Genomic DNA, 72,089 nt, shown 5'->3' on the forward strand with positions numbered 1-72,089 from the left:
CAAAGCCTTGGATCCTTTTTACCCTTGCCTTTTGGTTTTAAGGGCTATTGGCTTTTTCTGCTTGCTTTTTCTTTTTCTTTCTATTTTTTTCGCCATTTTTTTCCAAATCTTTTCTTTTTCACTGCTTTTTCTTGCTTCAAGAATCAATTTTATGTTTTTTCAGATCATCAATAATATTTCTCTTTGTTCATCATTCTTTCAAGAGCCAACAATTTTAACATTCATAAACAACAAGATCAAAAATATGCACTGTTTAAGCATTCATTCAGAAAACAAAAAGTATTGTCACCACATCAATATAATTAAATTAAATTCAATGATAAATTCGAAATTCATGTACTTCTTGTTCTTTTGAATTAAAACATTTTACATTTAAGAGAGGTGAAGGATTAATGGATTTTATTCATAGCTTTAAGACATGGTTACTACATACTAATGATCATGAAGTAGAGACACAAAACATAGATAAACATAACATTAAAAACTGAAAAACAGAAAGAAATAAGAACAAGGAATGAATCCACCTTTAGTGGCGTCTTCTTCTTGAAGGACCAACAATGTCCTTAAGCACTTCTATGTCCCTTCCTTGCCTTTGTTTCTCCTCCCTCATTGCTCTTTGATCTTCTCTTATTTCTTGGAGAATGATGGAGTGCTCATGATGTTCCACCCTTAATTGTTCCACATTGTGGCTCAAATCTTATAAGGAAGTGTTGAGTTGCTCCCAATAGTTGTTAGGAGGAAAGTGCATCCCTTGAGGCATCTCAGGGATTTCTTGATGATGAGCTTCCTAATGCATCTCTTGAGAACCGTGAATGGTCTCTCTTGCTTGCTCCATCCTCTTCTTGGTGATGCGCTTATCCTCTTCAATGGGGATGTCTCCGTCTATGATAACTCCAGCTGAGTAACATAGATGGCAAATAAGGTGAGGAAAAGCTAGCCGTGCCATGGTGGAGGACGTGTCGGCTATTTTGTAGATTTCATTGGAGATGACCTCATGAACTTCTATTTCCTCTCCAATCATGATGCTATGAATCATGATTGCCCGATCCACAGTAACTTCAAATCGGTTGCTAGTGGGAATGATGGAGCGTTGAATGAACTCCAACCATCCTCTAGCCACAGGCTTGAGGTCCAGTCTTCTTAGTTGAACTGGCTTGCCTTTGGAGTCTATTCTCCATTGAGCTCCTTCCAAACATATGTCCATTAGGACTTGGTCCAACCTTTGATTAAAGTTGACGGCGTTCATCTCCTTGCATCATGGGCAAGTGAAACGCCAACCTCACATTTTCTGGACTAAAATCTAAGTATTTCCCCCGAACTATTGTGAGATAATTCTTTGGATTCGGGTTCATACTTTGATCATGGTTCCTAGTGATCCATGCATTGGCATAGAACTCTTGAACCATTAAGATTCTGACTTGTTGCATGGGGTTGGTTAAGACTTCCAACCTCTTCTTCGGATCTCATGTTGGATCTCCGGATACTCATTCTTCTTGAGTTTGAAAGGGACCTCAGGGATCACCTTCTTCTTTGCCACAACATCATAAAAGTGGTCTTGATGGCTTTTGGAGATGAATCTTTTCATCTCCCATGACTCGGAGGTTGAAGCTTTTGTCTTCCCTTTTTCCTTTTCCGGCCTTAGGTGCCATTGATGGTAGTGGAAAACAAAAAAGATTTTGCTTTGACCACACACCAAACTTAAAATATTACTCGTCCTCGAGCAATAGAAGAAAGAAGAGAAGAAGAAGAAGATAATATGGTAGAAGGGAAGAGATGTAGGTTCGGCCTAGGTGAAGAAGAAGAGGTTGTGTTGTGTGAAAATGAACTAGAATGGAATGGTATATATAGGGAGAGGGGTTAGTATGTATTCGGCCATTTAGGGTGGGAATGGGTGGGAAAATGGTTTTGAATTTTGGAAGGTATGTGGGGTTTATGGGAAAGAGTGGATGGATTTGAGTGGTGAAGGGGGTGATTGGGAAGAGGAATTGAGGTAATTGGTGAAGAGTGGTGGGCAGTGTGACATGGGGAATACAAATCACAAAAATAGGATTAGGAGGTAAGGTAGAAGTATGGTAGGTGGAGATCCTGTGGGGTCCACAGATCCTGAGGTGATCCTGTGGGGTCCACAGATCCTGAGGTGTCAAGGAATTCCATCCCTACACCAAATAGGCATGTAAAATGCCTTTGCACACCATTCTGGCGTTTAAACGCCCATTGGTGCACATTCTGGGCGTTCAACGCCCTTGTAAAGCATGTTTCTGGCGTTGAACGCCAGTTTCATGCTTGTTACTGGCGTTCAGCGCCAGCTTTTCTTCTCTAGGCACATTCCTAGCGTTCAGCGCCAGAATGTTGCTTGTTTCTGGCGTTCAGCACCAGAATGATGCTCTGTTTTGGCATTGAACGCCGGCCAGATGCATCTTACTGGCGTTGAACGCCAGCCTGTGCTTCCTCCAGGGTGTGATTTTTTTCTTCTACTATTTTTTATTCTGTTTTTAATTTTTATGATTTTTTCGTGACTCCTCATGATCATGTACCTAATAAAACACAAGATAACAATAAAAAAAATTAGATAAATAAAATTGGGCTGCCTCCCAACAAGCGCTTCTTTAATGTCAATAGCTTGACAGTGGCTCTCATGGAGCCACAAAGGTGATCAGGTCAATGTTGTATAGTCCCAACATCAAACTTAGAGTTTGGATATGGGATCTTAACACCAAACTTAGAGTTTGGTTGAGGCCTCACAACACCAAACTTAGAGTTTGACTGTGGGGGCTCTTCTTGACTCTGAACTGAGAGAAGCTCTTCATGCTTACTCTCTTTTGTCACAGAGGGATTGCCATGTGCCTTAAACACAAGGTAGTCCCCATTCAATTGAAGGACTAATTCACCTCTATTGACATCTATCACAGCTCCTGCTGTGGCTAGGAAAGGTCTTCCAAGGATGATGCATTCATCCTCTTCCTTCCTAGTGTCTAAGATTATGAAATCAGCAGGGATGTAAAGGCCTTCAACCTTTACTAACACGTCCTCCACTATTCCATAAGCTTGTCTCAAAGACTTGTCTGCCAATTGTAATGAGAACAAGACAGGTTGTACCTCAATGATCCCCAGCTTCTCCATTACAGAGAGTGGCATAAGATTTATCCCTGACCCCAGATCACATAGAGCCGTTTCAGAGGTCATGGTGCCTATGGTACAAGGTATTAATAACTTGCCAGGATCTTGTTTCTTTTGAGGTAGAGTTTGCTGAATCCAGGTATCTAGGTCATTAATGAGCAAGGGAGGTTCACTTTTCCAAGTCTCATTACCAAACAACTTGGTATTCAGCTTCATGATAGCTCCTAAATATTGAGCAACTTGCTCTCCAGTCACATCTTCATCCTCCTCAGAGGAAGAATAGTCTTCAGAGCTCATGAATGGCAGAAGGAGATTTAATGGAATCTCTATGGTCTCTATATGAGTCTCAGATTCCTTTGGATCCTTTATAGGAAACTCCTTCTTGCTTGAAGGACGTCCCAGGAGGTCTTCCTCACTAGGATTTTTGTCCTCCTCCTCCCTTGTGCATTCGGCCACATTGATCACATCAATGGCCTTGCACTCTCCTTTTGGATTCTCTTCTGTATTGCTTGGGATAATACTGGGAGGAGTTTCAATGACTTTCTTACTCAGCTGGCCCACTTGTGCCTCCAGATTTCTGATGGAGGATCTTGTTTCATTCATGAAACTGAAAGTGGCATTTGACAGATCAAAGACTATATTGGCTAAATTAGAAGTGTTTTGTTCAGAATTCTCTGTCTGTTGCTGAGAAGATGATGGATATGGCTTGCTATTGCTCAGCCTATTGCGTCCACCAATGTTAAAGCCTTGTTGAGGCTTTTGTTGATCCTTCCATGAGAAATTTGGATGATTTCTCCATGATGAGTTATAGGTGTTTCCATAAGGTTCACCCATGTAATTAACCTCTGCCATGGCAGGGTTCTCAGGATCATAAGCTTCTTCAGAAGCTGCCTCTTTAGTACTGTTGGATGCATTTTTCCATCCATTCAGACTTTGAGAGATCATGTTGACCTGTTGAGTCAACACTTTGTTCTGAGCCAATATGGCATTCAGAGCATCAATTTCAAGAACTCCTTTCTTTTGAGATATCCCATTATTGACAGAATTCCTCTCAGAAGTGTACATGAATTGGTTGTTTGCAACCATGTCAATGAGTTCTTGAGCCTCTTCAGGCGTTTTCTTTAGGTGAATAGATCCACCTGCAGAATGGTCCAATGACATTTTCGAAAATTCAAATAGACCATAATAGAATATATCTAATATGGTCCATTCTGAAAACATGTCAGATGGACATCTTTTGGTCAGCTGCTTGTATCTTTCCCAAGCTTCATAGAGGGATTCATCATCTTTTTGTTTGAAGGTTTGAACATCCACTCTCAGCTTGCTCAGCTTTTGAGGAGGAAAGAATTTATCCAAGAAGGCAGTGACTAGCTTATCCCAGGAGTCCAGGCTATCTTTGGGTTGTGAATCCAACCATATTCTAGCTCTGTCTCTTACAGCAAAAGGGAAAAGCATGAGTCTGTAGACTTCAGGATCAACTCCATTCGTCTTTACAGTCTCACAGATCTGCAAGAACTCAGTTAAAAAATGATAAGGATCTTCAAATAGAAGTCCATAAAACTTGTAGTTTTGTTGCATTAAGGCAACTAGCTGAGGTTTCAGCTCAAAATTATTGGCTCCAATGGCAGGAATGGAGATGCTTCTCCCATCAAACTTGGACGTTGGCTTTGTGAAGTCACCAAGCATTCTCCTTGCATTATTATTATTTTCGGCTGCCATCTCCTTCTCTTGTTCAAAATTTTCTGAAAGGTTACTTCTGGATTGTTGTAATTTAGCTTCTCTTAATTTTCTCTTCAGAGTCCTTTCAGGTTCTGGATCAATTTCAACAAGAGTGTCTTTATCCTTGTTCCTGCTCATATGAAAGAGAAGAAAACAAGAAAAGAAAGAGGAATCCTCTATGTCACAGTATAGAGATTCCTTTATGTTCGTAGAAAAAGAAAAGAGAGAAGAAAGTAGAAGAGGGGATTCGGATGTTAGGTGGAGAGGGGTGAAGAGAAGTGTTAGTAATTAAATAATTAAATAGAATAAGAATAGAGAAGGAGAATTTCGAAATCAATTTTGAAAAAGAGGTTAGTAATTTTCGAAAATTGGAGATAAGATAAGATTAAAATTAAAATTTAAAACAAAAGAATTTTTGAAAAAGAGATGAGATATTTTCGAAAATTAGAGAGGGAAAAGTAGTTAGGTGGTTTTGAAAAAGATAAGAGACAAACAAAAAGTCAAAGAGTTAGTTGAAAAAGATATTAAAATCAAATTTTGAAAAGATAAGAAGATAAGAAGTTAGATAAGATATTTTAAAATCAAATTTTGAAAAAGATAAAATTTTTGAAAAAGATAAGATAAAAGATAAAAAGATTTAATTTTTAAATTTAAAATTACTTACTTCACTAACAAGAAACTACAAGATAAGACTCTAGAACTTAAAGATTGAACCTTTCTTAACAAGAAAGTAACAAACTTCAAATTTTTGAATCAATCACATTAATTATTAGTGAATTTTCGAAAATATGATATAAAGATAAGAAAAAGACTTTGAAAATATTTTAAAAAATATTTTTAGAATTTTTTGAAAAATAGAAAAAAATGAAAAAGATATAATTTTTGAAAAAGATTTTGAAAAGATAAGATTTTAAAAATTGAAAATTTGACTTGAGTTGTAAGAAACAACTAATTTTGAAAATTTTTGACTAAGTCAACTCAAGTTTTCGAAAATTATGAGAAAAATAAGGAAAAGATATTTTTTGATTTTTTTGAAATTTTTATTAATGAGAGAGAAAAACAACAAAAATACTCAATGCATGAAATTTTTAGATCAAAACAATGAATGCATGCAAGAATGCTATGAATGTCAAGATGAACACCAAGAACACTTTGAAGATCATGATGAACATCAAGAACATAATTTTGAAAAAATTTTTATGCAAAGAAAACATGCAAGACACCAAACTTAGAAATCTTTAATGCATGGACTCTAACAAACGAAAAATGCACATGAAAAACAACAAACAACACAAAACAAGAAATCATCAAGATCAAACAAGAAGACTTGTCAAGAACAACTTGAAGATCATGAAGAACACTATGAATGCATGAGATTTTCGAAAAAAATGCAAGAAAAATTTTAAAAGCATGCAATTGACACCAAACTTAAAAATTAACACAAGACTCAAACAAGAAACACAAAATATTTTTGATTTTTATGATTTTCTAATTTTTTGTATTTTTATTTTAATTTTTTCGAAAAACATGGTTAGAAAAACGAAAAAGAAAAGAAAAATTTTGAAAAAGATTTTTGAAAAGAAAATTACCTAATCTGAGCAACAAGATGAACCGTCAGTTGTCCATACTCGAACAATCCCCGGCAACGGCGCCAAAAACTTGGTGGACGAAATTGTGATTGCCCTCTTTGTATTTGCATGAGATTTATTTAATGGCTCTTTGGCATATGTGATCACAACTACGTTCAACTTAACCAGCAAGTGTACTGGGTCATCCAAGTAATACCTTACGTGAGTAAGGGTCGATCCCACAGAGATTGTTGGTATGAAGCAAGCTATGGTCACCTTGTAAATCTCAGTTAGGCAGATTATTGGTTTAAATTTGATTAATGGAATAAATAGAAAATAAAAGGGATAGAAATACTTATGTAAAGCAATAGTGGAAATTTCAGATAAGTGTGTGAAGATGTTGTGCTCCTCTCGTATCTCTATTTTCTTATTACATTCATCCAATCCTTCCTACTCTTTTCCATGGCAAGTTGTATGTAGGGCATCACCGTTGTCAATGGCTACATCCCATCCTCTCAGTGAAAACGTTCCTATGCTCTGTCACAGCACGGCTAATCATCTGTCGGTTCTCAATCAGGTTGGAATAGAATCCCTTGATTCTTTTGCGCTTGTCATCACGCCCAGCCTTCAGGAGTTTGAAGCTCGTCACAGTCATTCAATCCCAGAATCCTACTCGGAATACCATAGACAAGGTTTAGACTTTCCGGATACTCATGAATGCCGCCATCTATCTAGCTTATACCACGAAGATTCTGTTGGGGAATCTAAGAGATATGCGCCCGGCCTAGAGTAGAACGGAAGTGGTTGTCAATCACGTACGTTCATAGGTGAGAATGATGATGAGTGTCACGGATCATCACATTTATCAAAGTTAAGTATAACGTATATCTTGAATAAGGATAGAAGAGAATTGAATAGAAAGTAATAATAATTGTATTGAAACTTGAGGTACAGCAGAACTCCACACCCTTAATCTATGGTATGCAGAAACTCCACTGTTGAAAATACATAAGTAAAAGGTTCAGGCATGGCCGAATGGCCAGCCCCTGAATGTGATCAATAGCCTCCTAAGATGAAGAATAAAACAAAACTGAGACCAAAGATGTCTAATACAATAGTTACTTATCCTATTTATACTAGACTAGCTACTAGCGTTTACATGAGTAAGTAATTGATGCTTAAATCCACTTTCGGGGCCCACTTGGTGTATGCTTGGGCTGAGCTTGATCTATACACGAGCTGAGGCTTCTCTTGGAGTTGAACTCCAAGTTATAACGTGTTTTGGGCGTTCAACTCCGAATCATGACGTTTTTCTGGCGTTTAACTCCAGACAGCAACATGTACTTGGCGTTCAACGCCAAGTTACGTCGTCAATTTTCGAATAAAGTATGGAAAGCTCTGGATGTCTACTTTCCAACGCCGTTGAGAGCGCGCCAATTGGAGTTCTGTAGCTCCAGAAAATCCATTTCGAGTGCAGGGAGGTCAGATTCCAACAGCATCAGCAGTCCTTTTGTCAGCCTTTTTCAGAGTTTTGCTCAAATCCCTCAATTTCAGCCAGAAATTACCTGAAATCACAGAAAAACATACAAACTCATAGTAAAGTCCAGAAATGTGAATTTAACATAAAAACTAATGAAAACATCCCTAAAAGTAGTTTAAACTTATTAAAAACTACCTAAAAACAATGCCAAAAAGCGTATAAATTATCCGTTCATCAGCCGCCATCAATTCTAGCTTATACCACGAAGATTCCGATTAAGGGATCCAAGAGATATCCACTCAATCTAAGGTAGAACGGAGATGGTTGTCAGGCACACGTTCATAGGTGAGATTGATGATGAGTGTCACGGATCATCACATTCATCATGTTGAGGAACAAGTGATATCTTAGAACAAGAATAAGCCGAATTGAATAGAAGAATAATAGTAATTGCATTAATACTCGAGGTACAGCAGAGCTCCACACCTTAATCTATGGTGTGTAGAAACTCCACCGTTGAAAATACATAAGTGATAATGGTGATCATTGGCTTCGGCCCCAGAGAGGGAACCAAAAGAACCAAGATGATCTAAGAACTAGACGTCCAAAGATGAAAATACAATAGCAAAAGGTCCTATTTGTAGAGAACTAGTAGCTTAGGGTTTACAAAGATGAGTAAATGACATAAAAATCCACTTCCGGGCCCACTTGGTGTGTGCTTGGGCTGAGCATTGAAGCTTTCATGTGTAGAGACTCTTCTTGGAGTTAAACGCCAGCCTTTATGCCAGTTTGGGCGTTTAACTCCCATTCTTGTGCCAGTTCCGGCATTTTACGCCAGAATTCTTGAGCTGACTTGGAACGCTTGTTTGGGCCATCAAATCTCGGGCAAAGTATGGACTATTATACATTGCTGGAAAGCCCAGGATGTCTACTTTCCAACGCAGTTGATAGCGCGCCAATTGGGCTTTTGTAGCTCCAAAACAACTACTTCGAGTGCAGAGAGGTCAGAATCCAACATCATCTGCAGTCATTTTCAGCCTCTGAATCAGATTTTTGCTCAGGTCCCTCAATTTCAGCCAGAAAATACCTGAAATCACAGAAAAACACACAAACTCATAGTAAAGTCCAGAAAAGTGAATTTTAACTAAAAACTAATAAAAATATAATAAAAACTAACTAAAACATACTAAAAACATACTAAAAACAATGCCAAAAAGCGTACAAATTATCCGCTCATCACAACACCAAACTTAAATTGTTGCTTGTTCCCAAGCAACTGAAAATCAAATAAGATAAAAAGAAGAGAATATGCAATGAATTCCAAAAACATCTATGAAGATCGGTATTAATTAGATGAGCGGGACTTGTAGCTTTTTGCCTCTGAACAGTTTTGGCATCTCACTCTATCCTTTGAAGTTCAGAATGATTGGCTTCTATAGGAACTCAGAATCCAGATAGTGTTATTGATTCTCCTAGTTAAGTATGTTGATTCTTGAACATAGCTACTTCATGAGTCTTGGCCGTGGCCCAAAGCACTCTATCTTCCAGTATTACCACCGGATACATACATGCCACAGACACATAACTAGGTGAACCTTTTCAGATTGTGACTCAGCTTTGCTAGAGTCCCCAATTAGAGGTGTTCAGGGTTCTTAAGCACACTCTTTTTGCCTTAGATCACGACTTTATTTTTACCCTTGCCTTTTGGCTTTTTTTCTGCTTGCTTTCTCCCTCTCTCTTTTTCTTGCTTCAAGAATCAGTATTAATTAGATAAGCGGGGCTTGTAGCTTTTTGCCTCTGAACAGTTTTGGCATCTCACTCTATCCTTTGAAGTTCAGAATGATTGGCTTCTATAAGAACTCAGAATCCAGATAGTGTTATTGATTCTCCTAGTTAAGTATGTTGATTCTTGAACATAGCTACTTCATGAGTCTTGGCCGTGGCCCAAAGCACTCTGTCTTCCAGTATTACCACCGGATACATACATGTCACAGACACATAACTGGGTGAACCTTTTCAGATTGTGACTCAGCTTTGCTAGAGTCCCCAATTAGAGGTGTTCAGGGTTCTTAAGCACACTTTTTTTTGCCTTGGATCACGACTTTATTTTTACCCTTTCCTTTTGGCTTTTTTTTCTGCTTGCTTTCTCTCTCTCTCTCTCTCTCTCTCTCTCTCTCTTTTTGTATTTACTGCTTTTTCTTGTTTCAAGAATCATTTTTATGATTTTTCAGATCCTCAGTAACATGTCTCCTTTTTTCATCATTCTTTCAAGAGCCAACATTCATGAACAACAAATTCAAAAGACATATGCACTGTTCAAGAATACATTCAGAAGTCAAAGTATTGCCACCACATCAAAATAATTAATCTGTTATAAAATTTAAAATTCATGCAATTCTTCTCTTTTTGAATTAAGAACATTTTTCATTTAAGAAAGGTGATGGATTTATAGGACATTCATAACTTTAAGGCATAGACACTAAGACACTAATAATCATAAGACACAAACATAGATAAACATAAGCATAAAAAATTCGAAAAACAGGAAAATAAAGAACAAGAAAGTTAAAGAACGGGTCCACCTTAGTGATGGCGGCTTGTTCTTCCTCTTGAAGATCTTATAGAGTGCTTAAGCTCCTCAATGTCTCTTCCTTGCCTTTGTTGCTCCTCTCTCATGATTCTTTGATCTTCTCTAATTTCATGGAGGAGAATGGAATGTTCTTGGTGCTCCACCCTTAGTTGTCCCATGTTGGAACTCAACTCTCCTAGGGAGGTGTTGATTTGCTCCCAATAGTTTTGTGAGGAAAGTGCATCCCTTGAGGCATCTCAGGGATTTCATGGTGAGTGGGATCTCTTGTTTACTCCATCCTCTTCTTAGTGATGGGCTTGTCTTCATCAATGAGGATGTCTCCCTCTATGTCAATTCCAACTGAATAACAGAGGTGACAAATGAGATGAGGGAAGGCTAACCTTGCATAGGCAGAGGACTTGTCCACCACCTTATAAAGTTCTTGGGATATAACCTCATGAACTTCTACTTCCTCTCCAATCATGATGCTATGAATCATGATAGCCCGGTCTATAGTAACTTCGGACCGGTTGCTAGTGGGAATGATTGAGCGTTGGATAAACTCCAACCATCCTCTAGCCACGGGCTTGAGGTCATGCCTTCTCAGTTGAACCGGCTTCCCTCTTGAATCTCTCTTCCATTGAGCGCCCTCTTCACAAATGTCTATGAGGACTTGGTCCAACCTTTGATCAAAGTTGACCCTTCTAGTGTAAGGGTGTTCATCTCCTTGCATCATGGGCAAGTTGAATGCCAACCTTACATTTTCCGAACTAAAATCTAAGCATTTCTCCCGAACCAATGTAAGCCAATTCTTTGGGTCTGGGTTCACACTTTGATCATGATTCTTGGTGATCCATGCATTAGCATAGAACTCTTGAACCATTAAGATTCCGACTTGTTGAATGGGGTTGGTAAGAACGTCCCAACCTCTCCTTCGGATCTCCGGATATTCACTCTTTTTGAGTTTGAAAGGGACCTCGGGGATCACCTTTTTCATGGCCACAACTTCATAGAAGTGGTCTTGATGCACCCTTGAGATGAATCTCTCCATCTTCCATGACTCGGAGGTGGAATCTTTTGCCCCTTTCCTCTTTCTAGAGTTTTCTCCGGTCTTAGATGCCATAAATGGTTATGGAAAAACAAAAGCAATGCTTTTACTACACCAAACTTAGAAGGTTTGCTCGTCCTCGAGCAAAAGAAGAAAGAAGAGAGTAGAAGAAGAAGAAATAGAGGAGAGGAGGCTTTGTGGTTCGGCCAAGGGGGAGAAGTAGTGTTTAGGTTGTGTGAAAATGAAGGAGTGAAGATGGGTTTATATAGGAGTGGAGAGGGGTTGTATGGTTCGGCCATTATGGGTGGGTTTGGAAGGGAAAGTGGTTTGAATTTGAATGATGAGGTAGGTGGAGTTTTGATGAGCGGATAATTTATACACTTTTTGGTATTGTTTTTAGTATGTTTTTAGTATGATCTAGTTGGTTTTTAGTATATTTTATTAGTTTTTAGTTAAAATTCACTTTTCTGGATTTTACTATGAGTTTGTGTGTTTTTCTGTGATTTCAGGTATTTTCTGGCTGAAATTGAGGGACCTGAGCAAAAATCTGATTCAGAGACTAAAAAGGACTGCAGAAGCTGTTGGATTCTGACCTCCCTGCACTCGAAGTGGATTTTCTGGAGCTACAAAAGCCCAATTGGCGCTCTCTCGACGGCGTTGGAAAGTAGACATCCTGGGCTTTCCAGCAATATATGATAGCCCATACTTTGCCCAAGATTTGATGGCCCAAACCGGCGTTCAAAGTCACCATCAGAATTCCCAGCGTTAAACGCCGGAACTGGCACAAGGATGGGAGTTAAACGCCCAAACTGGCACCAAAGCTGGCGTTTAACTCCAAGAAGAGTCTCTACACGAAAAATGCTTCAATGCTCAGCCCAAGCACACACCAAGTGGGCCCGGAAGTGGATTTTTATGTCTTTTACTCATCTCTGTAAACCCTAGGCTACTAGTTCTCTATAAATAGGACCTTTTTCTATTGTATTTGCATCTTGGTTCTTCTGGTTCCCTCTCTGGGGCCGAAGCCAATGATCACACTATCACTTATGTATTTTCAACGGTGGAGTTTCTACACACCATAGATTAAGGTGTGAAGCTCTGCTGTACCTCGAGTATTAATGCAATTACTATTGTTCTTCTATTCAATTCCGCTTGTTCTTGTTCTAAGATATCACTTGTTCTTCAACTTGATGAATGTGATGATCCGTGACACTCATCATCATTCTCACTTATGAACGTGTGCCTGACAACCACCTCCGTTCTACCTTAGATTGGGTGGATATCTCTTGGATTCTTTAACCGAAATCTTCGTGGTATAAGCTAGAACTGATGGCGGCATTCAAGAGAATCCGGAAGGTCTAAACCTTGTCTGTGGTATTCTGAGTAGGATTCAATGATTGAATGATTGTGACGAGCTTCAAACTCCTGAAGGTTGGGCGTTAGTGACAGACGCAAAAGAATCACTGGATTCTATTCCGGCCTGATTGAGAACCGACAGATGGATAGCCGTGTCGTGACAGGGTGCGTTGAACATTTCCACTGAGAGGATGGGAGGTAACCACTGACAACGGTGAAACCCTTGCATACAGCTTGTCATGGAAAGGAGTAAGAAGGATTGGATGAAGACAGTAGGAAAGCAGAGAGACGGAAGGGACCAAGCATCTTCATACGCTTATCTGAAATTCCTACCAATGAATTACATAAGTATCTCTATCTTTATCTTTATGTTTTATTCATCATTCATAACCATTTGAGTTTGTCTGACTAAGATTTACAAGGTGACCATAGCTTGCTTCATACCAACAATCTCTGTGGGATCGACCCTTACTCGCGTAAGGTTTATTACTTGGACGACCCAGTACACTTGCTGGTTAGTTGTGCGAATTTGTGATAAAGAGTTGAGATTACAATTGTGCGTACCATGTTGATGGCGCCATTGATGATCACAATTTCGTGCACCAAGTTTTATGAAGGATGGATGTGAGTGGTGAAGAGAATAGTGGGATTTGATAGGTGAGGGGTTTTTTGAGGAAAAGGTGTTGAAGTGATTGGTGAATGGGTGAAGAAGAGAGAGAATGGTGGGGTAGGTGGGGATCCTGTGGGGTCCACAGATCCTGAGGTGTCAAGGAAAATTCATCCCTGCACCAAGTAGCGAGCAAAAATGCTTCTTCTGCCAATTCTGGCGTTAAACGCCAGGCTGGTGCCCATTTCTGGCGTTTAACGCCAGCTTCTTGCCCCTTCCTGGCGTTTAACGCCAGTCTGGTGCCCTTTTCTAGCGTTAAACGCCCAGAATGGTGCCAGACTGGGCATTAAACGCCCATTTGCTGCCCTTACTGGCGTTTAAACGCCAGCAAATTTTCCTCCAGAGTGTGCTGTTTTTTTTTTCTATTTTTCATTCTGTTTTTGCTTTTTCAATTGATTTTGTGACTTTCCATGATCATCAACCTGTAGAAAACATAAAATAACAAAGAAAAATAGTCTGACCTGAAGAGGTCGGTCGCCATGTCGCTAAACATCCCGGGTCGGTCAGCTCGACCCAGGGTATGAACAGAACCTATACCCGTTGATAACAAAACCTGAAAATCTTTTTGCAACTCTATTTGGACCTCTAGCCAACTGGTGCACGAAATTGTGATCATCAATGGCGCCATCAACATGGTACGCTCAATTGCAATCTCAACTCTTTATCACAACTTCGCACAACTAACCAGCAAGTGCATTGGGTCGTCCAAGTAATAAACCTTACGCGAGTAAGGGTCGATCCCACGGAGATTGTTGGTATGAAGCAAGCTATGGTCATCTTGTAAATCTCAGTCAGGCAGATTCAAATGGTTATGGATGATTTATGAATAAAAGATAAATAAAACATAAAGATAGAGATACTTATGTAATTCATTGGTGAGAATTTCAGATAAGCGTATGAAGATGCTTTGTCCCTTCCGTCTCTCTGCTTTCCTACTGTCTTCATCCAATCCTTCTTACTCCTTTCCATGGCAAGCTATATATTGGGCATCACCGTTGTCAATGGCTACAGTCCTATCCTCTCAATGAAAATGTTCAACGCGCTCTGTCACAGCACGACTATTCAACTGTCGGTTCTCGATTATGTCGGAATAGAATCCAGTGATTCTTTTGCATCTGTCACTAACACCCCACAATCGCGAGTTTGAAGCTCGTCACAGTCATTCAATCCTTGAATCCTACTCAGAATACCACAGACAAGGTTTAGACCTTCCGGATTCTCTTGAATGCCGCCATCAATTCTAGCTTATACCACAAAGATTCTGATTAAGGGATCCAAGAGATATCCACTCAATCTAAGGTAGAACGGAGGTGGTTGTCAGGCACACGTTCATCGGTGAGAATGATGATGAATGTCACGGATCATCACATTCATCAAGTTGAAGAACAAATGATATCTTAGAACAAGAATAAGCCGAATTGAATAGAAGAACAATAGTAATTGCATTAATACTCGAGGTACAGCAGAGCTCCACACCTTAATCTATGGTGTGTAGAAACTCCACCGTTGAAAATACATAAGTGATAATGGTGATCATTGGCTTCGGCCCCAGAGAGGGAACCAGAAGAACCAAGAAAATCTAAGAACTAGACGTCCAAAGATGAAAATACAATAGCAAAAAGTCCTATTTGTAGAGAACTAGTAGCTTAGGCTTTACAAAGATGAGTAAATGACATAAAAATCCACTTCCGGACCCACTTGGTGTGTGCTTGGACTGAGCATTGAAGCTTTCTTGTGTAGAGACTCTTCTTGGAGTTAAACGCCAGCTTTTATGCCAGTTTGGACATTTAACTCCCATTCTTGTGCCAGTTCTGGCGTTTTACGCCAGAATTCTTGATTTGACTTGGAACGCCTGTTTGGGCCATCAAATCTCGGGCAAAGTATGGACTATTATACATTGCTGGAAAGCCCAGGATGTCTAACTTTCCAACGCAGTTGAGAGCGCGCCAATTGGACTTTTGTAGCTCCAGAAAATCCACTTCGAGTGCAGAGAGGTCAGAATCCAACAACATCTGCAGTCCTTTTCAGCCTCTGAATCAGATTTTTGCTCAGGTCCCTCAATTTCAGCCAGAAAATACCTAAAATCACAGAAAAACACACAAACTCATAGTAAAGTCCAGAAAAGTGAATTTTAAGTAAAAACTTATAAAAATATAATAAAAATTAACTAAAACATACTAAAAACATACTAAAAACAATGCCAAAAAGCGTACAAATTATCCGCTCATCACCAACCCTTTTGCCCAACCAGGCACATCTTTTTTCATGGCACGAACTTTAAACCATTCTGAGAATTATTAACTATGGTCTTTGGCTTTCTCCCACTTCGTTCTGCGTGGATTGTTATCATTAACTTGACTCCCATGCTCCCTAAACATATCAAATATTCTTATTTGTTAGTATGGTACGATGTTGTAGTTGCAAACTAACAGATGATAATAAAGCAAACAAAATACCTCATGTAGACTTCAATCTTATCACAGTTATTCAGGATGTATGCATGTCCTTGTGCTTCTGATTTTTCATCTAAGATGAACACATTTCCCATTTTTCCACCCAAGGGACATCCTTTGTTTGGAAACAAACTGGGAGTTCGCATCTCATCTGAAACACACTCATCATTATTTCTAGGGACTCTATTGAATCTTGTCTGAACATCCTCATGCAAATATCTTAAGCAAAAGTTTATACACTCATTAACCAAATATCCTTCAGCAATGGACCCCTCTGGACAACTTCTGTTATGAACATACAATTTTAGTGTGCACATATACCGTTCAACAGGGTACATCCAACGATATTGAACTAGACCACCTAACCTCACCTCATTTGCCACATGAATAGGCAAGTGCACCATTATGTCAAAAAATCTTGGAGGAAAAATTCTCTCGAGTTGGCATAATGTCTCAGTAATTTCTGCTTTTAGGTTTGCCATCTCAGCTAGGCTAATTACCTTCTGACATACCCGGCGAAAAAATGAGCATAATCGAATTAGAGCAATGGCACCAAGGGTCAGGAAGTATGCTCTTGATTGGTACTTGCAACAAATAATGTAACATAAAATGAGCATCATGGGTCTTGTAACCGGAAATCTTCTTTTCTGTTTGTTGCACACATCGAGAGATGTTGGAAGCACTTCCATCTAGTAATTTTGCCCCTTTCATCACACCACAAAAGATTGTTTTCTCTGCTGGAGTCATTGAGTAGCATGCCTTTGCTAACTTAGTTTTTTTCACATCCTTCGTATCTTTTGACTGAAGGTTTTTCCTGATACCCATGTTTTTAAGGTCAAAACGAGCAGCTGCATGATCTTTTGTCTTTTCGGCAATATCCAATAGAGTTCTTATTAAGTTATCAACTATGTTCTTCTCTATGTGCATGATATCAAGGTTATGTCTAAACATGTACTTCCAATATGGTAATTCGAAAAATATTGACCGCTTTTTCCAGTTTGATAGCCCATTCTTTGATCTCTTTTGCTTCTTCCCGAAAGAGTTATCTATCTCTTACAATATGTCAAATACAGTTGTTCCCTCTAATAGCTGGGGTGGAGACCTAAGTTTATTTTTTCCATTGAAAGATCTTTTGTTATGCCTCCACGGATGATTCATGGGTAAAAATCTTCGATGATCCATATAGATAATCTTGTGACTATACTTCAAATAGATAGAAGAAGTCTCATCATTACAACACGGACAAGCCAGTTTTCCTTGTACTCCAGCCAGATAACATAGCATACGCAGAAAAGTCATTAATTGTCCATGAAAGACATGCTCTCATGTTGAATGTTTTATTTTTTGAAGAGTCATATGTTTCTACACCTGACTCCCACAGTTCTTTCAATTCTTCAATAAGCGGTTGAAGAAAGACATCAATGTCATTTCCCGGTGATTGTGGTCCAGGAATGAGTAAAGAGAACATAAAATAATCAGGCTTCATGCTCATCCAAGGGGGTAGATTGTACACCATCAAAACAACAGGCCATGTACTATGTGTACTGCTCAAAGTTCGAAACGGATTGAACCCGTCGCTTGCTAAGCCTAGTCTCACATTACGAGGCTCCTTTGCAAAATCTTCATGTTGACTGTCAAATTCTTTCCATGATTCACCATCAGCAGGATGCCTTAATGAGCCATCTTTAACACGCTCATTATGATGCCAAGACATAGCTTCAACCATCCTTGTGCACATGAAAAGTCTTTGAAATCTGAGAATTAAAGGGAAATGCCTTAGAGTTTTTGCGGCAACTTTACAAGACTTTCTTGATGAGGTTACATCATCCTCTTCCATAACAGGATGCTCAACATAATGGGATGATCCACAGACACGGCATGATACGTCATTCTCATGCCCGTTTCGATACAACATGCAGTCATTAGGACATGCATCGATCTTTTGGTAGTCAAGACCCAAATTCTTTATCATATTCTTAGTTTTATCAAATGAAGTAGGGATATTCAAATGTGGCATTCCTTCTTTTAATAATTCCAAGAGAGAAGTGAACGACACATTACTCCAACCATGCAAGCATTTTAACAGGTAAAGACGGATAGTAAAAGATAATCTTGTGAATCCTTTACATCCGGGGTATAGTTCTTGGCTTGTCTCGTCCACCAATTTATAAAATTCCTTTGCACATTCGTTGGGCCCTGTATTTTGTCCATCAAATTATGTAGCATCTCTAAATCTATCACGTAACAGCTCATCAATGTTATCATTACAATTATATTCACCGTCTGTGTCACTGTCAACATCTATAGCAACAAGTGATTCTCCATGATTAAACCACCGCCTATAACCTTCTACAAATCCATGGCATATTAAATGGTTATACACGTCATCTCTCTTTAACCAAAGTCTATTACAACACTTTTTACATAAGCATTGAATTTCTTTCCCTTGAGGAATTCCCATTGATGAAAAAGCAAAATGTAAAAACCTTTCTACACCGAGTTGATATTCTTTCAAATGACGGGGCGTATCCATCCAATCCTTGGAGACATCCATCGAAAACCTATGTATTTCAAATAGATAGCTAAGTTCCTATTCTAAAGTCCTTAATAATGTTAGTCTCACTAGCTAACTGCAAATCTAGCTTCCTATGTAACTAATAAGAGACAATGTTTTTCCAACCTCCAAAATACTTTGAAAATAACTAACAAAAAATATCAAAGAAAATTGAGTTTTAGCAATTCTTAAAGAAAGCCTTGAAGTGGCTGCCTCGAGAAAGCACTTAAGTAGTATACATAACATGAATAACAAATTATATGAGGTTAGGACATAGAAAACCACGATCACATGACCTCTAATGATAGAGGTTCTATTACAAAACAAATAAGTTATAACAACTATAATAAGTTTACGAGGTTAGGACATAAATAACCCCGATCACATTAGCGTAGTTGCCTCTACAGAAGCTGTCGGAATTTTTAAAATTAAACTAAAATAAAGATAATAGTCAACTAGCACCGTAGAAACTAAATCCGTACCCTAGCAGCAACGGCAGTACCACAGTAGAAGCAAACCAAGACAGGTGGCAGCAGCAACAGCAGCGAAAACACAACTATTAAAAGCCTGTATTAAAAAAAATAGACTTAAATCAACACTAATAAAATTCAATAGCAACCAAGCAAACACAAGATTCAGTTCAAGCAAACACAGTTTTCAATTTTACTGTTGTATATATTGATTAGTATATGACATGGCAAACAAAGGTAGAAAAAATAAATACTAGTTTTGTGTAATGATATATGCAGGTTATGTTTTTAAGAGTAAAAACTTGATAGTAAAAATCTTAAATTAAACCTCTAATTCATAAACATTTATTTTTTAAGTGTGTCACTTGATTAATGAGTTATTCTTATTTCATAAAAAAGAAAAAAATATATATTAAAAGAATAATTAATGGTTCATTTAAAAGAAGAAAAGGTTTAGAGTTTAACAATCAGATGTGTATTAGAGAGACAGTAAATCCAAGTACTTTAATCATTCGTGGGAATTAGTAACCTCTTGAGGCAAAAAAAAGATTGTGAATATGATATTTAACAACTTCTTAATTACACATAGGACAGCCAAATCATGAAAGGAAGGGGACCGACCAGTAGTAGGCCACATCTCTTTGCTTTCCCATTAATTCAAAGAAAAAAAAACTCTTGAATCAAGAAAAAACCAATGGCTAGATACCACATCATGATAGATTATACATCTCTAATATCTCTCACAAAACAATAACTAAATTCCTCCAAAGCTTCATAGACCCAACACTTGTGAATAAATATTCTAACACTATAGACAAAACAAAAACAATGCTTCAAATCCCAAGTCCCAATCTGCTACAATTTCTTCCATGTAAGGCATAAGCCATTATTTGTTAGGCTGAACTCTCAAGCAGAAAAAAGAAGCAAACTTTTTCAACAATGAGCAAACCAAAACCTCTTAAACCAATAGACAATAGTGACTAAGCATGTAAGCCACCACCACCAGAAGCCTCAGAAAACAGAAAAACAACCCTCTTGGGCAGTGGTAAGAGGCTTATTGTCTTGTAAAAATGTCCAGGTCCAACAGCAAAAGCCACTGGAAAAACCACAGCCACAGAATCAGGAAAGTAGTAATAAACAAGCAGTGAAGAAGAAACAACAGGCACAAAGAAAGCTTCAAGAGGAGTTTGAATTATATTGTAATAAAAGGTTTGAATAAAACAAGAGTTTTTATGTTAACCTCATTGTTTAAAATTTAAGAGAAGAGTCTTTTATAAAGCAATGATATGAGGAATAGATGCAAGTCTGCTCTTACCATTTTACTTTTTTTTAGGCTAAAAATAGAAAGCAATCACAAGTAATCTCTTGCGTGGGGAAACATCATGTCAAGGAAAATGAGGATACAAAATACTGTATATCGCCTATGCGAAAATGGAATAATACATATATCTGTCTATATAGCATGAATCACATGCTCAGAGGAGGAAAAGGATCTATACATGAACAAAATTGAGAGCAAACAGCAACTCTTCATTATTATAAGGACATCAGAGCTCATCTTAACACAACATTTAATTTGCTTTGCACCTGAGCTCTTCATAATTATATCATTAACCCCAATTTTCAATCCCAGATCAGATCAGCCCAGATATATTTTTAATCCATTGGACATTCAAGAAAAAGTAACATTGATAATCCATATACATTTAAATGCAAGAGAAAAGGTTCACTAGAACTTTCAAAGAATTACCTCTTATACAAGATCCCCCAGCAATTCCTCTAACAAGTTCACACAGCTTGTTTTCAGTAAATGATTCATTGATCCAGAAACTGATGTCCTTGTAACAAGGAGGATACTGTAGAAGAAAAATAGAGAGAGAAAAGAATTTCTTAAGTAACATTTCTAAACAATAAAACTTCAAAAAGAAAATACTTCAAACACCAGAAAACTATCAACATATTTAACTTACTTTCTTTTTTTCAAAGTTGTAAAAAGATCTTTATTTATATTACTGCTGCTCACATCTGACCAAGCATGCTTCCATTTGAACTTGTTATTATCCCAATATCAAGTTAACAAATTCAGTAGCAACAACTTTTGCTAATAATGTCTGAAATGCAATAAAAATAATTGAAAACAGAATGGAGTCAGAAAACTTCAGTAAGGGGGAAAAATGTAAAAGGCAGGTTGAATATTGTCATTAATAGGTTCTCAGCAACTTACTCTGCCAGTTCCAAGAGGATCGTACAGGAGAACGCTGGATCTCTTGCGTAATCCAGATGCAAGAAGATCTTTATGCAGTAGGGGCAACTAAAAATATGAAATTCTGAACAATTAGATATTCTGAAACTACAAACATAACAGTATATCTGAGCTTGCTTATTATTTAACAAGATAAATACAACAATATATAAGAAACAAGCCTGAAAATGTTCTTAAACAAAAAAAAAAAATTCTTGAAGGAGAGGCATATTATTTTCCATCAAATAGAAAAAGCTAAGATATACTAAATAAACTGAGATGATAGAAAAAGCTAAGATATACTAAATAAAGCATATTATTTTCCATCAGTATATATAAGCAATGGTGCTCTCATTTGTAAAGTAAGATTCACCACTACATGATTGAATCAATAATTCAATATTATCATTAAAGCATTTCTATCTCCAAAATCAATAACTATATGTTTAATTTGCAGAACAATATAACATATTTTGGAGCTACCATTGGCAGGGTTGCTAACAGAATTGGAGGAGCTCAGTTTACATTCAGATTCAGTTGCAAAGTTATCAAAGTTGATAAAATGAATAAATGATAAATAACAAATTCAGATTTCAGGATTCAATTGCCAAGTTATCCACTAGTCCACTATCAAAGTTGATAAATTCATAACCAACACAGCACACTAACAAGTAAGAACTACAAATTACAAGAAGCAGCTATTAAAAACAAACTAAACTAACCCTAACATTTCAGAGTTTCAGTATTTCAGTTTTAGATATTCAAATTCTTCAACCAAAAAAAAAACTAATTAAGTAACTAACAGTCTAAGTATCTAACACTAATTAAACTATTAAAGCATCAGTTTAATTTTTGATACATTATTAACTTATTAAAGCATGTTTAATTTTTTTTCCATCAAATTTCAATAACCAATTTCATCATTCATCACACCAGATGACTAGAAAACTTAAAAAACATTGAGAGTCTCAACTGAAACAGGAAATTCTGAATTGGTAGTTCCATACATTATTCCAGAAATATTTAGCATTAAAAAAAGCCCATGAAATTAACCACATTATCAATGGTGAGAGGTCCAAATCCAAAGCAAAAAGAAAATTCATTCACACCAAACATTGTAGTTTCATATTAATATGAGGAACAAGAATATATAAACATAACCAGATTCAAAATCTAGAAATCAAATTGAAGTATAAAACCCAAATTCTCAAAAATAAAATAAAATATGAAGAAAAACATGACATTGAACAACATTATGCCACAGGACGCATTATCACTATCAAAATACATAACCATTTTGATAAAATAATAATGAATAACAAAAAAGAACGTTGCTGAAAAACCTCACCTCCACAAGAAAGCTTCAAGAAGATGAGAAGATGAGAGGTGAGCAGAACCACGACACAGAGGCGAGCAGCACCATGACCACGGCTGGGTTCGAGAAGATGAGACTGAGCAGAACCGCGACAGAGAGAGGCGAGCAGCACCACGACCAGGGCTGGGTTCGAACAGATGAGGCTGAGCAGAACCGCGACAGAGAGAGGCGAGGAGCACCACGACCAGGGCTGGGTTCGAGAAGATGAGGTTGAGCAGAACCGCGACAGGGCGACCAGCACCGCGACAGAGAGAGGCGACCAGGGCTGGGTTCGATCGCGAAGATGAAGCTGACGGCGCCTTAGCTTTTAGGGTTCGAGAGGGTTCGAGCGAGGAGATGAAGGCTGAACTTTTAGGGTTTCAATGTTTTAGTTAGTGTTTATTTTTTTGTTTTTGGTGACTAGTGTTTAAGTTATTAGTGTGTGGTGTTGGGTAAAATTTGATAACTTAGAAAAATATAGGTTAAGTGTGGGAAAAATAGGTGGGAAACTAAAATTTTAGGGGGAACTTTATCGGTAGATTTTTTTATGAATACACAAGGTATAGCCACGTTTTTTAAGTGTGTCGGTTTCTTTCTATGGGCACGCTTTTCAAGCATGGCAAATGGCAAAAAAAGCGTAGCCAAATATTAAATTAGTGGCCACTCGTAAAAGCGTGCCGACTTTTCTTTATGGGTATGCTTTTCAAGCGTGGCAGTAAAAAAGCGTGGCAGTAAAAAAGCGTGGCCAAATTTTAAATAAGTGGCCACCCTTAAAAAAGCGTGCCGATTTTCCTCTACGGGCACACTTTTTAAGCGTGTCAAAAAAAGCGTGGCCAAATGATAAATCAATGGCCACCTCGCAAAAGTGTGCCCAAGACCACTTTTGGGCACGCTTTAAAAGCGTGGCAAGAAAAAAAGGTGCCGACAGGCCTTTTTTCTTATAGTGCAATCTTCAAATATTACCGAAATTAGACACAAAATGAACTGAAACTTATACCCGTTTTCACCGAAAAAATAACATCAATTAATTCAAATGAAGCCTTGGTTACTTGAAAGCCACTTATAACCTCAAACACCATACTTCATGACAAAATCATTCCAATTCCTATCACATGCATCTTTTGTAAACGAGTTCCAAACAACATGACTCATCTCTTGTTCGATTTTTTCGTGTCGCATGTAGCCATTTAATTTACTTGGGATCTTCTTCTTGATATGCCAAATGCACCACTGGTGAATTGTTGTTGGCATAAAGCTCTCAATAGCCCTTTGAATCAATGTGCATTGATCGATAAGAATCCATTTTGGTGCCTTTCCTCCCATGTAATGAAGTCAACATTCAAATAACCATTTGATTGACTGAATATCCTCATTTTTCATCAAAGCACATCCAAGAAGTGTCGACTGACCATGGATTCACACCCACAAAAGAGCCAAAAACCATATTGTACCTGTAAATGGACACCAACGATTATGAACTGGAACTGGTTATGCATATGAATCGAATATTATATCATAGTGAACCGAATACTTGTTTGTGTTGTAAGTCATATCAAATGAAATTACTTCTGCAAAATACTCATATGCAGCCCTGCTTCTTGCGTCATCCTAAAATACATTTTTGATAGAGTGATCAACTTCATGGTTAAGCTCACAAAAGAAATTTTGATTCTTCTCTTTCATTTTTAATAAGTACTTCCCAAATTCGTTGGCATCATCTTGTTTGGAAACATTTCGTACTTCTATTGTAATATAATTTCTCACATCTTTTTTAATAAAACTTAGTTCATGATGACGACCCACTGCTACTACAAATGACTAATATGTTTTACCCGTTCTGATTCTGGCTTCCTCATTATTTTCAATGGTACATCGCACAAATATGCTAAGCTCTCTGTGTTGTTTAAGCATCTCTGCTAGATCTAGACAGCAAGGATGTAAATAATTCAGAATAACTTTAGAAATAATATGATAAAAGATTAGTACGAAGGATAAAGGGATAAGAAAAAGGTTGGAGAAAAGACGCAACAGAAAAGACGCAGCAGAAACGTAAAAGGATATATAAAGGTTTTTCTATTAGACCTCTAAGAAACCTGTTCTTAGCAACCTAGGTCATCGGAAGAGATTCCCTACTAGACCTTCAAAAAATCTATCCTTGACAACTTAGATCAGAGGGATGAAGTAGAAGAAACCACCACGCAGAATCATCATAGTGTTGGATCCTTCAATCTTCTTCATGCAACAAGTAAAGCAAATCACTCACCTCACTTAATCACACTAAAAAAACGTGCATAAAGCACTAAGAATTTTATTCATCAAAAGTTGTGTAAATTGTCTCACCAAAGGTGTTTAAATAGACCTCTAAAACAAACTAAGTAAAAAATAAGATAAGATAACTTAATTTAAATCTCCTAAAGATAATATATCTAATTTAAATTTTAAAATCCTAAAGATATGATAATTAATTTAAATCAGATTTGATCTTATTAGATTAGATCAGATTTGATTTAAATTTGAAATCCCTAAAATTACTACTAAGCAAATCAGAAGTAAATCAAATCTTTTAACAAATTCTAACAGCAAAACCAATTAAAATAAATGCCTAAAAATTCCAAAATTAATAATAAATTATGCCTCCCATTGAATTTGAAAAGCATTATTGGGCTTCTTGTTGTCCTGCCTTAGCCCAATGGACCTTATGACTTGTCACCATTTCAGCACCATTGTTTTTGAGACGGACTCTTAATCTTCTTAATGTCCAAGATCGGTATAGTATAATTCTTCTAGTATTCAAATCTTTGGACTTGACGAGATTACCATGCTGCCCCTTAGCTCTAAAATGATGAAATGTCCTCCTGACCACATATCATCCTCTCTCTCTTCAAAAAGATTCGTCCTCGAATCTTGAATGAGAAGCTCTTCTTCCTTCCAAGGAATCCAAACCCAATCCTCGGATTCAAATACTATAGCTTGATGGCTCTTCTCTACCCACTGAATTGTGGCTATGTCCCCTCATATGTGCAAGTTCAATTTTTCCAACCATACTTTCACCATCTTGTCTAAAGTGTGCAATTTGTCTTTCTTCTTTTTCATCCATATTAATGTCTCCATAATTGACTAGTGAATCTACAAAGCCTGAAAAAATTGATATAAAAATACTAGGAATTTCATAGTTAGATGTATGAGAAACTAAAGACTCCGTAGAATTCAATGATACAAATGGAATCTTGTCTAAGCTAAAACTTTCTATATCTCTCTCACAATTGTGTTTATTGCTCTAAGTTTCTTTTTTACTCATTGACACCTCTCACTCACTATTCTCCTCTTTTCTCTCAAAACTCTTGCTTTCAATCAAACATGGATTCTTTTCACTCAAACACTCACTCTCTTTCTCAGTTTCTTTTCTCTCATATTTTTCAAATTGCTCACATCCCAAGGACCCAATTGAGAAATTCTACACTTTTAAATCTTCCAAGGATACATCTCCATCTACAGCATACTCAACAAATTCTTCCATATCTGGCTTTGAAGAAGAATTAAAGATAGGCGTAGAAGAAATCCTCTTCTTATGTTGATCTATAATATTCTTCTTGAAATCAAGAACTTTGACTTGTGTTTGATCCTCAAATTTTGCTCCTTTGGAATTCCAAATTGCTATAAATTGTTGCATATGCTCCATGTCAATGGCCAATTTGACCATCCTCCATGGTCGTGTAACGGTAACGTTGTACTTTATCTGCAAGTTCTTCGCATAATCCAAACAAAAATTGTTCCATAAGAACCTCGGGACTCCTTTTAATATTAGCCTTTCCATCAAATATAGAAACTCCTTGTGGTACTCCATCACTGATTATGAAACTTGTTGTAACTTACAAAATTTTATAAAAAATTCGTTGTAGTATGATGATGGCACAACTCGATTCCTTATGATTTTATTCATCTTCTCCCAACTACAAATTGGGCTCTTTCCATACCGTCTTCTAGGTCTTTCTAATTCAGTGGAAAAATTGGCTTGTACCAGTCGAACCTTCTTTTTCTCTGAAAGGATGCAATTTGCAAAAATCGACTCTACCATCCTTTCCCATCCAAAATAAGCTTCAGGATCATTTCTCCTTTTAAATGCAAGGATTTGCAACCAAGAACCCTTTTTCACATATGAAATTCCTTCATCATCACTATCGTAATACTCAATCATTTTTTTCGCGACTCTTTTCTTTTTTTTGTGGACTCTAAAGTGAATTTGCAGAAATTAAAGTGAAAAAAAAAACAAAGGGACTAAACAAGACCCATGGAATATGTAGATAAATAAGAATTTACCTACGACCTATAACTGATATCAGATGATAAGAGATTAGTACGAAGGATAAAGGGGTAAGAAAAAGGATGGAGAAAAGACGCAACAAAAAAGATGCGGCAGAAGCATAAAAGGGTAGATAAAGGTTTTCATACTAGACCTGTAAGAAATATGTTCTTAGCAACCTAGGTCACCGGAAGGAATTTTCTACTAGGTCTTCCTGTCTTTGACAACCTAGATCAGAGGGATGAAGTTGATAAAACCACCACATTGAATCACTATAATGTTGGATCCTTCGATCTTCTTCATGCAACAAGCGAAGAAAATCACTCACCTCACTTAATCACACTAAAAAAATGTGCATAAATCACAAAGAAAATTTCATTCATAAAAAATTGTGTAAATTGTCTCACCAAAGGTGTTTAAATATGCCTCTAACAAACTGACTAAAAGATAAAATAAGATGACTTAATTTAAATCTCTTAGAGATAAGATAACTAATTTAAATCAAATTTGATCTTATTGGATTAGATCAGATTTGATTTAAATTTTAAAATCCTAAAGATATGATAATTAATTTAAATCATATTTGATCTTATTATATTAGATAAAATTTGATTTGAATTTAAAATCCTTAAAAATACTATTAAGCAAATTAGAAGTAAATCAAATCTTTCAATAAACTCTAACAGCAAAACAAATTAAAATAAATGCTTATAAAATTCAAAAATTAATAATAAATTATGCCTCTAATTAAATTTGAAAAGCATTATTGGGCTTCTTGTTGTCCTGCCTTAACCCAATGGGCCTTATGAGTTGTCGCCATTTCAACACTATTATTTTTTAGATTAACTCTTGGTCTTCTTAATGTCCAAGACCGGCATGGTACAATTCTTCGAGTATTCAAATCTTTGAATATGACGAGATTACTATTTTTTTCTTTAGTTCTAAAATGATGAAAATGCCCTCCTGGCCACGTATCATAATAAAAAGACCAACGTCCTTCAATATATGCACATAAATCCTGGCTGGACAGTTTATTCTGGCTGAAGGGTTTGTCTTCAGAGTTCGAGATATCTTGGATTTCTATTTCCCCTCTCTACTACATGTAATTAGTTCGTTCTTAATTTCATCTCCCTTCTGAGTGGTATTTCTTATTTTCGTAGAAAAATCAGCAAGTTTGGAATAATCTTTATAGAACTTTTCAGCTTCTTCAAGTGTCTTGAAAGTCATCTCAACCTTTGGGATAAATTGTTCATCGACAACACATTGGACTGTAAAATGAACCGAAATATTGTCATAACAAGACCATTGTGTAATAACCAATGAGTCGAAACATATGCATTCTATAAAATCAGAAACCCTTGCATTCTATCCAAATTCAAATTCATAAACAACATTGATTTTAGTAAAGAATGACAAAATTATTCATTATCATTTTATTTAATTGCACTCTGTTCTATTCAATTTAAAATTGTTGAAGAATGAACCAAAATAAGATCATAACAAGACCATTGTGTAATAACAAATAAATCGAAAAGTGTCCATTATATAAATTCAAATTCAAAAATTCTTGCATTCTAGAATAAACCGAAAATATTATCAAAACAAGACTATTGTGTAATACCAAATGAACCAAAAATTGAACACTGGTTTTATTACTTTATTCAATAGTATTCCATTCCATTCAATTCAAAATTATTGAAGATTGAAACCAGATAAAATGAAGACCAATCCAAACCTCATCCAGTTGATTCGATTCTGAAGAATAATCTAAATTGCTCTCATTCAACTGATTTGAGCTTGAACCATTCATTGTTTTGATAAAATGCTATTTGATTCAGAAGAATAATACACTATTCGATTCAAAAGAATAATATGTTATTCAAATGTAGATCAAAATTTGAAGAGAAAGAGAAGAAATCAGAGGAGAAATACAACGAAAACGAACGAAAATCTGAAGAGAAATCAGAAAAGAACAAAGAAGCTTTACGTTGAAGAAGAACGAAGAAAGAAGCTTTACGTTGAAGAGGAAGCTTTATGTTAAAGAGATTTACATTAAAAGTCTATTACGAAAGCATGAAAGAAAAGGTAGCGCAGCACGTGAGAGAAAATATCATAGTTGGACTTAGTTAGGGAAATTACTTAAATGCAGAACATTATTGTTAAATAATAATGTATAAAACAATGAACATAGGACTAGGGTTAGAATAAAATATATACGAGTAATATATGAATTTTACAAAATATTCGAAATAACAGAGTAACTTAAGATTTAAATATAATACTGTAAAATTACTTTAAATATATATATAATTTTGTTTATCAACGTACCAATGAGTTCAGATAATTACTTTTTATTTAAATTACAAAAAAAATATATTAATAACATTTTATAAGGTACACTTTAAACTTGAAATATCAATTACCTAAATTAAATTATAAGATCTTTTATTATATTTCTCTTACCGGAATTTTAATTTCAATTTAAATAAAATAACTAATTATAATAAAAATTATACATAAATATTAATTTACTTAAACTTAAAAGTATTTTATCAATTTAATCATTCCTAATAAATTAGTCTTTGAAAGCTCACATTAATAAAATAAATATTCGTAATAGAAATGACATAAATTAAATTATGTAATTCTTCCATTACTGAGTTTTAATCTCAATTATGCAAAATATTCAATTATAATAAAATTATATAATAATCCTTATTAATATAAAAATCAATGTATCTCATAAATCATTTAATTATATAGGATGTTACAATGGTTACTTGAAATGGATGGATTGAACCTAAACGTGAGATTCAAACTCCTTTTGGATGCTAAGTCCGATGTCTCTATGGAAGAGGTGCCATCATCCGACATCTTGAGAATGGGGTGATACCTGCAAGGGATTCCGATGCTTAAATTAGCAAGAGTTTTAGGCAGGTTTTTATGTAGATTAAAGTTGAGAAATACTTGAGTTGAAAGAGGTATTTTCACAATCGAATGAGTGATCTTGTGGCCACTTTTGTAACCTCCCTTCCTATTCTAGCGGGTAGTTATCTTTCCCTTTTATCTAGAAGTTGTTAAGATCTTATCTTAAATATATGAGCTTATTTATAGGTGCAATTAAGGTTCTACATACCAGGTCAACCCTGTGAAGTCAGACACGGTGATGATGAGGTCAGATACGGTGGTGAAGCGAATTTGACGTACATGAACTTTGTCTATTTTTAGGTCTAATTTTGAATTTTGAACCAGGATAGGAATAATTATAAACAAAAAAATTCTGTATTTTTCAAGTTACAGTTTTGTATTATTTAACTAAAATTTTAGTGGTTTTCATGTTTTTCGAAAAAAATTATTTTTTATCAATACTAAAAAATGAAAAATAAAAGAGAGTAGGCTGGTCGAGAGAAAGAAAAAGAGATCGATGATGAAGAAATCGAACGAAAAACAACAATAATTAAAAGCAGGATTAGCAGAAAAAGAAGATGCAACCACAGAACAATAAGATGAAAAAGAAACAATAACATCAAGAGAGTATATAATTTTCACGTGCTGAGTATTGTAAACGAGTTTTGTCGTATACGTGTAACATAACCGTACATGCTATATATATTCTTTTCAATTATAATCAAGAAATCAATTTCTTTTACAGTTTTACTAAGCTCTAATAATAATTTTGTACATTTTTTTTCGTGGCTTTAATAATTTTATACATCTTAGCATTTTTCTTTTTCTTTTTCTTTTTTCTTTCCCTATCGGGGCCTAAGAAACTTAGCATAATGTATGCTTCCCTGCCAATGCCATTTATCACAAAAGGGAACTTTAATTTTCATATCGAGTCGTCCTGGTCTTCAAGTGACCGTTTCCGAGCTCGCAGATTGAGCTGAAGGCTTTCGGGTAGTGGAGGTGTCCTCCCTCTGCGGAATAGAACTGCAAGAGCCCTCATTTTCTGGCAAAGATCAAATATCTGCAAGATGGACATTGCAGACGTTATGGTTTGGAAGTTATTTAAGTAGCACAGATGGAAAATAACAATTTGTTTAGTTTTCTTTACCGATGAGGCTTCTATCTCAGCAACACCCTCGCAACCTTGACCACCTCCTTGTAGCAAGTCACAGTACTTTACTGCTTCATTTTCATCTTCAAATACCTGAAAACATATTGTGAAGTTGTAAGCAATTAAACCATTCTAATGACTGAAAAGTTGCAATAAATACGCAGTATCTTACAAACAAGGCTTTTCCACCCCAAAAAAATTATATATAGGCATGTTTTGTAGGGGATAATAGAGGGAAATTTTAATACGCCTCATGGAAATTTACACACAGATGTATGCTAAGAAAGAAAGTGCACAATGCCAAAAAATAAAAAAGAGAAAGAGTACAATTACTAGTGACATTATTTAAGACTGTAGGCTATGATATAGCAAGAAAAACTACTCAAAATCAAAATAGCAAGAAAAAACTACTCAAGGTGTTTTATATGCAGCAGCAAAAGAATCATCATATTACCATTTAGTCAAAATAAAATGGTAGAGCATAAAGTTAGAATTTGTTGGAAATTCACATTACTAAATGTTCACAATGACACAATACATTGATAATTATAAATTTAACCGTGGTGATGCATTTGTATGAATATATACCAGCACTCCCTCTCTAATATCTTCCACAAGCATTTGAAACTTTGTCCCTCCCCTTGCTTGTTTGGACTGATTCCCAAGTCCAGATCTCCAGTTGCCTCCTTTGGAAAATAATAAGCCAAGCTCTCGCTCAACCTCACTGTTAGAGATTAAGAAAAAGAGAAAGAGAAAAAAAATCTCAGGTAGGAAATATGGTGTATACTACTAAGGAGGGGTGAAAAAGCAAGCATAAAAGTGGATCAAACCTTCTATTTCTTCGGGTTTTCATTGTCCACAATTGATTTTCCTTTTGCGTTAGTACATAAACAGGCTTTGAAGTTTCTCTCCAAGGGTTGGAATCTAATACTGTTAAAATGAACGAAAGGAACAAACAAAATATTAATAATGCTTTACTTACCATATAAACCATCAATTTTCTATGACAATCTCCCTATCCACCTACACACATGGGTACACCCAACAGGGACACGGGCATATCAATCTATCCAAAAATGCGCACAACACAACCAGCACTATGTACAACACAGGCAACCACAGCATATTTAAACATGCAGCAAGGTAGTGTAAATCATTTACTTTTGGTTTTGGACAGGAAGAGACGGAAAGAAAAGGGTTTGAAGAGTAACATGAAGTCCTCTTTACTCTTGAAACCCTTCCTTTCCATCCCTTCCCCTCCAAAACTCCAACTCGCAAACACACCCTAAAGCAACGCTCCACTGTTGTATGTTTAAAACAACAATCAAGTCTGGCCTAACTAGATCGGATCAGTTACTCACATGGATCAGACTATTCCGCAACACATCATACAGTTATATTTGCCATGATGGAAAACCCCTATAGAAGCCTGCAGTACACTATTTTGGTGGTTTTGGTTTGAGATGAACAATGAACTTCATCAATGACTAATTTTTGCTGCTAACCCTCTGATTTTTCCATAATCCTCTCCAAAGGGTTCCACTTTGTTGAACAATAAACAAAAATAAGATAGGAAAGCTTAGCTTAGTCGATGGTCACATCCTTGTTGTTTTGTTCATCCTTTTTGTATATAATTATCTTCTGCTCTTCCCTTCTTTCTTTCTTCGGATGAGCCTTGACAGAAATGTAAGGTCATTCGTTGTGTCCTAGATCATGCATTTAAATCCTACAAAAGTATCTCAATTCTTCACACAGGGGACTAGAGATGTTAGGCTATGGTATGTACATCAAGTATGTTCAGAGACCACTAGACTGAGCATCATGCAATGGACCACCTTTCTCCTTTTTCTTTCTCTTATCAAAAAAGCACAAACAGCAATAAGTACCATAATTGGTATAGTGATGTATCATCAAGGGCACAGAACATTCATGTACCCAAGCAAACAAAATCAAATAACTTTCCTAAGGTTTCGGGTTTTATTTTTCCCTCAAGGGTTGAAACCACTAGTAGTCATTTCTATTCAAGCATTTCAAATTCTGTAAGCGGTATGCCTCTCCAACACTGGCAGCTCTAATCAATTTTTTTTAACCAAAAATTAGGGACAGCTACTCAGCAGGTAATTCAACTAAACTACTTTCCTTTTATCAGAGCAAGTCCAAATTTCCCTAACATCTAAATAAACCCTAAAATTAGAGAGAGAGAAAAGGGGGGGGGGGGACGACATCAGAATAAGGAAAACGCACCGTCGTAGCTACTGGTATCGAAGGATTGTTGGAGATGCCTGCGCATGTCGTAAGCGCGAGACGAGACACGCTTGACGAACTCGTCGGAGGTTCCAGGGATGGTCCCGTCCATATGAAGCGCCCTCTCAACCTCCTCTTCTTCATCGTATCCACCGTCGTTTTTGCTTCCCTTAACGTCGTCGGCACCGCCAGCGCTGCACGAGACGTCGTTTAAGCCTCTCGTGGTCCTTCTTGTTCTTCTTCTGATGAAGCTGATGCTGAAGAGTTTGGAGAAAGACGTCGAGGAAGAGAGAAGACTGGGAGGGAGAGGGGCGCGTGAGAAGAGTGCAAGGTGGCGCGTGTGGCGGTTGAAAGGATTTAGTGGAGGGAGCACCATGGAAGGGGAGACAGTGGAGAGGGAATCCATCGCTCGCGTGTTGACGCGTGATGGGAATGATGGAAGAGAAGAAGGAGGAAGCTGGTGGAGGCGCGCAAGGAAGAGCCGTAGAAGAAGAAAACTAGAGAAGAAACTAGAGAAGAAACAAGGCATCTGATTTTATTGTTTATGACTTATGAGAATTTACGGCGGTATGATTAAAGTTATTAAATTATAATTTGAAGGGTATTACTAGGGAGCTAATGATTTAAGCATACAATGTCATAAACTCACTCATCTCAACATAATCTGACAGGACAATGTAACTTCCTAAATCTTCATTGTACACATTGTACGTTTAGGCCATTAGCTCTCTATATTTTTTCTAATTTTAATGTATTTTAAAAAAAATTATATTTGTAAAGAATATTTTTCTTCAAAATTTTCAAAAAAAAAAAATAAAGAATCGAAAAAATTCAAAATATAAGTTTTAGAAAGAGACAAAAACTAATCTATTTCCTTAATACACTAAAAGTCTAAACCTAATTTTTTCTCTAACTAATGAAAATGAGGAGTTAATTTTTATAAATTCATTTTTTTCTAAAATAAAAGTACTATTTTTTCTTTTAAAGTTATTTTAGAAAAATATTTTTATTATAATTATATTACAATTAACATTTAATGAATAATGTTAATTTAGGAAACTATTTTTATTATAATTATATAAAATCAATATTTATTGCATTATTATGCTAGCAAGCTCTAACTCAGATAGCATAATCTCCTCATACTCATTTAGAAGTTGCGGGTTCGAGTCTTTCTATCTTTGGTAAAAGGAAAATATTTATTGCATTATCAACTAAAAAAAATGATGTGTCAATTCTTCATAAATTCATTTTTCCTCCAAAATAAAAGCATTACTCTCTCTTCTAAATTTATTTTAGAAAAATATATTTATTATAATTATATTATAATATTATAATTATATATATTACAATTAGCATTTAATGAGTAATACATGATTATACTAATTTAAAAAATATCTTTATTATAATTATATAAATTTAATATTTAATGCATTATTAAACTAATTATCAATCGAGAATATGTTTAATCATTTTAATTATATTGATACAATTCTAATTCTCATTCATTATAGAATAATTTTATTAATGGCAAGTTGTTACGCTAATGATGACCAATAATAATAATAATAATAATAATAATAATAATAATAATAATAGTAGTAGTAGTAGATATCAATAATTAAATACTAAAATAATTGCCAAACATTGTATACCTAACTTCATTTAGTTAATAAATTTAATTTTAGTTGTTATGTTTCATTTTCTATGTAATTATGTTAATACATCAAATAATTTTTGACAAGTTAATATTGATATCTACTTTAAAAATTAAACAAAAATCTATGATTCTAATCATAATAAAAATGTACATGATATGATAATAGCTTATTCAATCACGGCAAATATATAATGTATAATGTAAATAATAAAAAATTAACTTAATAATAACTAATTTATATAATTATTTTTGTTCTAATAAAGGCTATATATAGTTTTTTTTTGTTCGTGAGTCTAGATCTGAGAGTCAACTCTATTATTTTTAATTTATTATTCTTCTTTGACTACTTCATAGAATAAGAATGTATTCTTCGTTTTTCATGAGGTTAATCCTTTTAAGGTACAATTTATAACTTTTTATAGTATTTTTTATATACTCATTCTATTATATTATTCTTTTGATAATTTAATGATTGTTCTTACTCCAATTTATTCTTTTCGTCTAATGTTCCAATGCGATTGTCTTTTATCGCAATCGTTTACAATACACCACATCCATCAAATGCCATCTCAAGGAATAGTAAACTCTATTTTACCAAAGGATGGTTGGATCTACTCACATATTATGACCAACCTAATGGAATGTGGGTAAAGTCAGTTTTCTTGGGAGGAGCTCAGTTTTTTATTAAGGAATTATTTCCATGGAGCTTTGTAGGCCAAGTTCAAGTTCCATTCCTTCCATGCTTTCTATGTCTACCCGAAAATCTTCGAAGTGGAGAAGAATTTTCTCAATTTAAGTTCAGTTTTGATATATTCGTATCAAACTCGGAAAACAATTTCAACGATTGGTAATATATTTAAATTTTCTTATTTTAAGTTTTTCGTAATTAAAATAATTTTATAACATATTGTGACTTTTTTTTCAGAAATTACCGGCCTTTTTTTTGTATCAATGCAATGCCATTGAGGAAAATAAATGTCAGTTTAGTTTCTCGGTGTCACAATTCTATACCTTACCACATTGCATGGATAGCAGATGATGAAGCTTATTTAACAAAGGGATGGTCTGAATTTACACAAATTCTAAATGTTCGAACTTATGATGTTGTTTCAGTTGGTTGTCCTTACGAGAATGGCTCTAATCTATACGTGTCTAAGGACTAGAATAGATTAAATATTATTTAAGTAATTTAGTCTAATATTGATATTTGATTAAATTAGTTTTAAATTAATTTAAATTTAAACTGTTGCCTCAATTTATATATTACGACTATTCTTCTTTAATATGCTATTTTTAAATTTTTTAATATGAAATTTCTTTCTTTTTTCGATTTTTAAGTTTTTTTTTTATTTTTTTATTTGCTCTCAGTATAATTATGAAAAAAATAGTTAAATTAAAAAATTGCAAATAATAAATATTATTTTTGATATGACAATTATTTTAATCAACTATATAAATTTATTGTAAACAAATAATAAAATAATTAATAATTAGGTACGAATAAATCAACAATAATATTTATTAAAAGTTTTATATGTGCAATAATATTCTTAGTTGTAACACTCTAATTATCAAAATGTCATGTTTCTTGTAAAACTCAGTTAATTAATGACTAATTAACCTACAAATTAAAATTTATTCTAGAAAATTAGAAATGTGATTTTTTATGGTTTAATATGATAGAGAAAATTAAAACGAAAATTTTGACACTAATTTTAAAGAAATTAGCTCAAGATTGGGTCGAACGAGCCAAATCGGACCCAAACCGAGCCCATGGACCCAACCCATTCACATTAAATGAATGAGCTCAGCTCCTTCTCTCCCCATTTGGCAAGCTGAACATGTTGAAACAGCTATGGGAGAAGGACGAAGAAGCAAACCCTCGGTTTGATTCAAAGTGCCATAACTTTTGATTCGAAACTCCGATCGCCGCACCGTTTGCGACCAAGCGTCGAGCTCTACAAATCCCACAACTTTGTTCTTGAGGTATGCCATGAATCCCTCTCTGAATTTCCAGCCCTTAATTTAAAAAATTTAGTGGGTAAAGTGTTGAGATTTTTTACTTTTGATGTTATAGTATCCAATTATCTTGAAGGAAAAGCTTCTTCTTGCTCTTTGATCCTTAGGCTTGGTAAGATTCTCAACCCTAAGTAAAATGCTTGAAGTGTTGTGTTTAGTTATTGAGTTGTTATGTTTTGGATGTGATATTGTGGAATAGGTAGTTTGTATAAGTATATTAGAGCTTGATTGATGGTTTTGGAAAGCTTTAGAGTGGAGTTATAAGCTTGAAAATCTATTGGTGAGGTTTTGGAACCTTGAAATTTGGAAGTGTTCCGGGTTGAGCGGGGAATCGGCCAAGGTATGATTTCGGTTTTCTGTATCTAAAATATAATGTAATGTGAAAAATTAGGCTAGTGACCCTAGGATAAGGATTGGATTGTTGGTATTGATGATTGGCTCGAAAATGCTAATTATGCATTTGGCTAATATCCTTAGAGGTTATGAATTTGGTGTTCTTGTTGATGGTTGATACGGAACGTAACCTAGGATAAAGTGGAAGATCAAAGAAAGGGACTCCTCTGCCTCAATTTGATTTCATGATGCAACAGCTAAGGGAATCACTCTACCTCATCTGTTCACACCCAAGTTTCTCAAAGAAACTCAAAGAAAATTTCATTCATCAAAATTAAGGAAAAAAGTGGCTACCAAGTTTTAGAGGGTTTTTATACCTCTTAAATTTAAAACCATAACTCATAAGTTCACTAGAATAAAAAATGAGCCAAATCATAACTGGGCCTAAAACAAACAAACAACAAAAATAAAATAAACATAAAATAAATTCTAAGAAGGTGATGTCTCTTTTAATTCATCTTGACTAATGAGAGTCTTCAATGCATCTTGTAAAATAGTAAGATGTTTGACTTTTAATAATCGTTAATCATTGTCTTGCCTAATTCTTGATGCATCTCCTGAACACATGATTTAGCCATGTTTGCAAAACCTTCTTTTATTCTCTTGGTTGTTGCTCTTGTAATTGGACTAATTGGCATTTGACAGTTCTCAGTTTGTCCCACATGACTCGTATCATTTCCTCCCTCCTGAAAAAGATTCGTCCTCGAATCTGCAACATAATCAAAAGGAAACAGGTCAGAGACATTAAAAGTAGCTGAGACATTATACTCACCTGGAAGGTCAATCTTGTAAGCATTGTTATTGATCCTTTCGAGCACTTGAAATGGACCATCACTCCTAGGGTCTAACTTGGATTTTCTTTGGTAGGAAACCTCTCCTTTCTCAAATGAACCCATACCCAGTCACCAGGTTCAAAGACAAGTTGTCTTCGACCTTTATTCACCCGTTGAGCTGTTAACTTATTTTTCTTTTCAAGCAATTCACGTGCTTTCAAGTGCATAGCTTCAACCTTTTTAGCTTTACCTTCTGCATCCAAACTAACAATATCATTCAAAGGCAAAGGTAATAAGTCTAAAACAATAAGAGGATTAAAACCATACACAAGTTCAAAAAGAGAAAAACCTGTAGAAGAATGAATAGTTATATTATAAGCAAACTCAATAAAAGGTAAACAATCTTCCCAAGTTTTCAAATTCTTACCAACAACAACACGTAATAAGGTCCCTAATGTTCTATTTACTACTTCAGTTTGACCATCAGTTTGAGGATGACAAGTAGTAGAGTATAATTATTTTGTGCGTAATTTACCCCATAAAACTTTCTAAAAATGACTCAAAAATTTTACGTCACGATCAGAAACAATAGTTTGGGGAACACCATGCAAACGCACAACCTCTCTAAAGAACAAATCAGCAATATTTGTTGCATCATCAGTTTTATGGCATGCAATAAAATGAGCCATTTTACTAAATCTGTCTACCACAACAAAAATGCTATCTCGACCTTTTTTTGTTCAAGGCAAATCAAGAACAAAATCCATAGAAATACCAACCCACAGATGCATAGAAACAGGTAAAGGGGCATACAAACCATGTGGTAAAGACTTAGATTTAGCCTGTTTACATGCAATGCACTTAGCACAAAATTTTTCAACATCTCTACGCATGCGTGGCTAGTAAAAATATTTAGATAACACATCCAATGTCTTATGCACACCAAAATGACCCATCAAACCCCCATTATGTGATTCAAGAATAAGTAAGTCCCTCATAGAATAAGCAGGCACACAAATTCTATTACCACGAAGCAGAAAACCTTCATGTCTATAAAATTTGTTAAATGCACTATGTTCACAAGAGGCATAAATAGCAGAAAAGTCAGAATCAGTGACATACAACTCCTTTAAAAACTCAAATTCCAATAACTTAGAAGTAAGTGTAGTAATCAAAGCATACCTCCAAGATAAAGCATCAGCAACGACATTATCTTTACCTTGTTTAAAGGCAATCACATAGGGAAATGTTTCAATAAATTCCACCCATTTAGCATATCTTTTATCAAGTTTATCTTGTCCTTTTAAGTGCTTCAAAGATTCATGATCCGTGTGAATCACAAAACTCCTTAGGTAAGAGGTAGTGTTGCCAAACCTCTAAAGCCCGAACTAAAGCATATAATTCTTTGTCATATGTTGAATATTTACGCTGAGCTAAATTCAAATTTTCACTGAAGAAGGCAATGGCTCGTTTTTCCTGCATCAAAACAACACTTATACCAATCCCAGAAGCATCACATTCAATCTCAAAGGTTTTTATCAAAGTTTGGTAAAACAAGAATAGGATCAGAACACAAACAGTCTTTTAGGGTATGAAATACAATTTCTTTTTCTTTTTCCCATTTAAATCCAACATCCTTTTTTATAACCTCTATGAGAGGCGCAACAATGGTAGAATTTTTTTTACAAATCTTCTGTAAAATCCAGCTAACCCATGAAAACTTCGTACCTCAGAAGCATTCTTAGGCATCGGCCATTCATGAATAGCTTTTACCTTTTTCTCATCAACTTCAATTCCACTCACACTCACAACAAAACCAAGAAATATAACTCAATCAATACAAAATGTGCACTTTTTAAGATTAGCATGTAATTTTCCTTTTCGAAGCACTTCCAAAACAGCTGAAACATGTGAGAAGTGGTCATCCAAACAAGTGCTATAAATGAGAATATCATCAAAATAAACAACAACAAATTTATCCAAAAATTCTCACAAAACATGGTTTATTAGACGCATAAAAGTATTAGGTGCATTAGTTAACCCAAAAGGCATTACTAACCACTCATATAGCCCATGTTTTGTTTTAAATGCAGTTTTTCATTCATCCCCTGGTTTCAATCTAATTTGATGATACCCACTTTTCAAATCAATTTTAGTGAATATGCATACACCATATAACTCATCAAGCATGTCATCTAACCTAGGGATAGGGTAACGATACTTTACCGTAATTTTATTGACTACACGACAATCCACATACATTCGCCAAGTACCATCCTTCTTTGGTTCAGAGTAATTATGACAAGCAAAAATTCTTTCAACCTTACGTTCCCACTCCAAATAAGCTTCAAGATCATTTCTCCCTTTGAATGGTGGTATTTGCATCTTGATGGCATTGATATTGCTATCTTGACTCGGAAAGGTCCTTGTTTAGTATTCTTGGATAGTGTCTGTATCACCTCTTGCCTCCATGCTTCCAATTCAGTCAAGCGATTAATTAAGTGTTGAATGGCCCTTTGCATCAACTCCATGTCAACAAAAGTATCTTTGGAATGAGCTATCATAACAATGAGGAACAAAAAAGTAGCAAGGACAGACAATAATCTTAGGGAAAGAAATTAAAAAGCCAATCAATAAGAAAAGAACAAGACGTAAGGATAAACTGACTATGCGTGGCTGGATTATTTTTTTTTAATTATTTAGAACACAAGAAGGGTAAACGTAGACTAATGAAAATTAATCTAATACCTGAAATCTGATACCAAATGATACGGAACGTAACCAGGATAAAATGAAAGATTGAAGAAAGGGACTCATCTACCTCAATTTGATTTCCTGATGCAACAGCTAAGGGAATCACTCTACCTCACCTGTTCACACCTAAGTTTCTCAAAGAAACTCAAAGAAAATTTCATTCATCAAAATTAAGGAAAAAAAGTGGCTACTAAGTTTTAGAGGGTTTTATACCTCTTAAATTTAAAACCCTAATTCATAAGTTTACTAGAATAAAAAATGGGCCAAATCATAACTGGGCCTAAAACAAACAAACAACAAAAATAAAATAAACATAAAATAAATTCTAAGAAGGTGATGTCTCTTTTAATTCATCTTGACTAATGAGAGTCTTCAATGCATCTTGTAAAATAATAAGACATTTGACTTTTGATAATCGTTAATATTGTCTTTCCCAATTCTTGATGCATCTCCTGAACACATGATTTAGCTATGTTTGCAAAATGTTCTTTTATTCTCTTGGTTGTTACTCTTGTAATTGGACCAATTGGCATATGACAGTTCTCAGTTTGTCCCACATGACTCGTATCAATGGTTGTATGAATTGTTCATGACATGGATTAGGTGTGTATAATGATTGATGAATTTGCAGTTGATAATGTATTTGATAAGGATATTTAATTACTTGTATTGAGTGTTGTGAATTGGAAATATTGGGTTGGAACTTGATGAAAATAAAGTCTTGGTTGGATGTGGATATAATGTGGGAGTTGATTATATGGATTGGAAATGTTTGATGTTGAAAGGCTGAGTTTTAGTTGGTTTAAAAGGGTTTTAGAAGTTTTGTGTTTTGAAATTTGGAGGTTTTGCAAATTTGATGAAAATTGTATTTTTAGTCCAAATTTTGATGGAGCACAACCTGGCCTCCAGACCCCCGATTTATGTCAAACTTATTTAGAAAAAAAATTGGGTCCGAGGTGTTTATGCCATTTGAAGAACGGTAGAAAAATATTTTAAAATGAGGAAGATATGCTCAACCAAAGTTTGGTGTGAAAAGCTAAGCATTCAGGACTTAGCAGCTTTTCAGGTTTCTGCTAAGTCCGCGTACGCAAGATGCCTGCACGACGCGACCAATGGCTACTGCCTTAAGGTTTTGCGTACGCATGGTGTGGGTTGCGTATGCGAGAATGGCATTTTTGAGGTTGCGTACGCAACCACCTGGCGCGCGATGCGAGCAAACAATTCGGGTTGATAAGTTCACGTACGCGAACTAGTGATGCCTACGCGAGAAGTCTAGCTTGGCCAGCGTGCATACGCGAGAAGGAACACGCGACGCGAGCATATGCTACTGCCTATGCTCCTCGCATACCCGAGCAAAAGGCCACGTACGCGAGCAAGAGGCCGCGTACGCGAACCCCTATTTCTCAGCAACTATGCTTTCTGATTTATTGATTCCTCCAGTGTTCAAAATCATGTTTCTCTTATTTAAAGCCTAATAGGTGGTTAGAGGGTGATGAAGCTTAGTGAGAGCTGTGAGAAAGGTAACTTGTGAAAGAAGTAAAAGGGAAATCTATGATGAATCATGATTGATTATAGCATGAGTTGCTGAGGAGGATGATGGAAGTGTTATGTATGATATGAGCTGAATGGCTGTATGTGATGATGGATTATGGCTTGTTATGAATTATGATTATAAGCTGGATGGCTGAGATAAATGTTGATTTATAGCTGAGTATGAATGCATATGTGCTTATTAATTGATATTGTGATTGTTGCACTTCCACCTATCTGAGATACGAGTTTTCCTGGGTAAAAGCAGTGGCTTGCCACCACGTGCTCCAGGTTGAGACTCGATACTCTACTGACCCTATGTCGTAAGTGTGGCTGGACACTGTGAAAGTTCCGGATGAGCTCGCTCCCGTGAATAAACACTAGTGTGGGTGTTGTGTATATGTATGTTGATAATTATGATTGAGTATAACTCGAGTTGGGGATGCGCGACAGAGAGACAGTCCAATGGTTAGCTACCAGGACTTGTCGGGTTGGCTTTATAATCGACAGATAAGACTCATCAGCCACTAGGACAGGCATACATCATATGCATTATATGTGATTTGTTTAGAATGCCTGATTGACTGCATAAATACTTGCTACTTGTTTAATTGTTGTATCTGCTTCCTATTTGTGATTTTCTTGCTTGATATAATTGTGCTTGCAATATTATATTACCGATGGCGGTTGGGAGGTTCGGAGGAGTTTGAAAGGGGAGTTTTAGTTAGACTGAGAATCCTTAGTTAGTTTCTATTTTCGTTTCTCATGGTTTAGTTTTGTTTATACGCTTTAATTATGAATTGGGAGTTCTAGGATTGCCTTCGGCTTTCCCAGGACATTATATGTTAGATATTTGAGTACTGTTACCATGCTGAGAACCTTTGATTCTCACCCATGAGGATTTTATGGTTTTCAGATGCAGGACGTGAGGCTCCTTGCTGAGGCATGCTGGAGACTTCTGTTTTAGCGAAGATCCTTAGCTCTCGGGACTGTATTTTGGTTTTATGTACTTACTTAGATACTTATTATCTCCACTGTTTACATGTAGTCTGTATCAACTCCTTTTAGAGGTTATTTTGGAGACTCAAGTTTTGTAACTCTGTATTTTGGATTTTTTCTTTTAGGTTGTTCCTATATATCTATATATGTATAACTATGTGCTCGGACCGGTTACCTTTGCGAACCGAGACCTGGCTTTGCTAGTTGTATCTTGGCACTCTATTGTACATATATCCGTGTCGGCTTACGTTATCTACTTCGCTTACGTTATCGATCAGAGTGTTGCGCTTTTCAATTTAATGATTTTGATTTACCCCTTTTTCTTCAAAAGCTCTTAGTTATACATATTTTTCACACTACTATGTATACTAAACTTTATTTTTAGAGGTTGTAATACCTCACCACCTCTGTTTTATGACTTAAGCATAAGACTCTGTGTCGTAGGGTGTTACACTTCCGCCTGCGCCACTCTGATAGCTCAGGTATTATGACGACTCTTAAAATATTTAATACTAAAATAGTATCCTGTTTAAAACTTAAATCGAATTTTTCAAAACATACATCCATATTTTAATAAATGGAAAAGATTATTTAATGGTTGTGCAAAATAAATTATATAAATTGGAATTTTTTTTAATTGGTGTTAAAAAAAATTCAATTATAATTTCTTTTAAAAATTTTTGTTGAAAAAAAAATAATGAAAAACCAAAAAAAAAATTGTAATCTACTTAAATTTTTGTTAAAATTAAAATTAATGAAAAACCAAAAAAAATTTGTTGAAAAGAAAATTAATAAAAAATCTATTGAAAAGAAAATTATTGAAAAATAACAAAAATTGTCTAGTGAAAAATTAGAGCTAATGATATTATGCCTTTTCAGGCCCAGTGATTCAGTTTGTTACCCTACAGCAACATAATAATGAAAAATTCTATACTATTAATACCAAAATTTTCCAAATTACCCCAAAATACACCTAAAAATATAAGAAAAAGCAATATTTGTAACAAAAAAATAATTATTACAAAAAAGCATAATTTTGAAACAAAAGGAATTTGTAACAAAAAAAGGATCGTTGCAGTATGTTCCGTTACAAAAAATTTTTGTAACAAAAAATGAAACTGTTACAATTCAAGGTAATATCTTATACAAAAAATCAAAAGTCGTTACAAAAGTGATAACAAATTTTGATCTTCAAAATATTTTTGGTGACAATATATTTTTTATATCATAAAATTTTGTTACAATAGATAACTTGATTTTTTAACATTTTTTTCTTTAGTTACAAAAGCAAAATATTTATTTTATAACAGTTTTTTTTTTAATACAAATTGCATGCATAATTTATGAAATTAATTTTTTAATTAGTTGATATATTAACTGCTTTACTAAACAAGTCAACATTTATATAATATGTAAAAATATACATAATTCAAACATGCTTCAATTAACTAAAATTGTTTTAAAACAAAATAACATTAGTGGGTACATTGATTAATTCTACAAGTTATATTTCCTGCACAAGTTCAACCAAAAGTTACAAGTCTAACATAGATTAGTGTATCTATGAATCAAAATATTCTTAAGCCCTTAAGGTAGCATGTTGTCACCATTTTAGCACTCTTGTAAATAAGAAAAAAGCAACACAAAAAATTAGAAACAAGATATAACACCAATTATAATTTTTTTCATTGTCTTTTATCCAAAATGTTTAGAAAAATTTTGGCAAAATCTCCCCTAAAATTTGGATATTTTCACCGTCTACGGTTCCAGAAAAAATAACCAATTCACTACTTATTTCTCAGCCAATACACAACCAAATTTATCAAACCAAATAATAGGACATTTGTCATTTCTCAACCATGACACAAGTAAAATATAAGAAATAGATCCATATACAAATTAAACAATACTAATAATACATGAATCATCTAGGAATATGTATTAAAACGATAAGCAATTTTAGAAGTACCTTTAATTGTCTAGTTTCTTTCATTGTCAAAGCGTGCTATGAAAGAGTTCACAACGGCTTGTTGAGCTTCCAATTGAGCTTTTAACCGAGCTAATTCCTCCTCTTGCCGTATTTGTTGCTTTTCAATTTTTTCACAGTCTTGCATTACCTCTTCAAGTTGTGCTTGAATCCTTAACTTAGATTTCGAAGTCTTTATGCCATAACTTACCCCACTTTTCTCACTTCTCACAAGTAAAAAAACTTCATTTGGAGTGATAGGATTCTCAGAATCGTAGGATTCATTGATCATACAGCTAATATCATCCTACACAATCCAATTTGTGACTCAAAAACGAAGATAAAATTTAACTTCCATTTAACAGTAAAAAGAAAAGGTTAGTGTTCATACCCCGGGTCGAGTTGTCCGACCCGGGATGTTCTACAGACAAAGCGACCGACCTCTTTAGGTCAGGATAACCCGACCTCTTCTCAAAGAGCTCGGCCAAGACACAGGAAAGCCCAAACAAAGGGCCCAAATAGAGGAACACGTCCCAAATCCAAGGGCAGCCCAAGCCCATAGAGATAAAGGCGGTTCCCTTAAAGATGACCTCACTTAAAGATAAGATAAAGATAAGATAAGATAACTAACTTATCTTATCCACAGGAGGCCACATTTCACCATTATAAATACACTGGAGCACCCAGGTATAACTCATACTCTGATTCTACTCAATACATGCTTAATACCCTTGCTAACTTAAGCATCGGAGTCCCTTCAGGTACCCCCCACCCTCCGGGGACGAAGGATCAACACCACCACCAAGTCCAACAAGTCAGACACACCAGCTCCGGCCGCCGTGCACCTGCCGGACACATCGGCTCCAACCAACACAGAATATCTCATCCGAGATCGACCTACAGTTTCAGGTAACCCTCGGAACATTGGCGCCGTTGCCGGGGAACCTGGAAGTCATCCCATTAACATGGCGGATGACCATGACAACGACCACGATTCAGGTTTGGAAGACAGAACGCCGCATAAAAACGCGGACACAATACTCAAAGATACTCCAGAAACCAACGGAGACAAAAATTCATCAAATCCAAGAGTAATAGAAGCACTTCAAAATCGATTGGAGCAACTTGAGAAAAAAGCCCAACATCGACATGAAAAAGAAGAAGATCTACGCTGGGAGATAAGGCGGCGCCGAAAATTAGAAGATAAGCTTATAAAACTCGAAGCTGATCTTAAAACTAAAGCTAATCGACCATCCACAAAGGATAGCTCTCAGAAAGATCAAGATCCATTCACCAGAGAAATTATGAAGACCAAAATTCCAAAAGATTTCAAGCTTCCAGATATGACTCTATATGACGGCACCTCAGACCCCAACCATCATCTCAGCAACTTCAGAAGTAGAATGTACCTCACTGATGCCTCAGATGCAGTTCGCTGCAAAGCCTTTCCAACAACTCTCACCAAGACAGCCAATAAATGGTTCGACAACCTACCTCTAAAATCCATCTCGAGTTTCGACGACGTGGCCAAGAAGTTCCTGGCCCGATTCTCCATACAAAAGGACAAAGCCAAACATGAACCTAGCCTACTAGGGATCAAGCAAGGAGATCGGGAGAGCCTTCGCAACTACATGGAAAGATTCAACAAAACATGCATGGACATACAAAGTCTTCCAACAGAAGCTGCCATTATGGGCCTCATAAATGGCCTACGAGAAGGACCATTCAGCCAATATGTATCAAAGAGATACCCGACATCCTTAGACGAAGTACAAGAACGGGCACAGAAATGCATCAACATGGAGGAAAATTCTCGACTTAGCGAAGCCTCAAGGCTCGGTTCTGCCTACCGAGATAAAGAATCCAAGAAAAAGGAGGATCGCTCCGGAGAGAAAATAAAAAAATATCATAACTATACTCCTCTTAGGGTATCCTTGGTAGATGTTTACAAAGAAGTCTGCCATACAGAGAAAATCCCTCCAGCTCGGCCACTTAAAGGCAAAAGAGGAGGAGGAAATCGGAATGAATACTGTGAATATCACCGACTCGAGGGCATTCCACCAATGAATGCTTCGACTTGAAAAACATCATAGAAAAACTAGTAAGAGAAGGAAAACTAGATCGGTTTTTGGCTAATCGGGATGACGAACCAAGAAAAAGAAGAAGGGATAAGGATGTCGGACGATCTGAACGATCACCTCGCACACCGGAAAGACACATTCACGTAATACACGGCGGATTTGCTGGAGGAGGAATCTCCAAATCATCTTGCAAGCGACACCTCAAAGAGGTGTACCACGTCGAAGGAAAAAGGAAGCCCCAGACATCCCAGCAATCACGTTTACCAAGGATGACGCATCCGGAATCATCTCGGGACATGACGACCCCATGGTCATTACGATCATACTGGCAAACACTAACCTTCACCGTACACTAATTGACCAGGGAAGCTCTGCCGACATCTTATTCAAAACTTCCTTCGACAAATTCGGTCTAGAAGAAAAAGAGCTAAGAGCGTACAATAGTTTCAACTCGGCGCAATAGTTTCAACTCCACATCTATGTATGAAATTTCCAACTGCGGAAGGGATAACTACAATAAAGGCAGATCAAAAGATGGCACGTCGCTGTTATAACGAAAGCCTAAACCTCTGAGGTGAAGGAGGAGAGTTCCACACAATCGAGCTCGGTGGAGTTCAGAGGCGAGAAGAATTCCGACCACGACCCGAAGGAGAAGTAGAAAGAGTCCAGATCGGAGACACCTCGGATAAAACAACTAATATTGGCACGATCCTGAAAGGAGACACAAAGGAATCACTAATACGGTTCCTACGAGATAATGTTGATCTCTTTGCATGGAAAGCTGCCGACATGCCAGGCATTGATCCCGAACTAATGAGCCACAAATTGGCAGTCTACCCGGGATCCTGGCCGGTACCACAAAGATGAAGAAAACTCGGACCAGAATGAGCTCAAGCTGTAGAAGAACAAGTACAGGCGCTACTAGAGGCCGGGTTCATAAGGGAAGTCAAATACCTACTATGGCTAGCAAACGTCGTCTTTGTGAAAAAGTCAAATGGGAAGTGGCGAATGTGCACCGACTACACTGACCTCAACAAAGCCTGCCCAAAAGACCCTTACCCACTCCCAAGCATCGACGCTCTAGTAGATGCTTCATCAGGATATAAGTATCTCTCGTTCATGGACGCGTATTCAGGGTACAACCAAATCCCCATGTATCCGCCAGATCAAGAAAAGACCTCGTTCCTAACGCCAAAAGCAAACTACTGTTACATCGTGATGTCTTTCGGTCTCAAGAACGCAAGAGCTACTTATCAAAGGCTAATGAATAAAGTCTTCTCAGAACACATCGGGAAAACCATGGAAGTTTATGTAGACGACATGTTGATAAAGACACAAAGCGAAGATACATTATTATCTGACCTGGCTCAAGTGTTTTACACTATCAGGAAACACGGCATGCGGCTCAATCCCGTAAAATGCACCTTTGCAGTAGAAGCAGGCAAATTCTTGGGCTTCATGCTCACACAAAGGGGGATTGAAGTAAATCCAGACAAGTGTCAAGCTATACTCAACATGAAGAGCCCAACTTGTGTCAAAGAAGTACAACAACTCAACGGGAGGCTGGCTGCTCTATCCCGATTCTTAGCAGGAGCCGCAATAAGATCTCTTCCCTTCTATGCTACTTTAAGAAAGGGAAAACAGTTCGAATGGACGACGGAATGTGAGCAAGCCTTCCGAGACTTTAAAGAGTTCTTAGGACGGCCACCTATCCTATCTCGGCCACGAGAAGGAGAACCGCTCATATTATATTTCGCAGTAGAGAGCCGGGCAATAGCCTCAGCACTAGTCAGAGAAGACGAACATGGGCAAAAACCCGTCTACTTCATTAGCAATGCGCTACAGGGATCTGAGCTGAACTACCAGAAAATAGAAAAGGTTGCTTACGCTCTGATCCTCACATCACGGTGGCTTCGCCCATATTTCCAAGCGCATACCATTAAAGTTCGGACCAACCAACCCATAAAAGGGATATTGCAGAAAACAGATCTAGCAGGAAGAATCCTACAATAGGCAATCGAGTTGTCTGAGTTCGACCTCCAATACGAGGCGCGGACAGCCATCAAATCACAACACCTGGTCGACTTCATCGCAGAATTCACAGACACCCCGGAAAATCCCATAGAGTGGAACATATACGTAGACGGATCCTCGAATAAAACAGGAAGCGGTGCGGGTGTGATAATCGAAAGCAACCAAGGAACTCAACTTGAGCTCTCCCTTAAATTCGAATTCCCGGCCTCAAACAACCAGGCAGAATACGAAGCACTATTAGCTGGTTTGAAGCTGGCTAGGGAGGTTGGAGCTCGGAAACTCAACATCTACAATGACTCACAAGTCATAACCTCAGAAATAACAGGAAGCTACCAAGCCAAAAATCCGACCATGAAAAAATATTTGGATAAAACCAAAGAACAACTCAGATAACTCGGGGAATATAGAATTTACCACATACCTCATGAGCAAAATGCCCGATCTGACGCCCTTTTAAAATTAGCCAGCATCAAACCAGGGGGCAACAACAGAAGCCTCATCCAGGAGATACTACAGAACCCGTCAATAGCGGAAGAAGAAAAAGTCCTAGCCATAATAGGTCGGGATCAAGGATGGATGACCCCCATAATAAATTACCTCAAAACAGAAGCACTCCCTACAGATGAAAAGGAGGCAAAGAGGCTGAAAAGGGAGGCACAGTACTACACTATCATAAACAACACACTATACAAAAAAGGGATATCAACACCGTTACTAAAATGCGTACCGACTTCTAACACAAAGGAAGTCTTGGAGGAAGTACACAGCGGCATTTGTGGTAATCATCTCAAAGCGCAAGCTCTCACCAAAAAGATACTCTGGGCGGGATTCTATTGGCCAACTCTACAAAAGGAGGCTACAGAATTTGTGAGGACATGCCCACCATGCCAGAAGCATGCCAACTTTCACATTGCCCCACCAGAAAAGCTCATCAGCGTGACCTCACCTTGGCCATTTGCGAAATGGGGACTCGACCTTCTCGGACCCTTCCCACAGGGATCGGGACAAGTAAAATTCCTCATAGTAGGAGTAGACTATTTCACAAAATTGATCGAGGCAGAACCCCTAGCCAACGCCACCGCTCAAAGAAGCCGAAAATTCCTATATAGGAACATTATTACGAGGTTCAGAATACCATACTCCATCACCACGGACAACGGTACCCAATTTACAGATGCAGGCTTCAGAAAACTGGCGGCCGACTTGAACATAAAACACCAGTTCACCTCCGTTGAAACATCCCCAAGCCAATGGACAAGCCGAAGCGGCCAACAAAGTCATACTGGCCGGACTAAAGCAGAGGCTACAAGAAGCAAAGGGAGCTTGGGCCGAGGAACTTCCACAAGTCCTATGGGCGTATCGAACAACCCCCCATTCTACTACAAACGAATCACCATTCCGACTAGCATACGGAGCGGAGGCAATGATTCCAATAGAAATTGAGGAAGGATCTCCCCGAGTAGTCCACTACAATGAACGAGTAAACTCCCAGCTTCAGAGAGAAGAGCTCGACTTGTTACCCGAAATCCAAGAAAGAGCTCGGATCAGGGAAGAAGCTCTAAAACACCGAATGGCTTCCAAATATAATCAAAAGGTAGTGTCGAGAAGTTTTGCAGAGAACGATCTCATCCTAATTCGGAATGACATTGGAACAACTCGACCCGGAGAAGGGAAGCTGGCAGTGAACTGGAAAGGACCCTATCGAGTCATAGAAGTACTTGGGAAGGGCTACTACAGACTGTCCGAGCTTGATGGACGAGAGCTTCCCCGATCATGGCACGCCTGCAACCTACGAAGGTACTACAGTTAGAAAAGGTAAAAGGTCTCACTAAATGGATGCACTCTTTTTCATGAAAATGTTTTTTAATGAGGCACCAGGTCGAGACCTAGACCAGAAAAATCCCACATGTATATATTCGCATTTTCCTTTAAATAAAATATATTTTAGATATTCTACAAGAGTCCAAGACGCATTAATCTGAAGTATTCATCGTCCGATTATAAAGCAACAGGTCGGCAGAAAGTGAAAAACAAATTCACTGCCCGACCACGATAAAGATAATCGTCCGATAAAGGTGAAAACGCGATTCACTCAAAGGACGATCTAAAGATGCCAACCATTTTCTACAAATTGGCAAAGATGAACACAGAATAATGTAAGAAGTTATCGAAAGCAATCCAAAAAAAGAACCTGACGAGGTCTTACGGATAGCTAAAATAATAACTTAAAGACTGGCCGACGTGCAAAAGTCGGACCAAGTCAACCTAAGTTATAAGTAAACCCTGGAAAGAGGTCTGGCCAACCCTATTAAAGAGGATTACTTTAACTTAGAAGGGCACGACATAATAAAGTCTGCCCAAAACGAAAAGTTATGCAAGTGGTCCCTGAAACAGATCTGACAAAAGATCCAAGAAAGAGGACTACGAAAAATAACTTAAAGGAGACTGATATAACCAAGTCGGACTCCTACCATTAAAAAGTTATCAAAGTAATCCCTGGAAGAGACCTGACAAAGGTCCAAAAAAGAGGATTATAGAAATAACTTAAAGGAGACCGATATAACCAAGTCGGACTCCTACCATTAAAAAAGTTATCAAAGTAATCCCTGGAAGAGACCTGACAAAGGTCCAAAAAAGAGGATTACAGAAATAACTTAAAGGAGACCGATATAACCAAGTCGGACTCCTACCATTAAAAAGTTATCAAAGTAATCCCTGGAAGAGACCTGACAAAGGTCCAAAAAAGAGGATTACAGAAATAACTTAAAAGGAGACCGACATAACCAAATCGGACTCCTGCCACTAAAAAGTTATCAAAGTAATCCTTGGAAGAGACCTGACAAAGGTCCAAAAAAGAGGATTACAGAAATAACTTAAAGAGGGACCAGTGCAAAAGAACCACCAAGAAACAAGTTGGACCCATAAGTCACAAACCTCAAAGGATCCAAGCTACAAACAATAAAACAAAGCAATCTGAAGAGGTCGAAATGCAAGATTTCAAACATCAGTAGAAAACTGAAAAGATACTAAGTCAAAAAAGCTACCTCTACAAAAGTTATAAGGCCCGGAAGGCCACCAAAACCTACCGTGAAGGGAAAGCGAGCTACTTTTTGTTTTTCAAAATAAAAAGTTGCTAAACAAAGCAACTAGGAAATGTCAATGAAAAGTTTTAAAAGCCCACAAGCCGAGCCAACTATACATCCAGAAAGAGATCAGCAAACATCTGGAACCTTCTTGGCAGCGTCAGGACAAGGGGAAGGAGGACGAGTCTGAAGGGGCACGGCATCCACGGTTCCATCATCCCGGTTTAGAATCTGGCAATTCGGATCAGATGTAACGGAAGGAACAGAGGAGGTCGACACCTTAAGAGAAGGCACGGGGGGAGGATCAGCCTCATCATCATCCTGGTCATCAGGGACAATCTTACCATCCCTCACGACATTGTCCAGGCTGATGAGAGTCAAGTCGGCATCAGGAGCAACACCCCGGAACTGTTCCATCAGGTTCTCGGAGGTAGCAGTTACGCTACCCACAAGGTGACCTTGAAGCTCACCATAATTAACCCGAGCTATTTCCAAATCCTCCCGAAGATGCATCAATTCTCTATAAGCCGAGACATAGCTATCCTTATATTTCAACGCCATGTCTTCGGCCAGCTTCAAAGAAGCAGCAAGGGCAATAGAGCTGGCCTTCTCACTCTCCAGCTCCTTCTCCACCTTCGCTAACTTCACCTCCAACTCCTCCTTCAAACCCTTGATTCGATCAAATTCCGACTTGGCCTCTTCCATAAAGGATTTTGTGGCATGAATCGGAATCCCCTAAATTGTTTGGAATATAGCGGCACCCATATGAGCCATCTTCAGACTACTTTTAGTGATAAAATCCAGATGCTGAAGAAGAGAAACATCGTCCATAGAAAGCCCACCATAGGGGGGCAATTTGCTGGTCGACAAACTCGATAGCATCAAAATCTGGGGCATCCAGGTTAAAGGGCTCGGATGACTTTTGCTTCTTACAAGGAGGGGCACCAGGAGCTGCAGCAGAAGATTGCGGAGGATCGACCAAGCGAACCCGAGGAATAGGAATTGCTTTCCTCGGCCCGGGAGAACTAGGTACAGGAGGTTTAACTGGAACCTGGGAAGATCCCTCTTCGGCCGCCTTGGCCGAAATGTTTAAAGCCGCAGTTGCCTTCTTCGCCTTCTTTGACATCTCTGATGAACACAAAATCAACCACAAAGGACAAATTACAAACATAGAAGAAGAAAAAAGCTCGGAACAGAAAGCAAGTATAAAAATAAAAGCAGACAGTACCCAAAGCAGCCCGAACCAAAGATGGATCACTCAAAAATCTCTTCGTATCCAGATGGGGAGGCTTCCCTCATAAATCTTCAAGAACAACTACAAAGGCCCGCTCAACCTCACTAAGCATTTCCCATGTGTAATGTGGCACTCTTACATTCTTTTGCCACTCTAGAGGAAAAACAGGCTCGTCATTTTCATCAAGAAAAAAGGGGCGAGCCCCCTCGACTGCTCGAACTTTAAAGAAGTAGTTCTTGAAGTCCTTAAAGGACTCGTCATACATCGCAAACACTTTATGGCCCTGGGCGGACCGGAAAGAAACCCAAGAAGCTTTCTTTTTTGAAGAACCGCCAGGCTTGGCGGAAACAAACAAGTAAAGAAAAAGAGTCTGAGAAGGTGTTACATCTAGTTCACAACAGAGAAGTTGAAAAATTTTAATAAAACCCCAGGAATTTGGGTGAAGTTGGGATGGAGCAATATTACACGACCACAATAGGTCGGTTTCAAAAGCAGTAAAAGGAAAAGTAACATTCAATTGGCTGAAAAAGTATTCATAGGCATAGAAGAAAGGACGCTCCCTCTCGATGGAAGTCGGAAAGCAAACCCTCTCATCAGAATCAGGAGTAACAAGCTCGTAATCCCCCTCGCGAGCATTGTTCCCACAAATCCTATGACGCTTCCTCAGCTCTGTGCAAAATTCAGCATCCACAACAGAAACACAAAACAAAACAAGGGAGTCCAGCCAATCGGACATCCCCTCGGGAATTCTGGAAGACATCTCTACAATGTTATTGCGAGAAGACATGAGGCCAACTAATCCTACAAGTAAGAAAAGAAAATGAGGTTACTACGAACATCTCGGACAAAGGGGAAAACAACTCAGTCAATACTTCTGAGGCAATGAAAAGCAAGAAAAGGAAAACCCCAGGACTCAAACCAAAGCCCTGGGGCATCCTTTGGAGGCAACAACAAAGCAAGGTTTCCAGAAATACCCTACAGATCGCATCCCAGCATTTCTCAATAAGGATTCAAAATAACAAAGTGCTTTTTCATCAAAGAAAAACACAGCAAATGATTACAAAGCCTACCAAACAAAAACATTCCCAAAGCAACAAAGCATGGGACCATTAAAGATGCAACCTTTTTGAAAAAGATCAGATAGGAAGCAATCTCCAAAAGTAAGAAACAGATACGGATCTTCTACCAATACCAAAAGCAACCAGAAAGCAACAGTAAAATCCCAGAAAGCCTCAACAGAAATTCCAAGAAAAAACCACAAGAAGGAAGCACATCACAAGCAACAAGTAAAAGATCGCAAAGAGATCCAAACTTTCAAACATGCAAAACCAGAACACTCACCAAAGTTAAAAACGAAGCTACAGAAAAAGCAAGAAAAGCTAGTACCAACCTGGAAAAGAGCAGCAAGCTTCAAAGAGGGAAGGCGAAATCTGGAAATGCCTCACCACGAAAAATGCGAACAAAAGTAAATGTCACAGGAACCAGTGCAAAATCCCAAGCGCCAGAGAACACCAAATGACGCCGCAATGAAATAAAAATAGAAAGTACAAAAGCAGAGAGTGGAGAGAACTGAGAAAAGAAGTTACGAAAGAGCAAAAGAAGAGAAACCGTTTTCAGGTTTTCAAAATCCAAAGTAAAAGAGCCTAAGGGAAACGGGGCAATTAATGCTCAAAATTAAAAGCATTAAACCCTCGCACGTTCCCAAAAAAGCACCGGTATAAAAGCGCGCGTCTTTTAGAGTAAACGTTCTACATTCAAAAGCTGATACAAAGGAATCGACAAAATGCTTGAGTTCGGCTTCACCAAAGAAGGACCGAAGTAAAAGACTCGGCCTAAAAAAAAAGAAGACCGAGCTCAAGCAGGGGCACTGTTCATACCCTGGGTCGAGTTGTCCGACCTGGGATGTTCTACAGACAAAGCGACCGACCTCTTCAGGTCAGGATAACCCGACCTCTTCTCAAAGAGCTCGGCCAAGACACAGGAAAGCCCAAACAAAGGGCCCAAATAGAGGAACACGTCCCAAATCTAAGGGCAGCCCAAGCCCATAGAGATAAAGGCGGTTCCCTTAAAGATGACCTCACTTAAAGATAAGATAAAGATAAGATAAGATAACTAACTTATCTTATCCACAGGAGGCCACATTTCACCATTATAAATACACTGGAGCACCCAGGTATAACTCATACTTTGATTCTACTCAATACCTGCTTAATACCCTTGCTAACTTAAGCATCGGAGTCCCTTGCAGGTACCCCCCACCCTCCGGGGACGAAGGATCAGCACCACCACCAAGTCCAACAAGTCGGACACACCAGCTCCGGCCGCCGTGCACCTGCCGGACACGTCGACTCCGACCAACACAGAAGATCTCATCCGAGATCGACCTACAGTTTCAGGTAACCCTCGGAACAGTTAGTAATATTACATCAATTTGTTTAGCTTTTTCATTGACCCATTCTCCATTATTCTTTTGATGAGTAATTTGCCATAATTCTTGAATGTCAGGCTCGACACCAGTTCTAGGATAGTGCTGCAAATTTTTTAAAGTTTAAAATATCACATGTAGTTAAGTGCAAAGGTGACATAGCAAAAAATATAACACCAAATTAAAGACTTCAAGACTATTTACCTGATCACGTATAACAACTTGAAATGTTCTTTGACTAGCAATATGTGGTACAACATGATGCTTTCTATTATCTTTGTTTCTTAAACTTTTTTCCTATAGAATACTAAACTAACAAAAGACAAAAGGAGTTAAGTTATAATTATATCATTGACCTAAAATAGCAAAACTACTTAAGAACACCTCAATAGTTGTGACGATGAAAAATTCAAACCTGAAAAGAAGAACTTCCAAAGTAGCACACCAAATTCTCCCATGTCTCCAAAAGAACATTGTTCGATGGATTTTGAAGGCGCTCCTCATCAGTTTGATACAACTCATAATGTTCATGCAATCTTGAGCGCCAACTTTGATAATAGATATTAGCCTTAGCTAAAATCATTTAGCGTATTACTTGCATATCTACTATATCAAACTTTTCCTATATAAGATTGGTCAAAGTTAGTTAGCACAAATAAAGATTTAAAATACATAATTGCCGAAAATATAAATATGTATTACTAAAACAATGTCGCATATTTTTTGCTTGACATCATCTCTAACTTGGCTCCATTTCTCTACATCCAAAGGAGCATTTTGTCTTGTAACAATACCCACTTCGGATGCAAAAAGATCAGCATGGATGCCATTAGGAGCTAAGTTTTCCAAAACGATCGACAATTCTAATTTTCCATTCGTCATTGTTTTCAACACCCTATTTGTTGCAATCCCACGCGAAGGTCATCTTTTACCAATACGCGAGGAAACAGGGGCAGTGGCTGGTGTTGAACTAGGGGTTATCGGTGACAAAATTGGGGCTGCCGGGGCTGGGGCAGGGGCTGCCGGTGCTAGAGCAGGGGCTGGTGTTGTAGAACTAGATGTAGTAGCCCTTGTCATGTTTCGTGGTGCCATAATGTTACGCAATCTACAATAAAACTCACAGAGATAACATTAAAGAAATGAAATAATAAAATGTATACATCATTTAATACACAATTACACAAAGGAAAGCACATCAATAAAAGTGGACATGATTAAAATGTTATACCTTTCAAAAAAAAATTACGAAAATGGAGCAAAGAGTGAATAACTTAGCTATTGCAAATATGATGTGAATTCCTAAAGTTTATCTACTTTAAACTCAATCACCATCGTATGCAAAAAGTGGATAACAAAGCAATTGCAAATATCTTGTGAACCCCAAAATAAAACTACTAAGAAGTCAACCATTATCATTGGAACTGTCTTCTTCTATAGACACAGGCACGTCCACACTTGATCCCTCTATGTCACCTCTGCCCAATTCCATCAACAAATTAATATCACTTGAAGATGGTACTTGATTAAAGCTTCCCATTTTAGCTTGTTGGTATGCCTCTTCTTGCATGATATCTTGCTCAGGAACATCATATGTATTGAGAGGCTTTACTCTTACCACGGTACACCAACTAGGCCTTTTAATTGCCTTACAAAATATACTTGCGCAGCTTTACATGCTAAAATGAAAGGTTCATCCTTATATCTAGCATATGTAACATCCATATTTATGAATCCATACTCATCTTTACAATATCCCCTGCTTTGATTTCGTCCTATTGGAGGAACATCAAACCACTCACACTTAAATAAGATCAATTTATGTTTTTTCACATAATCTAACTCAATAATATCAGTTAACATGCCATAATAATCCACACCCCCTGTCAATTCATCTCCCTTCACAACTACTCCACAATTCTGAGTCTTCAAAGATGTTTCATGGTTTTTAGTACGAAATTGAAAACTATTGATAGCTGATGCACGAAATTGTGATCATCAATGGCGCCATCAACATGGTACGCTTAATTGCAATCTCAACTCTTTATCACAACTTCGCACAACTAACCAGCAAGTGCACTGGGTCATCCAAGTAATAAACTTTACGCGAGTAAAGGTCGATCCCATGGAGATTGTTGGTATGAAGCAAGCTATGGTCATCTTGTAAATCTCAGTCAGGCGGATTCAAATGGTAATGGAGGATTAATGATTAAAAGATGAATAAAACATAAAATAAAGATAGAGATACTTATGTAATTCATTGGTGAGAATTTTAGATAAGCGTATGAAGATGCTTTGTCCCTTCTGTCTCTCTGCTTTCCTACTGTCTTCATCCAATCCTTCTTACTCCTTTCCATGGCAAGTTGTATGTTGGGCATCACCGTTGTCAATGGCTACAGTCCCGTCCTCTCAGTGAAAATGTTCAATGTGCTCTGTCACAGCACGGCTATTCAGTTGTCGGTTCTCAATCATGTCGGAATAGAATCCAGTGATTCTTTTGCGTCTGTCACTAACGCCCCACAATCGCGAGTTTGAAGCTCGTCACAGTCATTCAATCCTTGAATCCTACTCAGAATACCACAGACAAGGTTTAGACCTTCCGGATTCTCTTGAATGCCGCCATCAATTCTAGCTTATACCACAAAGATTCTGATTAAGGAATCCAAGAGATAAACATTCAAGCCTTGTTTGCTTGTAGAACGGATGTGGTTGTCAGGCACGCGTTCATAAGTGGGAATGATGATGAGTGTCACATAATCACCACATTCATCAAGTTCTTGGGTGTGAATGAATATCTTAGAACAAGAATAAGCTGAATTGAATAGAAGAACAATAGTAATTGCATTAATACTCGAGGTACATCAGAGCTCCACACCTTAATCTATGGTGTGTAGAAACTCCACCGTTGAAAATACATAAGAACAAGGTCTAGGCATGGCCAAATGGCCAGCCTCCCGTAATCTAAGAACTAGATGTCCAAAGATGATCCTAAGATCTAAAGTGATCAAAAGATGTCTAATACAATAGCAAAAGGTCCTATTTGTAGAGAACTAGTAGCTTAGGGTTTACAAAGATGAGTAAATGACATAAAAATCCACTTCCGGGCCCACTTGGTGTGTGCTTGGGCTGAGGTTGAAGCTTTCATGTGTAGAAACTTTTCTTGGAGTTAAACGCCAGCTTTTGTGCCAGTTTGGGCGTTTAACTCCCATTCTTGTGCCAGTTCCGACGTTAAACGGCAAAATTCTTGAGCTGATTTGGAACGCCAATTTAGGCCATCAAATCTCGGGCAAAGTATGAACTATTATACATTGCTGGAAAGCCCATGATGTCTACGTTCCAACGCAATTGAGAGCGTGCCAATTGGGCTTCTGTAGCTCCAGAAAATCTACTTCGAGTGAAGGGAGGTCAGAATCCAACAGCATCTGTAGTCCTTTTTAGCCTCTGAATCAGATTTTTGCTCAAGTCCCTCAATTTCAGCCGGAAAATACCTGAAATCACAGAAAAATACACAAACTCATAGTAAAATCCAGAAAAGTGAATTTTAAATAAAAACTAATAAAAATATAATAAAAACTAACTAAAACATACTAAAAACATACTAAAAACAATGCCAAAAAGCGTATAAATTATCCGCTCATCACAACACCAAACTTAAATTGTTGCTTGTCCCCAAGTAACTGAAAATCAAATAAGATAAAAAGGAAGAGAATATGTAATGAATTCCAAAAACATCTATGAAGATCAGTATTAATTAGATGAGCGGGGCTTTTAGCTTTTTGCTTCTGAACAGTTTTGGCATCTCACTCTATCCTTTGAAATTCAGAATGATTGGCTTCTATAGGAACGCAGAATCCAGATAGTGTTATTGATTCTCCTAGTTAAGTATGATGATTCTTGAACACAGCTACTTTATGAGTCTTGGCCGTGGCCCAAAGCACTCTGTCTTCCAGTATTACCACCGGATACATATATGCCACAGACACATAACTGGGTGAACCTTTTCAGATTGTGACTCAGCTTTGCTAGAGACCCCAATTAGAGGTGTCCAGGGTTCTTAAGCACACTCTTTTTGCCTTGGATCACGACTTTATTTTTGCCCTTGCCTTTTGGTTTAAAGGGCTATTGGCTTTTTCTGCTTGCTTTCTCTCTCTCTTTTTTTTTGCACATAATCTCTCTTTTTTTTTTAAAAAAATTCACTGCTTTTTCTTGCTTCAAGAATCATTTTTATGATTTTTTCAGATCCTCAGTTACATGTCTTCTTTTTTCATCATTCTTTCAAGAGCCAACATTCATGAACAACAAATTCAAAAGACATATGCACTGTTCAAGCATACATTCAGAAGTCAAAGTATTGCCACCACATCAAAATAATTAATCTGTTATAAAATTCAAAATTCATGCAATTCTTCTCTTTTTCAATTAAGAACATTTTTCATTTAAGAAAGGTGATGGATTCATAGGACATTCATAACTTTAAGGCATAGACACTAAGACACTAATGATCATAAGACACAAACATAGATAAACATAAGCATAAAAATTCAAAAAACAGAGAAATAAAGGACAAGGAGATTAAAGAACGGGTCCACCTTAGTGATGGCGACTTGTTCTTCCTCTTGAAGATCTTATGGAGTGCTTGAGCTCCTCAATGTCTCTTACTTGCCTTTGTTGCTCCTCACTCATGATTCTTTGATCTTCTCTAATTTCATGGAGGAGGATGGAATGTTCTTGGTGCTCCACCCTTTGTTGTCCCATGTTGGAACTCAATTCTCCTAGAGAGGTGTTGATTTGCTCCCAAAAATTTTGTGGAGGAAAGTGCATCCCTTGAGGCATCTCAGGGATTTCATGATGAGTGGGATCTCTTGTTTGCTCCATCCTCTTCTTAGTGATGGGCTTGTCCTAATCAATGAGGATGTCTCCCTCTATGTTAACTCCAACTGAATTACAGAGGTGACAAATGAGATGAGGGAAGGCTAACCTTGCCAAGGTAGAGGACTTGTCTGTCACCTTATAAAGTTCTTGGGATATAACCTCATGAAGTTCTACTTCCTCTCCAATCATGATGCTATGAATCATGATAGCCCGGTCTATAGTAACTTCAGACCGGTTGCTAGTGGGAATGATTGAGTGTTGGATAAACTCCAACCATCCCCTAGCCACGGGCTTGAGGTCATGCCTTCTCAGTTGAACCAGCTTCCCTCTTGAATCTCTCTTCCATTGAGCGCCCTCTTTACAAATGTCTATGAGGACTTGGTCCAACCTTTGATCAAAGTTGACCCTTCTAGTGTAGGGGTGTTCATCTCCTTGCATCATGGGCAAGTTGAATGCCAACCTTACATTTTCCCGACTAAAATCTAAGCATTTCCCCCGAACCATTGTAAGCCAATTCTTTGGGTCCGGGTTCACACTTTGATCATGGTTTTTGGTGATCCATGCATTGGCATAGAACTCTTGAACCATTAAATTCCGACTTGTTGAATAGGGTTGGTAAGAACTTCCCAACCTCTTCTTCGGATCTCATGTCGGATCTCCGGATATTCACTCTTTTTGAGTTTGAAAGGGACTTTGGGGATCACCTTCTTCATGGCCACAACTTCATAGAAGTGGTCTTGATGCACCCTTGAGATGAATCTCTCCATCTCCCATGACTCGGAGGTGGAAGCTTTTGCCTTCTTTATCCTCTTTCTAGAGGTTTCTCCGGCCTTAGATGCCATAAATGGTTATGGAAAAACAAAAAGCAATGCTTTTACCACACCAAACTTAGAAGGTTTTCTCGTCCTCGAGCAAAAGAAGAAAGAAGAGAGTAAAAGAAGAAGAAATAGAGATGGAGGAGGGGCTTTGTGTTTCGTCCAAAGGGGAGAAGTAGTGTGTAGGTTGTGTGAAAATGAAGGAGTGAAGAGGGGTTTATATAGGGGTGGAGAGAGGGGTAAGGTTCAGCCATTATGGGTGGGTTTGGGAGGGAAAGTGGTTTGAATTTGAATGATGAGGTAGGTGGGGATTTATGAAGGATGGATGTGAGTGGTGAAGAGAATAGTGGGATTTGATAGGTGAGGGGTTTTTGGGGAAGAGGTGATGAGGTGATTGGTGAATGGGTGAAGAAGAGAGATAGTAGTGGGGTAGGTGGGGATCCTGTGGGGTCCACAGATCCTGAGGTGTCAAGGATAATTCATCCCTGCACCAAGTGGCGAGCAAAAATGCTCCTGCTGTCAATCCTAGCATTAAACGCCGGGCTGCTGCTCCTTTCTGGCATTTAACGCCAGCTTCCTGCCCATTCCTGGCATTAAACACCAGTCTGGTGCCCCTTTCTATCGTTAAACGCCCAGAATGGTGCCAGACTGGGCGTTAAACGCCCATTTGCTGCCCTTACTGGCGTTTAAACGCCAACAAGTTTTTCCTCTAGGGTGTGCTGTTTTTCATTCTATTTTTTATTCTGTTTTTGCTTTTTCAATTATTTTTGTGACTTCACATGATCATCAACCTACAGAAAACATAAAATAACAAAAGGAAAATAGATAAATATAACATTGGGTTGCCTCCCAACAAGCGCTTCTTTAATGTCATTAGCTTGACAGTGGGCCCTCATGGAGCCTCACAGATACTCAGAGTAATGTTGGAACCTCCCAACACCAAACTTAGAGTTTGAATGTGGGGGTTCAACACCAAACTTAGAATTTGGTTGTGGCCTTCCAACACCAAACTTAGAGTTTGACTGTGGGGGCTCTGTTTGACTCTGTTTTGAAAGAAGCTCTTTATGCTTCCTCTCTATGGTTACAGAGGGATATCCTTGAGCCTTAAACACAAGGGATTCTTCATTCACTTGAATGATCAATTCTCCTCTGTCAACATCAATCACAGCCTTTGCTGTGGCTAGGAAGGGTCTGCCAAGGATGATGGATTCATCCATGCACTTCCCAGTCTCTAGGACTATGAAATCAGTAGGGATGTAATGGTCTTCAATCTTTACCAGAACATCCTCTACAAGTCCATAAGCCTATTTTCTTGAATTGTCTGCCATCTCTAGTGAGATTCTTGCAGCTTGTACCTCAAAAATCCCTAGCTTCTTCATTACAGAGAGAGGCATAAGGTTTATGCTTAACCCTAGGTTACATAGGGCCTTCTCAAAGGTCATGGTGCCTATGGTACAAGGTATTGAGAACTTCCGAGGATCCTGCCTCTTTTGAGGTAATCTCTGCCTAGTCAAGTCATCCAGTTCTTTAGTGAGCATAGGAGGTTCATCCTCCCAAGTCTCATTACCAAATAACTTGTCATTTAGCTTCATGATTGCTCCAAGGTACTTAGCAACTTGCTCTTCAGTGACATCTTCGTCCTTTTCAGAGGAAGAATACTCATCAGAGCTCATGAATGGCAGAAGTAAATCCAATGGAATCTCTATGGTCTCAGTGTGAGCCTCAGATTCCCATGGTTCCTCATTAGGGAACTCATTGGAGGCCAGTGGACGTCCATTGAGGTCTTCCTCAGTGGCGATCACTGCATCTTCCTCCTCTCCAATTTCGGCCAGGTTGATGGCCTTACACTCTCCTTTTGGATTCTCTTCTGTATTGCTTGGAAGAGTACTAGGAGGGAGTTCAGTAACTTTCTTACTCAGCTGACCCACTTGTGCCTCTAAGTTTCTAATGGAGGACCTTGTTTCAGTCATGAAATTTTGAGTGGTTATGATTAGATCAAAGACCATGGTTGCTAAGTCAGAGTGGCTCTGCTTAGAATTCTCTGTCTGTTGCTGAGAAGATGATGGAAAAGGCTTGCCATTGCTAAACCTGTTTCTTCCACCATTATTGTTGTTGAAACCTTGTTGAGGTCTCTGTTGATCCTTCCATGAGAGATTTGGATGATTTCTCCATGAAGGATTATAGGTGTTTCCATAGGGTTCTCCCATGTAATTCACCTCTTCTATTGATGGGTTCTCAGGATCATAAGCTTCTTCTTCAAATGAAGCATCCTTCGTACTGCTTGTTGCAGCTTGCATTCCAAACAGACTTTGAGAAATCATATTGACTTGCTGAGTCAATATTTTGTTCTGAGCCAATATGGCATTCAGAGTATCAATCTCAAGAACTCCTTTCTTCTGATTCGTCCCATTGTTCACAGGATTCCTTTCAGAAGTGTACATGAATTGGTTATTTGCAACCATTTCAATCAGTTCTTGAGCTTCTGCAGGTGTCTTCTTCAGATGAAGAGATCCTCCAGCAGAGCTGTCCAATGACATCTTGGACAGTTCAGACAGACCATCATAGAATATACCTATGATGCTCCATTCAGAAAGCATGTCAGAAGGACACTTTCTGATCACTTGTTTGTATCTTTCCCAAGCTTCATAGAGGGATTCACCTTCCTTCTGTCTGAAGGTTTGGACTTCCACTCTAAGCTTACTAAATTTTTGAGGTGGAAAGAACTTTGCCAAGAAGGCATTGACTAGCTTTTCCCAAGAGTTCAGGCTTTCTTTAGGTTGTGAGTCTAACCATGTCCTAGCTCTGTCTCTTACAGCAAAAGGGAATAGCATAAGTCTGTAGACCTCAGAGTCAACCCCATTGGTCTTGACAGTGTCACAGATTTGCAAGAATTCAACTAAAAACTGATAAGGATCTTCCAATGGAAGTCCATGGAACTTGCAATTCTGTTGCATTAGAGAAACTAATTGAGGCTTAAGCTCAAAGTTGGTTGCTCCAATGGCAGGGATAGAGATGCTTCTCCCATAGAAGTCAGGAGTAGGTGCAGTAAAGTCACTCAGCACCTTCCTTGCATTGTTGGCATTGTTGTTGTTTTCGACTGCCATGTCTTCTTCTTGTTTGAAGATTTCTGTTAGGTCCTCTACAGAGAGTAGTGCTTTAGCTTCTCTTAGCTTTCGCTTCAAGGTCCTTTCAGGTTCAGGGTCAGCCTCAACAAGAATGCTTTTGTCTTTGTTCCTACTCATATGAAAGAGAAAAGAACAAGAAAGTGTGGAATCCTCTATGTCATAGTATAGAGATTCCTTGAAGTGTCAGAGAAAAAGAAGAATAAAAGGAGAAGGTAGAAGAATTCAAACTTATCAAGAGGGATAGAGTTCGAATTGTGTATTGAGGAGGAGTGTTAGTCCATAAATAGAAGGATGTGAGAAGAGGGAAAGAATTTTTGAAAATAAATTAAAAGATTTTTAAAAGAATTTTGAAAATTGATTGATGATTTTTGAAAACTAAGAGTGGGAAAGAAATTAAGTGATTTTTGAAAAAGATTTTGAAATTAGAAATCAAAAAGATATAATTGAAAACTATTTTGAAAAAGATGTGATTAAAAAGATATGATTGAAAAGTTATGGTTTTAAAAAGATATGATTGAAAAGATATGATTGAAAAACAATTTAAAAAGATTTGATTTTTAAAATTAATGAATTGGCTAACAAGAAAAGATATGATTCAAACATTAAAACTTTCTCAACAGAAAAGGCAACATACTGGAAATGTTGAATCAAATAATTAATTGTTAGCAAGTATTTTTGAAAATGGAAAGAAATTGATTTTGAAAATATATGATTGAAAAGATATGATTTGAAAAAGATTTGATTTTGAAAAATTATGGAAACTTGAAAAAATTTGAATTAAAAACAGAATCTTCCCTCTTGTGCCATCCTGGCGATAAACGCCCAGAATGGTATCCATTCCGACGTTTAACGCCCAAAATACTACCCTTTTGGGCGTTAAACGCCCAGCCAGGTGCCCTGGCTGGCGTTTAAACGCCAGTTTTCCTTCTTCACTGGGCGTTTTGAACGCCCAGCTATTTCTGTGTAATTCCTCTGCTGCATGTTCTGAATCTTCAATTCTCTGTATTATTGACTTGAAAAGACACAAATTAAGAATTTTTTTGAATTTTTAATGATGAGGAATAATCAAAATGCCACTAAGATCAAATAAACAATGCTGCAAGACACCAAACTTAGAAGTTTGTATACTATTGACACTAACAAATTGAGAATGCATATGAGAAACAACAAAACACACAAAACAAGAGAATTTAAAGATCAGAGCAAGGAAATCATCAAGAACATCTTGAAGATCAATGAAGAACATAATGCATGTAATTTTCGAAAATTAGAAGACTAATATCATGCAATGGATACCAAACTTAAAATTAGACACTAGACTCAAACAAGAAACATAAAAATATTTTTGTTTTTAAGATTTTATAATTTTTTTGGATTTTTCGAAAATTATATGGAAAAGAAAATAAAGAGATTCAAAACTTTTAATAAGAATTCCAGGAATCATGCAATGTTAGTCTAAAGCTTTAGTCTAAAGAAATTAGACATGGCTAGCCAAGCTTCAGCAGGACATTACATTGAAGAGCTAAATTGATGAAAATCAATCAACTTTGGTGATGATGAAAACATCACCTTGAAACTCTAGATTTCATTCTTAAAAATTCTGAAGAAAAATACCTAATCTAAGCAACAAGATGAACCGTCAGTTGTACAAACTCAAACAATCCCCGGCAACGACGCCAAAAACTTGGTGCACGAAATTGTGATCATCAATGGCGCCATCAACATGGTACGCTGAATTGCAATCTCAACTCTTTATCACAACTTTGCACAACTAACCAGCAAGTGCACTGGGTCGTCCAAGTAATAAACCTTACGCGAGTAAGGGTCGATCCCACGGAGATTGTTGGTATGAAGTAAGCTATGGTCATCTTGTAAATCTCGGTCAGGCAGATTCAAATGGTAATGGAGGATTAATGATTAAAAGATGAATAAAACATAAAATAAAGATAGAGATACTTATGTAATTCATTGGTGAGAATTTCAGATAAGCGTTTGAAGATGCTTTGTCCCTTCCGTCTCTCTGCTTTCCTACTGTCTTCATCAAATCCTTCTTACTCCTTTCCATGGCAAGCTGTATGTTGGACATCACCATTGTCAATGGCTACAGTCACGTCCTCTCAGTGAAAATATTCAACGCGCTCTGTCACAGCACGGCTATTCAGCTGTCGGTTCTCGATCATGTCGGAATGGAATCTAGTGATTCTTTTGCGTCTGTCACTAACGCCCCACAATCGCGAGTTTGAAGCTCGTCACAGTCATTCAATCCTTGAATCCTACTCAGAATATCTCAGACAAGGTTTAGACCTTCCGGATTCTCTTGAATGCCGCCATCAATTCTAGCTTATACCATGAAGATTCTGATTAAGGAATCCAAGAGATGAACTTTCAAGCCTTGTTTGCTTGTAGAACGGAAGTGGTTGTCAGGCACGCGTTCATAAGTGGGAATGATGATGAGTGTCACATAATCATCACATTCATCAAGTTCTTGGGTGCGAATGAATATCTTAGAACAAGAATAAGCTGAATTGAATAGAAGAACAATAGTAATTACATTAATACTCGAGGTACAACAGAGCTCCACACCTTAATCTCTGGTGTGTAGAAACTCCACCGTTGAAAATACATAAGAACAAGGTCTAGGCATGGCCGAATGGCCAGCATCCCATAATCTAAGAACTAGACATCCAAAGATGATCCTAAGATGTAAAGTAATCAAAAGATGTCTAATACAATAGCAAAAGGTCCTATTTGTAGAGAACTAGTAGCTTAGGGTTTACAAAGATGAGTAAATGACATAAAAATCCACTTCCGGGCCCACTTGGTGTGTGCTTGGTCTGAGCATTGAAGCTTTCATGTGTAGAGACTTTTCTTGGAGTTAAACGCCAGCTTTTGTGCCAGTTTGGGCGTTTAAGTCCCATTCTTGTGCCAGTTCCGGCATTAAACGCCAGAATTCTTGAGCTGATTTGGAACACCGGTTTGGGCCATCAAATCTCGGGCAAAGTATAGACTATTATACATTGCTGGAACGCCCAGGATGTCTACTTTCTAACGCAATTGACAGCGCGCCAATTGGGCTTCTGTAGCTCCAGAAAATTGACTTCGAGTGCAGGGAGGTCAGAATCCAACAGCATCTGCAGTCCTTTTTAGCCTCTGAATCAGATTTTTGCTCAGGTCCCCCAATTTCAGCCAGATAATACCTGAAATCACAGAAAAACACACAAACTCATAGTAAAGTCCAGAAAAGTGAATTTAAAAAAAAACTAATAAAAATATAATAAAAACTAACTAAAACATACTAAAAACATACTAAAAACAATGCCAAAAAGCGTATAAATTATCCGCTCATCAATAGCACATGTTTTGTAGAAATGTGCACGACGATCAGGATCTCTTGCTGGAGAAAGTAGTTGATTATTCACCCGTGCACTCCCTACTTTGTGTAGATCTGAAATCTACATTAATGAATAGAGATTAAAACTAAACAATATCAAGAGAGTTTTCAATTCTACAATTATCGAATTTTATTCATTTAGCTTCTTTTCAAACCATTTCACAAATTGATCCTTGTGCCTTTTCTACTGATTTCTTGGATTTTCTCTTGTTAAAAATGCCATATGTTCATAAACCCATGGTTGAACTTCTTCACAATTCTTTAGCACATAGAATTAAGCTTCTCTATGCTCTAAGATACTAAGTTCCTTGTATGCCCCTTTACAACTAAACTGGCCAAGTACTTTGAAAACATATATGCCTTGCATGGGTTCATTCTCACAATGGTCAGGAATCTTAAAAGTTTCATCCAAATATCTCCCCACAAGGGTAATTGCTTCTTCAGAGATATAACCATCAAATATTGAACCATCAGGACGTGCTTTGTTTTCCACATAACTCTTTAGTGTGCGCAAATATCTAAAATTGGATGTTCAAGGAAGGTTAGAAACCTACATAGTGAATAGTATAAGGTAGATTTTTAAGTTATTAAATCCAAAAGGCTAACTTCTCAACAGAGTACATCCATCGATATTGAATTGGTCCAGCTAACTTAGCTTCATGGGCAAGATGCATGGTTAGGTGAACCATCATATCAAAAAAAGCCGGAGGAAAAACCGTCTCCAATTTACAAAGTGTTGTTGCAATCTGGGTTCCAAGTTTGTTTAGAACGTCCACCTTCAATTCCTTGGAACAAAGCTCTCTAAAGAAAATACTTAGATGTATCAACGGTTCACAAACTTCTTTGGGTAAAAGCTCACGTATTGCAAGTGGTAGCAGTCGTTCTAGTAAGACATGGAAATCATGGCTCTTCAAGCAATAAATTTTGCAATCTTTAACATGCACACACTGACCAATATTTGATGAATATAAATCAGGTATATTGAGTTCTTTCAAGAACTGACAAAGATGTTGCCTTTCATTCTCCTTCTTGGTCTTTGACAACATATATTTGGCTATTGGCATCACAAACTTGTTGCCCACTCTACAAGGATGAAGGTCTCTGATCCCCATAAGTTGAAGATCAAGTCGTGCATTAAGATTGTCCTTTGTCTTTCCATCTAAATTTAACAATGTGCCCAGTATATTATCGAAGACGTTATTCTCTATATGCATTACATCTAAATTGTGACGTAACAATAATGTCTTCCAATAAGGCAACTCAAAGAAAATGCTTTTCTTCTTCAAATTTCTAGTTACCTTGTCATGATCAGACTTTTTTCTCTTCTTAGTAGTGTTCCCAAACTCCGTTTGTTCAAATGTCTTGTATTCTTCCAAGACATCATAACCAGAAAGTGGCTTAAGTGCTTCACCAAGTTCCCTCGTATTGTCAAAAGAACTCTTATTCCTTCGCCATGGATGATCATGTGTCAAATAGTGGTGATGACTGATGAACGGATAATTTATACGCTTTTTGGCATTGTTTTTAGATAGTTTTTAGTATGTTTTAGTTACTTTTTATTATATTTTTATTAGCTTTTATGCAAAAATCATATTTTTGGACTTTACTATGAGTTTGTGTGTTTTTCTATAATTTCAGGTATTTTCTGACTGAAATTGAGGGATCTGAGCAAAAGTCTGATTCAGAGGCTGAGAAAGGACTCTAGATGCTGTTAGATTCTGACCCTCCTTCACTTGAAGTGGATTTTTTGGAGCTACAGCAGCCCAATTGGCGCGGTCTTAATTGAGTTATAAAGTAGACATCTTGGGCTTTCCAGCAATGTTTAATAGTCCATACTTTGCTCGAGATTTGATGGCCCAAATTGGCGTTCAAACGCCAGCCAGAGACCCTTTTCTGGCGTAAAACGCCAGAACTGGCACCAAAACTGGAGTTAAACGCCCAAGCTGGCATCCAAGCTAGCGTTTAACTCCAGAAAAGGCCTATGCACGTGTAAAACTCAATGCTCAGCCCAAGCACACACAAAGTGGGCCCCGGAAGTGGATTTTTGCACTATCTGCACTAAGTTACTTATTTTATGTAATCTCTAGTAACTAGTTTAGTATAGATAGCACTTTTTCCTATTGTATTCGTATCTTTTGATCTTTTTTTATCTTTGGATCAATTTTATGTTACATTTGGGAGGCTGGCCATTCAGCCATGCCAAGACCTTTTTCTCTTATGTATTTTCCAACGGTGGAGTTTCTACAACTCATAGATTAAGGTGCAGAGCTCTGCTGTTCTTCATGAATTAATGTAAGTACTATTATTTCTCTTTCAATTCACGCTTACTTCTTCTCCAAGATATACTCTCGTACTTAATTCAGTTAAGTCAGTACGAAGGGGTGACCTGTGACAATCACCCACTATCTTCGTTACTTGCTTAGCCAAGATCCGCGTGCCTGACAACCATAAGCGGTCTACATGATGTTCAACGTAGTCATTGGACGACAGCTGGAGTATAGTCTCTTGGGTCTCTGATCTACGGATTTGACTTGCCTCTCCTGACAACAGAGCATTCGAATCTGTGAGATTAGAACCTTTGTGGTATAGGCTAGAACCAATTGGTAGCATTTCTGAGATCCGGAAAGCCTAAACCTTGTATGTGGTATTCTGAGTAGGATCTGGGATGGGATGACTGTGACGAGCTTTAAACTCACGACTGTTGGGCGCAATGACAGTGTGCAAAAGGATAGAGAGATCCTATTCCGACACAAGTGAGAAACGATAGATGATTAGCTGTGCCTGGTATTTTTCATCCGAGATGAGAAATCTGACAGTTGATTAGCCGTACAGAAACCGTAGCCTGGACCATTTTCATTGAGAGGACAGATGGTAGCCATTGACAATGGTGATCCACCAACATATAGCTTTCCATGGAAGAGAGCACGCATGATTGGATGAAGACAATAGGAAAGTAGAGGTTCAGAAGCAACAAAGCATCTCTAAACGCTTATATGAAATTCCCACCAATGAATTACATAAGTATCTTTATTTTAATTTACGTTTTATTTATCTTTTAATTATCAAAACTCATAACCAAATTGAATCCGCTTGACTAAGATTTACAAGATGACCATAGCTTGCTTCAAGCCGACAATCTCCGTGGGATTGACCCTTACTCATGTAAGGTATTACTTGGAGGACCCAGTGCACTTGCTGGTTAGTTGTGCGGAGTTGTGAAAAGTGTGATCACAATTTCATGCACCAAGTTTTTGGTGCCGTTGCCCGGGATTGTTCGAGTTTGAATAACTGACGGTTCATCCTGTTCCTTAGATTGGGTAATTTTATTTTATGTTTTAGCTTTTTATTTTTATTTTAAAAAAAATTAGTTTTCGAAAAATTCAAAAAAATTTTAAGAATGAATTCTAGAGCTTCATGAGATATGTTGAAGCCTGGCTGGCTATTTAGCCATGTCTAATCTTTTGGACTGAGGTTTCCACTTTTCATTGTAGAAAGGACATGTCTGAATTTGTTATGCTAAAGCTTGGCTGGACATTTGGCCATGTCTAATTCTTTTGGACCGAAGCTTTAGACTAACATTGCATGAATCCTGGAATTCTTATTAAAAATTTTGAATTTCTTTATTTTCTTTTTCCAAAATAAATTCAAAAAAAATACAAAAATATTTAATAAAATAAAAAAAACCAAAAATTTTTTTTGAGTTTCTTGTTTGACTCTAGTGTCAAATTTTACGTTTGGTGTCA

At 37.3% G+C, this 72,089-nt stretch overlaps 1 protein-coding gene and 1 long non-coding RNA gene across 4 annotated transcripts; both read right to left on the minus strand.

Annotated features, from left to right (window-relative positions):
• Window positions 1–14,944: 14,944 nt before the first annotated feature.
• On the minus strand, window positions 14,945–23,043 carry LOC112801643 (uncharacterized). 3 transcript variants are annotated; one of them, XR_003202005.3, is made up of 6 exons: window positions 22,589–22,999; window positions 21,223–21,309; window positions 20,969–21,109; window positions 20,749–20,854; window positions 19,011–19,095; window positions 14,945–15,599 (listed from the first exon to the last, which is right to left on the minus strand). It is a non-coding gene; the product is annotated as an uncharacterized lncRNA (long non-coding RNA). The 3 variants fall into 3 exon arrangements; XR_003202001.2 differs by lacking the exon at window positions 14,945–15,599 and having other exon boundaries at window positions 18,690–20,094; window positions 22,589–23,043; XR_003202003.3 differs by lacking the exon at window positions 14,945–15,599 and having other exon boundaries at window positions 18,690–19,095; window positions 22,589–23,038.
• A 7,431-nt stretch (window positions 23,044–30,474) lies between these two features.
• LOC112801644 (uncharacterized) lies at window positions 30,475–33,770 on the minus strand. The gene is made up of 5 exons (XM_025844508.3): window positions 33,196–33,770; window positions 31,782–31,881; window positions 31,540–31,675; window positions 30,949–31,044; window positions 30,475–30,861 (listed from the first exon to the last, which is right to left on the minus strand). Exons 1-5 carry the CDS (start codon window positions 33,722–33,724, stop codon window positions 30,724–30,726), a joined length of 999 nt encoding a protein of 332 aa, XP_025700293.2. The 5' UTR covers window positions 33,725–33,770; the 3' UTR covers window positions 30,475–30,723.
• Between the last annotated feature and the right edge of the window lie 38,319 nt (window positions 33,771–72,089).

The sequence above is a fragment of the Arachis hypogaea genome, chromosome 5 (genome assembly GCF_003086295.3).
Source record: "Arachis hypogaea cultivar Tifrunner chromosome 5, arahy.Tifrunner.gnm2.J5K5, whole genome shotgun sequence".
Taxonomy (NCBI): Eukaryota; Viridiplantae; Streptophyta; class Magnoliopsida; order Fabales; family Fabaceae; genus Arachis; species Arachis hypogaea.

Excerpts from the sequence above, each read along its gene's own strand:
- LOC112801644 (XM_025844508.3), bottom strand. The coding sequence starts at position 33,724 with ATGCCTTGTTTCTTCTCTAGTTTCTTCTCTAGTTTTCTTCTTCTACGG. Across the intron at positions 31,676-31,781 it reads AAAACCCGAAGAAATAGAAG|TGAGGTTGAGCGAGAGCTTG; the intron begins GTTTGATCCACT and ends AATCTCTAACAG. Across the intron at positions 31,045-31,539 it reads ATATTAGAGAGGGAGTGCTG|GTATTTGAAGATGAAAATGA; the intron begins GTATATATTCAT and ends ATATGTTTTCAG.